Raw genomic sequence first — 72,089 nt, 5'->3', positions numbered from 1 at the left:
AAGATTTAGGAAAAAATTGAATTATGCTGAAGGTTTGGATTAAATGGGTGCTGTAAAAGTTAGGGAAGTATAATTATTAATATTAACAGGAAAACGTGCTGTAAAAGTTAGGGAAGTATAATTAATAATATTAACAGGAAAACTTACATGGGGCCAGCAGAAGAGCCCTCGGCAGACCGATCCTGGCCTTCCTGCTCCGCCGGCGCCGCCAGGGCCACCTCTGTCCTCTTGCCCCTGGGAGGAGCTGATGTACATGAAAGAAAGACACAAACATGGATGATTGTTGTCAACAAAATCAAACATTTAAAAAAAACAATAATAAAAAATTCTGGGAAATAAACAACAATTGCACAAAATGTATTGACCTATCTGATGTGGTCTACTAGGACTGCTGGATTCGCGGACCGTCTACTTGGAAACTGTAACTCACTAAACCAACTACAAAAAGGTTCTACTAAGACTGGCAGCACTCAGCAGCACGCAAAGTGACAGACACAGTCCGTCATGATTGCAGACCACTAAAAAATGTCCTACTAAATAATAAGTCATAATATACTCAAATAATCAATCCACCACCACTATCTCTTCTTAGTGGCAGGAGTACAAAGGATGGACTGGACTTGAGTCTCTAGTCTCTCTAGCATTATGCAGTTCTGTAAAGTGCACTCATACATACTCACTCCAGCCCAATGAGCAAAAAATTGAAAACAAGTAAGCATAGTAGCACCGCCACTGACTGAGCAGGCGAGCAACTGCAATCACAGAAGGTTTTGAATCATAATTTACCTGCAATGTAATAGGCAGCATTCTTGCTCTTCGGAAAAAACTTTAGCTACCAGTACTCACCAAGCCCAGGGATCTCGACGCCAAGCAGGTCGAGCAGGTCTTGTTCCTGGTCCAGGATGTCGGACCACCAGTGCGTCACCTGATTGTAGGTGCACCGGACCCCAGACTCCCGATACATGGCCGGCACACATTACCCCATAGCTGGCGATGCTCCCGGAGGCCATACCCGGTACCGGGCCTACCGCCTGCTGCGACGGTCTTGGGGAGGTGGAGCTGTACAAAGAAGACCAGTGCGGCCACCTCCACCGCGCTAAAGATCTCCCTAGAACTTACTGACTCCCCCCTAACAGCCCGCAAGGGAGCCGGCTACGGGGTGCGGGACTCTTCCGACTTGCTGGCTTCCTTTGCCATGGTCCTGGGTCAAACAAAGGAAAAATAGGAAGGAATAGGGAAAAAAAGTTAATAAAATAAAAGAGAGAGCTAAAAAAAACGTAGTTATTAAAGTAACAAAAACACAAAATATTGATGTAGAAAAATAGAGAGATAGATAATGAGTAAAAAAGATCAAAAAAAAGTTCAAACAAACAAAGGATTACAAAGATTAAAGCAGGATAGAAAAATCATGCCCAGAACCATAGCAACGAATGAAAAACAAGATGGCCACGCCCACTGCAACCACGTGGGTAAGTTTGTGCAATATTTCCCCCGCCAGCACACAAAAACGGATCGAACACGCAATTGCGGTCCGCAAGTAGGAAATGCACAACACGAGCATGCAACTAGCGCCCCGAAACGGAAATATGCAACGCGAACACTGAAAACAAGATGGCAACGCCCATGTATGACCGCATGGGTACTTTCGCGGTAGCGGCGCTGAAAAAAATCCCACGAACACGCAAAAATAAAAAAATCCACAATCTCACAAAAGTTCGCGGATTTTGCGGACCGCGAGTACGCTTTCGCACGAATTTGCGGGCCGCATATTCGCAAAATTCTCCCCATACATATTTAAACATTATTCAGTAACCCATGTATTCACTAGGATACACTTAATCAGTCAGTTATACAATCAATTGTACAAAAAAATCATCCATTCAGACACTTATATACTCATTTATTCTTCCATGAACCTTGAGATGTACACTTATAAAACATTTTAAATTTACTGAAAAACACACATGCACTGGATGCGCGAGTTATAGTTAGCTGAACTAACTATAACACGTGAATTTCAATGGTTTTGTACAAGCGAAATGTCCAGCTAACTATATTGCCCCTGAAACCTATGTTTTTTCTGTGAATATATACATATAAATATATATAGATAGATAGATATTTCATTTGGTTTTTTTTTACGTTATATAGAAACACATTGGATGTGAAAAATATGTAAACCTATGCCCTTTCTTTAACATAACTATGTTAGAGTTGATGATCCCGTTCGTAAATTTTGCTTCACCTAATGCTAACCAACATGTAGGATAGACCAATATCACTAAAAATATTCTACCTTACCATGTTCAGAAACGTAGCATTGTGCATGAAACTAATGCAATTATGGTTAGTTCTGAAAGCATCCACGTATTGTGCTCAGTCAACATGTATGACTCCTACAAAGCGAAGCTTTCAAATGCTGAACAAGTGCCTTCCTGATCTGTTCCCCTGCAGAGACCAAGGGCTGTCTGTAGTGGGACAGAGCATCATTAGTCAACAGTTGAAGTTGAGGGCTCTTTCTCCAGGTGTGTCAGTCTTTTTTGTTTCAGAGGTAAGTGAACAGCAATCTTTGAATAGTTGTGCACAGTGCAATGTTTTGGAGGCTAGTGAAATGTAGTTAGAGATGCATGTAAGCCACAGTGATGTATGCTTACATCAACAGACATTTAAACCAATAATTGCATTTGACAAAGTCAATCACAATGCCAGCCAGTGGGTATTGTGGACGGTTGATGGACGCTTGTCCCAGTTCACTTAGTTTGTCTGTCTTGCACAAGGGATAAATCAAACATCCTCCATTTTAAGTACGACATATGATACATTCAAGAAAGTTCAATGGAGATGGCTAAAATAGTGGAATTTATTTACTTTGATAGTGTTACTTTATTCCATCTATCACTTACAATTAGACAACACTATTGATGTAGCAATGTATTGTACACTAATTAAACTGCCCAGAGTGCCTTTCAAACCTTGGTTGATGGAGAGCAAAAAATGAAGTACATGCACTGAAAATTAAATATTGCAACATACATTAAAACATGGTTTACTTCTAAATTATGCATTTAACTGTATAACTAATGACTATTGTTCATGCCACCATACAATTCAATAAATTCAATATTTTTCTTTTATAGAGGGCAAGAAGTCCAGGCACCACCAATGCCCTGTACCAGAACCAGAAGACGCCAGCCAAGTGTCTCCCATCCTTCACTGATCTTAGCGCCATGCAGGAGAGGCATGGTATTGAAAACTACAGACTGAACAATCAGATAATATTTGTCATAGCACATCAGCTCTCTCCAGAACTTGTGCCTCCGAGTCACAATCCCAATGCTTTCACATCACTTGTAAAGACGGTGTCGGTACTCCAGCAAATGTATCCCTCCAGTACACGGTTGGGAATTGGAATGGGATTTCCCAAACCACTTTCTCATGTGTCCTCCGAAAATTTCTCAATGTGATGCCTAATCACAAACATGAGTGCATCCAGTTTCCAACTGCCCTGGGTACCTTGAGCCCTAAAGTGTGACTTTTTGCATTGAGAGCATTCCACATACTGTTGGTGCGAATGATGGAGCAGACACATTCTACTTTTGTACAACCCCGTATAAATTCCCATTGCATCAATGTGCAGGTGGTCAGCATTTCTGGCCTATATGTGCAAGACTCCTAGGATCCACCCATGAATAGCAGCATACAACAGTACATGACACAACTTGTAGATATGATGTACCGGCTTGTTGGTAAGTACCCTGATCACACATTGTAAAGTGGAAAATAATCAAGTACACTGAAGAGTTTATTAAAATGTAATTAACATGTACATGTTGAAATTATATTTTTCAGGCGACTGCATATTCATGCAGAACCTGGTTGTTGCCACCTCTGTGGAATTCAACAATGCCAGGAGAAGTCCCTTTCAGTGAGACAAATGTCTGAACAAGGAGGTGTAGCAGGGATTCTGCGCAAACACAGAACTGTGCACAGAGACTTAGGACCTTAGTGAATTAGGATGTACCAAAACTCATCTTAGTACCCAAAATCGCTAACTAGACTAGTAATCAGTGGCACATTAGCTCTTCGTCCTAAAGAGAAGAAACCAATGATTAGACATCCTAGAACATGCAAATTAGGACCATCTCAGGAATAGTGGGAAGTGAGAACACTCTTTTGTTATACTTTCATACCAGTCCACAACAGGAGTAAAATAGAGACACAGTAAGGATAAAATGTTTATTTTAACAACGTGATCTCAAGCGCAGTATTTTAATCAACATAAGCATATATATGGATAAGAATAATACGGACAGCATGGTTACAATTCCATAAAATACAAGAGAAGGAATCATGGGCCATATGTATCAAGCCTTTTACGATTCGTTAAGGCCTTTTTTCCAATTTTGAAATGTATGAAAAATTAGCAAAATAAGGAATCTTAAAAAATTGCGATTCCTTATTTTGCTTAAGCATTTAAGGAATCGCAATTTTGCGATTCCTTAAATGCTATGTATGAAGCTTTTCAAAATTGCGAATTCAGGTTTAGAAATCGCAAATTCCCACCATTTGTAGTTGGTGGTATTTTGCGATTTCTTGTAAATATGCACAATTGTGCATTTGTGAGGGTTGCATATGACAAACATACATGCCCATTGGGCATGTATGTGCGCCATATGCACACACATGTAATTTTCAGTGGTACAGCAGGGTGTCCTTGAGACACCCCTGCACCCTTGAAATAATTCTGAAATTGCGATTAGCAAATTGCGAATTCGCAAATTGAGAATTATTTCACAGTTCATTTCTATGGGCCTCCTGGCCCATAGAAATGAATGGGAAATTATTCCTTATTTGCGAATTCGCAAATTGCGAATTCTCAAAGAAGGAATTTTGGAAATCGCTAAAAATAGCGATTTTTTACATACATACCATTTTGCGATTTCTAAATAGCGATTCCTTAAAAATCGCTATTTAGAAATCGCAAATGGTGATGATGATACATATGGCCCCATATTACAATGATTGTGTAAACAGGTGATAAAAGTACCTATTTAAAGCACCCTCCCTATCTAGGAACTAGGTATTATAAAACTATAGAAGGTCTCTGGACTTTTCTTAGGGGGACCCCATTTACCTGTCCGCTCAGTAAGTATAAATTACATCAGGATCGGTTAGTGTCTCTGCATGCCTGGAATCTTCCAAGTGTGTTAAATTTTGGCTTTTGGCAAGTGTGCTATGATAGAGGCGCCAGAATCCTACTCGGCTTGCAGCTGCCAAATTGTTGTGTCTAGAATCTGTTACACGGACACGCCGCTAAACAGGTTTGCACGTTATGATAACGTTGGTGGCTCAGCACTCACTGTGCAGACTGGAGACATGATGTATGTCTAGAGATGTCTAAAAACAACCCTTTTCTCAAGTATAGACCTTTGTGAAATCTAACTCAGCAAAAACAGCAAAGCAGTGTTGTGTGCAAACAGCAGCAAAAATGAAAATGGCGTTAAGACTTCTAATAAGCCATGCGAACTTGCGAACATGCACGCAAAAAGAGGACCATAAACCGCACTACAGAGGCCTGTGGAACCGGCTCTTGGGCTCCTCAAAGCATGTTACCATTGCCTTGATAAGTTTAAAGGAGCCCTGCTCACCCCTCAAGGTGCATCAAATAACTGTTTATATTGAATGCGCACAAAATTGCTCTAAGGCAGAACATCCCTTTCATCATGTTGATGGCTACAATGATGATGCCCATGGTGTAGCTGTTGATTTGTAGCATCAAGATGAGAGTGGTGTGGAAGAAGGGAGTGACCTCATGTTATATGTAATTGTCAACGTATTTGCAAGAGGGTAAGCTTTGATCAGAATATTTCTCAACTAATCTGTTGCATTTTTAGAAACATACTTCCTGAATCTCAGTATCTTGTGCTTGTTCCCTTCAAAGCTGTCTCATCTATGTGGGTCAATATAATCAGCAATGCTAGGTTTATTATTTTCTGAGTGAATACCACTCTCAAAGTCAGTTTAGCAAATACTTTATGTAGTAATGTATAACAATTAGGCACATTTAGTAAAATATTGCAAATATTGTCTTTTATATAAGGATAATAATGTGCCTTAGGGAAGATGCCAACGATACCTCACTTAAAGGTTGTATTCTATTTCCTAACAGGGCACATAACACTGTCATCTTCTATAGCGCTAGAGAATATTTGTTGGTAAATGTGTGAGGACAATCACTAGTGATATACAGATCTTGAATGTAGGAACTATGCATATTGATGTGTTTGTATAGATCTTCTTCTCCAATAACATATGTGTGAGTCAAAGAGTGATTCCAAGGGGGTGTGACTTGACGCCGAACGGAATGGCCGCTCTCCCATGAGCTCTGTGATGGAGCAGGTGCCTTTTCTCCAATTTCGGCAGTCAGCGCCAGGACAAATGGCTCGGCAGGAAGCTACCGCCTCTGTGAACACGCCAACCACAATTTGTAGTACTTTGTGGGATTCCTGCGGTAAGCAGCACCATACTTTTATCTTTTATGTCTCGATGCGAGGGTTTCGAAACTTGAGCCCGCCATTTTTTTTTTGCCACAAGCGGAGATTCTCCTCACAGAATGAGGCAGGATGATTTAAGCAATAAGAAACAAATGTTTTATTGCCCGCTCCTCATAATTTTTAATTAGGGTCTTCTCTAGTGCATTTATAATACTCTTCCTCAATGACTTTTGGAATGCGTTTATTATTTTTTTTTACATTTTGATCTTCCTTGAGCATTTTTGTAAGGATACTTACTATATTACAACTCCTCCCCTTAAATTTTTTGTTTTTACTACTGTGTGACCTTCATATATGGGGAGTACAACATCTACTCAATGTTCCAAGGTAATGTCTTCTACGCAGATGGTGGACTATAATCCTTTCAGTATTCTTCAGGATAATATGGCGGATTCCGATCAGGTTTCTTCAAATCCACCTGTTTCTAATATTCCGCTGCCCACTCCTAAAACATTATCAAAGCTGCCAGACACTTCGACACAATCACCTGTGAAGAGGGTCAAACAGGATACTCCCTCATCAACAGTAGCTCCTCCTCCTATTTCAATGGAGTTAATTCTGGAAGAAATTTAAGCTCTTAAGCCTTATAAGGAGGAGACCAATATATGTCTTCAGGAATTAGATGATAAATGGTGTAATATGGAGGGTGGAGGGGTTCAATTGGAGAGTAAAGTGGATTCATTTCAGCATACTGTGGTTTAAATTCCCTCAATGCAGTTGCAGATTTTAAGTCTTCAGAAGCAGGTTGAAAAAAATGAAAATCGCAACAGGCGTAATAATCTTCACATTTACGGCTTGATAGAGAGACATGAAGGTACAAACCCGATCTCCTTCTTTCAATCTTTCCTTCAAAGACTTTTGGACATTCCCAACTCTCCACCTTTGAATATCCGATGTGCTCATCGCCTGGGTCATGTCTCTCACTCGACAAGTTCATCAGCTAAACCGCGAGGAGTGATACTGTACATTTTGGAATACACAGATTTGCTGAGAGTTTTACAAGCTGCTAAGGCCAAAGGTAGAATTTATTGGCAAGGTTCTAATCTTTTCTTCTCACAAGATTGTGCCAAAGCCACAGTGGACAGAAGGAAGCAATTTTTGGATATGAGACCGGCATTACGTGATTTCATTATCAGATTTGGCCTTATTCATCCCTGTTTTTTTAAGTCACTTATGAAAATAACACTGTAACATATGAAGATCCCCGCCTACTTCAACGATTTTTGGAAAATTGCAGACAGGAAGACATGGACATTACAAGATCTGTTGCTTAATGTTGCAATGTATTTTCACTTTGCTAAAATGTTTTGGTGGTTGGTTTTATAATGAATTTGTTATTCTATACATAATTTATTTTATTACCTTTACATTAGGTTCAACTCTCTCACATTCATTCATGTGATTACCCATCCATCTGATGGTATTTTGTCCTCCTCCCATTCCTGTCAGTGGAATTCCATTTGATGTGCCATTCCTCCTTGTGGCTCCACTACCCTTGACCTTTGAGTGTGTTTTTGGTATCTAATTTTTTGTATCCCATATATGGTTTTGGAATCTTTAGTTTATATGATCCTCTTTCTTGTATGTTTTTATTCTAGTTTTTCTCTTTTTTCTTCACTTTCTCTCTTCCTACAATGGTTCTTATCAATTACCTTTACACTTATCTTCTAAAATAGATATTCATATTATTATTTTTTCTCGTTTCTAAGTCATACTCACTATTCTTTTCTTTTTCCTATTTGCAAGCCTTTCTCTCTTACTCTCACTGTTTCAAAGTTATCCTTTATTTTTCTTCTCTTATTGTTCTGATAATGCACCAGTTACTGTTGTTTACCTATATGCTAATGTTCTTAAGTTAATGTTACGTGATAAATGACTTTAATAATCCTCTCTTGGAATGTTAAGGGTTTAGGCTCCCCTATAAAGCGTCAAGGGGTTTTATCTCATCTTTCCTCTCTAAAAGGAGATATTGTTTTGTTGCAAGAAATACACATTGTTGATTAAGAAATTGCTAAGTTAAAGTGAAAATGAGTTGGTCAGGTCTTTGCTTCTCCAGGGTCCGGAAATGTAATGGGGTGGCTATCTTATGTCACAAACCTCTTAATATACAAATGCTTACTCAAGATGTAGATTGTGATGGTAGATGGATTTCTAGTTCCTTACTTGTTGATAAGATTCCAGTAACTATCGTTAATTTGTTAGCACCTACAACACCTGATAAGTCTTTTTGGCCAGGAGTATTATCTGAATTGATGACCTATTCTGATCAATATTCGATTGTGGATTGTGATTGAAATATAGTTCTTGACCCTATCTTAGACAGACACTGTAAAAATAAATTCATACTCTCTCACATACATTCTCAAATCAACCCTTTCCCAACGTTCTCTTTTCGATGCTTAGAGATTATGCAATCCCAGCCTCCAAGAATATACTTTCTTTTCTCCTGCCCACTTTTCATAATCTAGGCTAGATTATATTTTTATTTCCAATAAACTTACTCAGAGAGGTAATAATTCTGATAAAGGATCTATATTGATCTCTGATCATGCCCCAGTCACTTTAGATTTAGAATTCCTTTCTCCTCTTCAAGGACCCGACGGTGGAGATTTAACTGTGCTCCTCTGTCAGATCCACATTTCACACGCACTTTTGAACATTTTAACACATGCATTTTTTAAGGAAAATGAAACCCCTGGGATTACACCTCAAATTGTTTGGGACACTTTTAAAGCCGCCTCTAGAGTCTTTATCATTAATTTTGTTTCTCAAAAACAGAAATCCGCTGCTCATAAGTTATAGACTCTCACCTCACAGATTAAGACAATAGAGTGTTCTTATTATGAATCCCAAACTACAAAAACTTTAAATGATCAGTTAAAGGCTACATTTTAATTTAATCGACTCTCAACCGACAATGCAAATTCTTTCCTACTCAAGGATAGTGCGAAATACTATGGGGGTCAAAATATATCAGGGAATTTCTTGTGAAATATCTTAAAATTAAGAAAGAATGTACTGTTATTCATTCTATCATATCTCCTTCTAATCATACCCTTTATAAAAGTGAGGATATTCTTTCAGAATTTACAAAATGTTATCAACCCCTTTATACCCTAGAAGTTTAATCGGATACACATGAAGTCTCTATTTATCTATCTTCCATCTCAGCACCCTCACACCCTGACACTCACACCCTTACTTAGGTTCTTCTTTATTGGAACAGGACATTCAGATTCAAGACATGTCTACTACTATTAGCTTCATTAAGCAAGACAAAGCTCCTGGACCTGACGGTTTTGCCACCAAATTTTACTCCCATTTCTCTTCTTTCCCTACTCCTAAATTACATCAACTCTTTCTTTATTTTATTTCAACTAAATCATGCAGTGGCTCTTTTCAAGAAGCAATGATTTGCCTTCTTCCAAAAGAGGGAAAAGATCATTAATTCTGTAAAAATGATTGTCCAATCTCCTTGATACATTTATATTATATGATTTTGGTAAAAAAAGTTAGTTCAATGCCTGGAGAATTTGTTACCTCATTTAGGGGCCGATTAGGATTGCGGTGAATCCGCATCCTCCAGGCCGGCGGAAGCCACAGCCGGGCCGGAGGATGCGGATTCACCACTGCGGTGACTGCAAAGACCCCCCGCCAGATTAGGATGGCAGGGTGGGTCATCTGCGGACGTGAAGACCGTCCGCCGCTTTTCTGCCGTGGTCCCATGGCTGAAAAGCTCTAATATGTGGCGGTGACTATCAGACACCGCCAGCCATATTAGGATTCATGCAGAAACATGCTTTTCCACGGTGGGTTTTCCGCCGTCGAAAAGCATGTGGTCTTTGGTTTTTGGGGGCCCGTTGCGGGGCCCCAGGGTGTCGGGGGATGGGGGGTGCACATGGGGGGTACCTTTGGTACCCCCCAGCATTTACATGCACAAAGCAGCAGGCACCACGCGGTTCCGGCCGCTTTGTGCATGTAAATGTTGAACATGCATTTTTAACCTTGCGGCGGGTGCTGCTTCAAGCAGCACCCGCGGCAAGGTTGAAGGAAGGTTAAAGGAACATGTGACCGCCAGGGTGGCGGTCACATCTTAATTTGCATGGAGGGACCGCCGCTGCCCATGTGGACGGTCCCTCTTCCTCATGCGTTCGTCTGCCATCCTAATGACCCCCCTAATTAGGAGAGAACAATGTGGGTTTATTAAAGGTAGACTTCTTTCTGATAACATACATTCTTTTTGTTATATTATTAGTAAATCCAAATCTTATAAATCCTCCCTAACAGCAATCTCTTTAGACGCAGAAAAAGCATTTGATAGGGTTAATTGGCCTTTTATTTTTGCTACCCTCTCCTGGTTTGTGTTTAGTCCCAAGTTCATTCAATATGTGTCCTTACTTTATTCTTTTCCCAAGTCCTCTATTCTTGTTAATTGGCTCATGTCTCCTTATTTCTCTCTATGTAGAGATGTACGTCAGGGCTGTCCTCTTTCTCCTTTATTATTCATTCTCGCCTTAGAACCCTTTGTAATCAAGATTTTATCTAATCCCCAAATTAATGGTTTTTCATATGGAAATTCTCAACTTAAAATTTCAGCTTATGCTGACGATATTCAGTTAGTTATGTCTCATTCTCAATCATCTTTACCTGCCTTTTTATTAGGAGTAGATCGTTTTGCAAAGGTTTCGGGGTACAAGTTCAACGCAGATAAATATGAAATTCTTCCCTTAAATAAGTTATGTTTCCACACTGATTTCAGTGTATATTCCATTCATTGGAATCCAACTCAAATTAAATTTTTCGGCTTATTGTTCTCAGATTCTGTTAAGAATTCTATCACCTTGAACTTGAACTCTTCATCTTCATCTGTACCTGAGCTTACATCTCGCTGAAATCCCCTGTTCTTATCCTGGTGAGGATGTCTTGATTCCATCAAGAGGATTCTAGTTCCCGTTATATTATTTTATATCTCTAACATACCTATAAATATTTCCAAACTTAATTTTTTTTACATTTACTCACTTTTATCTAAATGTCTGTGGAATGGGAAAAAAACTAAGATGTCTTTATGTAAACATAAAAAACCAAAACTTCTGGGGGGTGTTAATTTTCCAGACTTCATCAAGTATCATCAGGCATTCTATCCTAAACAGTTGGTCTTTTTATTACAGGACAACAATAATGTGCCTATACCTTTATGGGGTGACCTGGAGAAATCCTGTTTCAACCTCTTTTCTCTGTTGGAATGTTTGTCTTTTTCCTCTAAACCTTCTTTCTTGTCTCCTCCAATTTTCATGAATTTGGGCAGGATTCTGTCTCCCATTATTATGTCTTTCCAGTCATCTAGGGAAATATTTTTAGCTTCCTCTATTTGGTATAATATTTTGATTAAGATCAACAACAAAGTAATATTTTGGAAAAACTGGCATTGCAAGGGATTACAACGAGTATCTCAATTATATCAGGATAGTTCCAGTCTTCCCTTTGCTGAAACTCGAACCTTTTTTCACTTCAGGCCTCGTATAAAAATAAATTTAGCTTACTTACCTCAGCAATACAAGAAATGTATCACAGTCTTTCATCTGAACAAGTATCCTCATTTTCTCCTTCTTCTCTTTGCAAGTTATTAGATACACTTCCTTCTGCATCTCAAATATATAACCATATACCTCTAATTCCAGGGGAAAGGGATAAAACCGAAGTTGAAATTTGCTGGGAAATAGATCTTCAATCTACCTTTCCCACTTTTTGTTGAATAAGATTTGGTCTAAAATAAGAAAGTCTTCCAGAGCGGCTAACACAACTCAAACATTATTTTTTATATATAATAGATAATTTATCACACCTGTCAAACTTCATAAATTAGACCCTACACTTTCCCCCAAATGTTGGTCCTGTGCTCATCCTTTTGCAGATCTTAAACATATGTTATTTGAATGTTCCCTTACTTATGATTTTTGGTTAAAAGTTTGGAAACAGATTGAATCAATTTTTAATTCACACTCTCCCTTTAATTGTATTAATCTTGTTCCGGGTAGTGCCTCAAATTATTGGTCATCTCTATCTGATGATTTTTATATAATTGATTTACTCCTAGCAGTAGCTTTCTAGCAAATTACCAAATCTTGGAAGGACTCTTCTCAAATATTCTTTTAAGCTTGGTGGTATGGTGTATGTTATCACCACAGACTTGATCGGGCTCACATGCACCCTGTTTTGTTAGCTATTAAAAGAGACACATCTTTTTCCTAGGACTGCATCTTCTTAATCCCAAATTCCAGTAGGATGCATGGCAGGATTTTCATCAATCAAAGCGCCAGGATACCCGTGGGGTGACAGATACGCGCTATAAAAGACTATAAATACATACATACATCTTCTATGGCTCCCAATCACATCTTTTCCAGATAAATCTACTCCCACCGCTAGTTCTTATAAACCCCGACTTGAAGAAGTACCTAAAGCTCCATGATGTAGTTTTGTTACAAATTCTTGTTCTATTTTATGATGTCATCTTTTATTACTCAGAATATTTCATTGGTTACCTCGCATTTGTTCTATTTATTGCTATCATTTATGTCTCTCTGCTGGTGTTATACTGTATTTTCTTTTCTTCATGATTCATGATTATATTCACAATGATTTTTTATTGTTCTTTTAACTGGTATCCTTGCAAATTATTTAAATAAACTTTCACTTTAAACTTAAAAAAAAGAGTGATTCCAAGGAGTCTGTATTTTTTTTTTACGCAGACAAATGTGTGTGTATCTCTGACCCCTTATTTACAATCATTGTCACAGTTGGATTGTGTATGTACTCAATTCGTGAGCAACATTATTGGACGTACAATCTAGTATAAGCTACAACTTTTTTAGGCTATGTAGGTTTCTGTAGTGTAAACACAAATATTTGTTGTCTGCATACATTTATTTACTTATAAAAAAGTGTCATTTTGCTGAAAAAGAATTATTTTGTTAAGCTATTTTTTTAGTATTCTGCATTTTATCATGGGAAATGTGTTCCATATTTCTAAAATGCAAAACAACCACATGCGTATTCCATATATGTATGGTCAATATAACACAAAAATATGCATCTTTTCGTTTGTTTATAATAAATAAAAAATACATTATCCAACAATCATGTTGCTTTAACAGTACATTAGAAACTCTGCAAATTAACAAACATATTTCAAAGAACATGATTTTATTAACTAATTATAAAAATAGAAGAAAAAGCCAGTATAGCTTTATAGTGCCCTATTATATTAGCAGGAAACCGGTTTCCCTGCTAGTGCTACTAGAAAATTACGTCGTACAGTCACCCAATGGAAATTTTGTGCACAGAGAGGGACCACAGTCACAGCGATACCTGGCAATGCATTGTAAGTTTTACGGCTGGCTCTGGCAACATGACAGAGGCATAGAGCAAACTTACAATGTTGTTTTGATTTTGTCAAAGAAAATCCCCAAATGCCTTTCTCACCATGGCAGTTTCCTCCATGACAAGCACTTTTCAGGTTTTTCCTGACTGAATGTCCACCCAAAACTCAAATGGCCCATATCCCATTGATGCACCGCAGGGGGCACACTACTGAGATTGTAGTTGTTGTAGGGGAACAGGGAACTGACACAAGACCAGATTGGGAAAGAGGAGGCTGGAAAGACATACCTGATGTTGCACTAGCTGAGTGAGGGTCACTATTGCAACCTGATCAAACAATTCACTTCGACCAGCTTGTTCGTTATCGTGATCCATACCAGCAGAAGATGTTTGCACACTGAATGTTTTGGCAACTGTTGATTTATGGGTAGGATATTCTCACAGGGTTGCTGGAAATCAACTCGGGCTGAGGGTCCTGCAATTATAATGGAAAGAGCCACCAATTACTAAAAAAACACACACTTAACTTGAAAACATTCACTACATGATATACTGTTTACAATGTCCTTTACAAAGGGTGCACTGAGACTCATGTTGATAGGGTCATGGTTGTTTATGCGTGGGGAAGACACAGAAATGGGACTGTAGGTTGTGGGGATACAAGGCCTGGTTTAAACTTCACTGGATAGGGTACTTCATCACAAATGAATACTTTGACTTGCTTATGCAACCCTTGAATTAACAGTGATAGACAGCCACTGTCTCTCGTAAGAAACAACTCTTTCCAATGTTCGCAGATTTCACCATGACTATCCAACATTAGTCTGAGTTGTGATCCATGTGCATTAGTCACATAGAGTAGTGAAAGGCAAAACTGGAAAGAATAGCACCTCCTTGCACAATTCTTTATTGCCCTTACAAAACTTCCCCTTACATACAAATCTTTTTAAAGTGTTAAATGCTATTTACCAGTGCTTAATCTGAGCAAGTGGTTGCAGGTGGGGTCAGACAACACTCATTTTTGTGGACCATAAGTTATTTTTCTTCAACAAACTCAGATCCAGAGGAAACGAAAAAACATAAAAGGGGAAAGAAGAATGATGATAAAGTAGGAAAACAGTGACAATGTGAGAAAGCAGTGATGAAAAAGAACCTGCAAGAGTGAGATGAAGAGGCAGGGCTATCTGTGAATGGACTAAAAATGCATGAGATGGAATCAGGACTATGCATCTTTGATATTGGACACCTTGACTTGCCACAACAGTGGCTGCTGGTTTATGAACACAACTTTGGACCCTTGCACCTCTTAGTTTAAAAATCAAGGACTGCTATCGATCATACTTCAATTTACTTGTAGGGAAGAAACAGTTTCTGAATCTTTATGCCACAATAAACCAATAACAATTATAGGGGTGAGAGAAGGGGATATTTCCACTTCCTGTTAAATATTGTGCATGCTTAGTTCAGTAGTCTAATCGTAGATCTAAGTCCACATTTTGTTCAACAGGGTTGCATTCAGTTATTCAATGTCAGTCCTACAGGACTGGGTTCATTCCAGATTTTCTGGATATCAACATAAGGTACATTGGATTAGAATGAATCTCAATGGCCCGCTTTTACTTAGAGGTTATCTTGAAATTCTGGCATAAATACGCTCAATTGGACACCTATGATATAGAACATATAAAAGATTTCCTAAAACATAACCCTTTCAGCCAATCTACAATTGGTACGTAAATAAATATTATGCTGGGACATAGTAAGAAATATAGTTTTTCGGTATTACAGTTTGTCAGTGCGTCTTTTTTCAAGTTGTGTTAAACAGAAGCACAGCATGCAACACATTTGTGACATTTCTGAGTTCTCAAGCTGCTTTCGTATCAAATCTGTCTTTTGAGCAGCTGGATGGCCTGGAATTCTAATACTGTTACAGCCTTGTGCGCATCACAGAACTGCTTTTTGACAGTATGTGTATTGCACCACACACAAGGTCAACGCTGACAACGATTTGAGGAGTAATTGAAATGGTGTTCTAAAGGAAACTTACACTATGATTACTCAGCTTGCCCATTTCTTTCCGGATTCTACACAGACAGCTGGAATACAGCGCTAAATGAGCTTGAGAGACTTAGAGTTGTATTCTAACACAGTTCCTATCAGGTATGTGTTCCACACCTTTTAATGTTGAGGTTTAATATGATAAATTGCAGACTTATTTTCATAGTTTACACCAGGAGCATGTCTTTATGTAATTAGTACTTGGAAGAAAACAAAGTAACACTCACAAAAATGGCGGTCGTTCTATCAAAATAAAATAAAAAATGGAGCTTGATTGAAACACAGACCGGCAGAAGATATTGTAGTATATATCCAGGAAGCAATTATGAATGTTGAAAAGCTTCTTTACTGGTATAAGCAAGAAACAGGTCCGTCCTCTTCAGCAGCAGCTACAGTACTGGCTGAAGCAGAACAGAACATAGAACACCAGAGCACAGTTCTAATTCCATTAACCAATTAAACACAAGATAAGAACACAACACATCCCCTCTCTTTATATAATAAAAATACTTACACTTTTGATCGACAAAAAACATACCTGTACATAACATTAAATATTTGATCAGTAATAAACAGACCGATATATAACATCAAACATTTGATAAGTAATAAATAACTTGTGAAAAGAAAATTAATTAATAAAAACAGATTCATTAATACAAACTAACACCTTTCCCTCCTTAGCTTAACAAGGAATACAAGAAAAATAAATAAATAAATAAATAAACTTATGTACTTTTCAATTCATAACAAAATCTTTTAGCCATAACAGTAAATTCCTTTTCCTTCCATATTTCCCACTTGAAAAATCACTACAATTCCTAAAGTCCTCACTAGCATCTTGTTCACTACTCCCATCATCATTAATTTCAGGTACAATTTCATGATTATGACAAGGTACATTGATGTCATTAGACCAAAGGGGGTCAATGGTAACCTTAGGTTTACCCTTTCCAATAATATTCCCCTTAAACAGTACTACTCTTTTGAAATTCCACCCATTACCATTCTCAAAACGGATAACTCTAATTGGTTCATAACATTTACTTATACCTTTACAGACCTTCTTCAGATCTTCTGATTTATGCCTTCTCAAGCTGCTTTCGTATCAAATCTGTCTTTTGAGCAGCTGGATGGCCTGGAATTCTAATACTGTTACAGCCTTGTGCGCATCACAGAACTGCTTTTTGACAGTATGTGTATTGCACCACACACAAGGTCAACGCTGACAACGATTTGAGGAGTAATTGAAATGGTGTTCTAAAGGAAACTTACACTATGATTACTCAGCTTGCCCATTTCTTTCCGGATTCTACACAGACAGCTGGAATACAGCGCTAAATGAGCTTGAGAGACTTAGAGTTGTATTCTAACACAGTTCCTATCAGGTATGTGTTCTTCTTTAATGTGAATGTCAGAAACTTTGTTATGAGAATTATAATGTTCTTTAGAACGATGTTTCTCTCCAATAAGTTTTGCTTTGACTTCTTCCGTTGATCACTCTAAAGTTGAACACTCTTTTAAACAGCCAGTGTTAAACTTACATCTAGGAGATCTTCCACGCATCATTGAAAAAGGAGATAAACCAGCTATGTCAGTTTTGGTAATTCTGTAAGCTCAAACAGCTTTCTTTACAGCTAACCTCCAATCACCATTGTTTGAAACTGCCTTCAACACGCTATTGAACCTCTCCACGGTTCCATTCCCACCTGGATTATATAAAGCAGTGGTCTTATGTTTTAAACCTATCCTTTCAAAATATTCCTTAGCAGCTAAGGAAGTGAATTGCACACCATTGTCACTCAAAAGAGTGATTGGTATACCCTCTGAAATAAATGCCTGATCTAAAAATTCTAAAACTGAGTTTGTGTCCGCCTTGTTCACAATATCAACAATAGGCCACTTGGTGAATAAGTCCATCAAAACAATTACATATTCTTGAAATTCACCAATAGGTCCCATTATATCAATTGCAATGTCTTCCTAGGGTTGATTAGAAATACTAACCTTTGACATTGCGGGTTTAAGAGTACGTAAGGTTTTATCTGAATTTGCACAAATTGTACACTCATTCACAAATTTTTCCACCTCCTGATCAATAAATGGCCACCAAAATGATTCCTTCACTATTTTTTTTGCTTTAACCACCCCGAAATGGCCTTCATGACATAACTGTAAAACTGCCACTATTATTCCAACAGGAGGAATTATTTTACACCCTCTGTAAATAATGTTATTGTTGAAAAGAAGACGTTCCCTTCAGGCATGTAAGTGAGAACGTCTTGTCATCCACTCTCTGCAACTCTAGGCTGTTCAGCATTCTACAGTGAACTCGACGGGAACGTTCCAAAGGGGAAGGAAAGGGGGGAGGAAGGAAAATACCAAGGGGAAAGAGGAAGATTGCAACACATCTCCTCCCGGAGGGGGAAGGGACGGAAGGAAGATGAGCCAGGATAAAACAAATACATTTTAGTTACAAGGAACATCTGTGGCTAGAAAGCGAGGAGAACACTACAGCCAAGCAGAAAGAAGCTGGAACAGGAAACATGATGAGGGTGTTAGGTACCTAAAACTGGGAATAATAGATTTGGCAATGGGATCTCTTCCCCTGATGGAAGCGAAAGGGGTTACTCCTGTTACCAAGCCGGAGGAGGTGTGATATGCCCAAACGCTATCATTAATGTTTTGTCTACATCCATATTGCTAGCACCAGCTAGATGTGTGATACTTTTGATTTGGAGAATTAACATCAAAATGAGGTCATTGTCCTCGTGGTCTTATAAGGTGGATACCTCATGCTTGATGCCTTCATTTCCATAGAAGAGAATTTGATATTATTGTTGGTGACTATGCAAGCTGGAACCCCTTCGCATGCATATGAGTCTTTTAGAAAGTCAATGAGAGTTTTAATCGAGACACATTGGACCAACTTATATTTTATCCAGTGAGAAGTGTAGTCTTTAAGTACAATCACAAATTTCTTCAGGAAACCCAATTGTCCCGTGGGACCGATTATTTCTAATGCCAACTTTGTCCATGGTGTCTCAGGGAATGCTGTGGGAATATCTGGCAAAGTGCAAATTTTCTCTGCAAGCCAACTTTCCACTGTGTCAGTTCCTGATACAGCATGAAACAGCTGAGGTAACCCCTTTTCTACTGGGGTTTTAGCATTATGATTAGTAATGGTGTTCACTCCCTTGGTAGTTACACTACCAGCAGTACCATTTACATTGTTGTCAAATCTGGAGAATGATTCAGGATGAATGTTTAAATTACTGCTGGTTTCCTCCTCCCGCTCAGCTAAGAGAACTTGATATTTATTAGTGGGATCAAGGACCATCCCCAACTCTCTTTGATGATGCCAACCCAAAAGATTGTCACCTTTGCTTACCATATACACTTTTCCCCATGTAGTTCTCCCTTTGAATTTAATAGATGCCATCATCATCCCTATCAATGGAATGTTCTCATCAGCATACCCAATAGCTGAAATCTCAGGTTCCAGCATATTGAAGCTGGAGGTGTCAATTATGTGATTTATGCCAGCCATGTTAAGTAAGGTAACCGGGGCACCCGAATCAGCAAACACATCTATCGGAACATTATTCACAAATATGGTGCATTTTGGATGTTCATTAGATCTGTGGTCTTTGGAATGCCCAAGGGGAATTCGAGAAGTTTGGTGGTCACTGGCTCCTATTTGGAAAACATACTTAGGGGTCATGTCCCCTTCACTGTGCACAACTTTGACTTGACTGTTCTCACTATTTTTGCAAACTCTGCTCAGGTGCCTCTTCTTATTACATTTGACACATGTGACTTTGCGGGCAGTGCAACGCACATCATTGGGAAGATGATTGCTGCTGCCACATCTATAGCATTTTAACCTTTCCTTCTATCTGACCGAATGGCTATCCTTGAGTTCGCCGGGTCTAATCTTTCATACCTCATTTTCAATGCAATTATCCTGCACATCACTGCTACTACGAACCTTGGCAACTAGCTCATTTGGGGTCTTCATCTCTTTGATACACTTAGCTGTGCGTTCTATGGAGACAGCTATGCTAACAGCTTCTTTTAAGGTAGGGTTTTTAGCCAGGAGCTTTTCTTGAATACTGCTATTATTCGTACACCTGACCAGTTGGTCCCTGATAAGTGAGTCAGTGAGTATGCCAAAGTCACAAAGTTGAGTCAGGCCTCTGAGTGCTGATATGTAATTGATAACAGATTCTTGTTTACCTTGTATGCGGGTGAAGAACTTATGCCGCTCCAAAACTACATTTACCCTGTCACCAAAATGCTCCTCTAATTTTAAGAGTGTGACTTTAAACTCATCCGCATCCACCTCATCCTCTTCTTGCTCCAGTTCAGGTAAGGTGTCATATATCTTCCTGCCCTGTATGCCTAGGTTATGCAATAAGATGTGTTGTTTACGAAGTGCTGGATACCTATCGCCACCTACGGCAATAAGGTATGAGACAAACAAGTTTATCCATTCGTTCCAGTGAATTTCTGGTTCACCGATTTCATTTAGGAAAGGAGGGGGTTGGCTTGTGGCTTGTCCTGCCATAGTCGAGGAGGTGAGCTATGCTAGCAGGCTGCAGTAGCAAAGCAATAGCCAGGAGGGTCACACTATGCTAGGTTGAAACCAGGTGCGCAGCGCGTGGGAGTCCACAGGGGAACTTGGAATGGGATCACTGAAAGGAACCACACTGCTTAGCAATTACAATTAAGCAAGACAATTGAGAAACTACCAATTTACTATAGCAATCCCTATACTGTACTATAATACACTTTCAATAGTAATAAATAATGCAGGGAGACTAGCTTGTAAAGCCGTATTCAGTAAGCACAATATTTTGTATAAACAGTGAAAAGCGCATGCAGGAAGACTATGCTCGTAATACAGTACTCAGTATGCACAGATAGGTAGAAGATTTACTTAGGAGATTCCCATTGAAATGAAGGTACGAGGAATCTTGCTTGTGAAGTAACCAGAAATTTACACCATAGCTATGAAATACATCAATTAGACTCAAGTACTTGGAAGAAGCGGATCTGTAAAGAAGATAAGAGACAAAGAGAAGTGAAGGTGTGCATTACACGTCAAATGTCTAATGTCCAATGGAGAAGGTGTGCGTGTCACCGTGAAGAGGTGCACACACCGTGGTATGCCTGAGGAGGAAGTATCTGGAGAACACATAACTGGAAGGAGCAGTACTCTTCTGTGTGTCACCGCCATGGGTAAAGAATGTTTGATATGCAGAGCGAGGATGGTGTGTGTATAACTGCAGAGGTAGACACACAAGTTTGAACAGGATGGTGGAGAGTCACCAAGGAAACAACTGAGCTCTGAGAAAAGAAAGGTAAGATCTTACTTGGAGAGTTGGAGGTTTCACTAGATGTTACTCAGTCGGAGCAGCTGTCCCCTGGAAGTGACGATCGTAGGTATGGGCAAACTGTAGACAGAGAGGAGGGCAAACCGGAAAATTGACCAGCTCTAAAGCTGCTGGAGCGCCGGGAAACTGACGCGCCACGCTCTGAGGGACTGGAGCACCAGAAGACTGATGAGCTGCTCTCTGAAGAAACTGAACTGACAAACTGATGCACCGCGCTCTGAGGTTTCCACCCTCGCCACCTCAGAGAAAACCTACCATATGGGCAGTTCCTGCGCCGCAATTGCAGCGACATAGGCAAATACAAGGTAAAAGCCCAAGACCTCAAGATAAAATTGCAACAGAGACAATATCCCGACAGAGTAATAAACGCCACAATGAAGAGGGCACGAAATAACAATCGTGAGACCCTCCTGGAAGACAAGGTACCCAAAGACAACATTTGAGAGAGGCCAGTGTGTGTTACCACGTATAGCACACACTCAAACAAGGTGTCAAAGATGATAAATAAACATTGGAGAATACTGACAAGCGGGGGTCTCGATCTAGAGAAACCACTTTTTGCCCACAGACGAGGAAAGAATCTCAAAGACATCCTGGTGCATACTAGATCGAAAAACACACCATGCCAACAGCCAAGGTTGCAGGGGACACAAGGGCACCATCCCTGTGGCAACTGCAACAAATGCCACCTCACGAAAAGGAGCCGGGACCTTACTTTCAGGAATGGAGTAAGTGGGAACAACGCAATTTTACAAATTGCAACAGTGAAAACGTAGTATACCTAATTACCTGCCCATGCAGTTTGGAATATGTGGGCATGACCACGAGGGCTGTAAAAGTGAGAATTAACAAACACAAGAGCAATGTCAGGTGTAAAAAACCACGACAAAGATGGCAGCCCATTACCTACAGGAGCAACACTGCGTCAATGACCTACAAGGGACCATTATCGAGCAGTTTCCATCAGAAGCAGGCCTCTTTGAAAAGGAGCAGAGATGGGTGTTCCATTTAGGGACACATACAATAGGCCTCAATGATGCCATACCATGGGGCCAATTACGCTAAAAATCAAACTGCAAAATGCCCTTAGGAGAAGGCAACCAGAGTCCATATCACTGTTTTAATATGCCCGTAGACATCTATTATGTACTAACCTATATTAATGTTCATGAGGGCATCAGAGAAGTCTATTCGGCCATATTTTTATTCAGCCATAATCATTGTCAGATCCACAGTGATCCTTCATTTTATAAACCATCAAATCGATATCAATGTTCCTAACATTTTTCAAACTGCGGGTGCCACATCATTTTGCAGGATCGTCCCAGTCTGATCATGAGCATCCCCACCGCATCTAGGAAAGGACAGCTCTGACTGCTTATAAAATACCCCAGCCAGTATTTTTCCCATGCCGCGCGTGCGCGGAATATAATTCCAATCCGGCACATGCGCTTTGTCACTTTTGCCTGGCATCGGTACTACGCATGCGCAGAACTGAAAGAATGAGCACTTGCGCATTACTGGTAAACGAAGACATAAAGGTATCGAGCAGCCCTTGTTTGGGCATTTACCAGTCAATTGGCAATTTAGAATATATTGTGAAAGTATATAAGGGCACACCTCTCCCCACAGCGGCATTATCAGAGGAGCCGCGTTGAGGGGAAGAGGATAGATCGCATCCTGAATAACCGTGAGTTAACTAAAACCCTAAAAGAGGGGGGCAACAGAAGGACTCTGTAAGTAGGAGAACTCAAACAGACTTTTTTCACATTTTCAGATCGCTACAATTGGGCCAGATGGAAACTCCCCAATACAGGTAATAGGCTCATGGAGCATTATAATCAATATCAAAAAGTAAGACAATCGCTTTCCTGTTTTTCTCCCTCCCCACATCACAGGAATGCAAATAACGAATACGTGTGTTTTTAATGTTACATGTGTGTTTTGTCCAGTCTTTGTCGCTTTGCTTTACAGGGTGCACGATCACTTAAGGCATAATATATGTATGTAGAAATCGGCAACCCTTCACTTTTTCCTAAGGTCACCGCAACCTGCAAGTTAGTTATAGATCATTATGAGAATAGTATCTAATGTGCTTTTTCTCCCTCTAGGTCTTTATTATACGCCAACTGGGCGATGAGAAACTACAATTTTGAACTACAAACTAGGTACATATCACCAATAGTTTACTTCCTTTTTGTATAATACACTTTTACATTTACATTCATGTGAGTAAGGTGGGGATCTTTGTGCAAACCCCGTCCTGAAGAAGGAGTTTTTCACTCCGAAACATGTTCATGTAGACGCACATATGAGGTTGATGGTCATATTTATACACTAACAACCTCTCACTGCACCCCTTTTAATGATACTAGCCGGGGGCTTAATAAAAGTTTTTTTTTTTCACCCCACGAGCCAGGTATTTTTTAACCATCACTTAACCCACCACTCACGTACAATCATTATCCCACACACATCTACACATAGTCCAATAATAGTGCTCCCACGTAGTCGTCGGTCGCAGCACGCCGCATCCCGGAGAGGGGTGCAAAGACCCCGATGATGAAGCATGACACCAACGGGCCTGTTGGTGTGTGAGGGGTATTGTAACAACACTGAGTGCTCCCCACCACAGTAGGGATCACCACCACCATCCAAGTGGATTCCACTTTGTTCATGAAACATATCCGGGGAGACTGAATCCACTTTTATCTCCCTCCCTCCCTTGTTATAATTAGGTTTAACACCTTCAGCTGAGATAACATGCCCTAGGTATGAAACATTTCTTTCTCTAAATTTACAGTTGCTCAACTCAACAGTTAATCCATTACTTTCTAAGATGCCTAAAACCATTTGTAGTCTCTCATCATGTTGGTTGCAGTCATTTCCATAGACTAAAATATCGTCTTAGGAGAACGACACCCCACTTTCTTTGCCAAACAGATTGTACATAAGTCTTAGGGTACACAGACAAAATATCGATTTTTAAATTTCGATATACAATTATATCGAAGTTTAAATATCGATGGGACAAAATATCGAAGGTAAGTTATATCGACAGTCTTAATATCGATATTAGTATGATATCAGTAATATCGAAGTTTTAAATATCGATGTCAATAATATCGAAATAAATAACTTCGATGTTACTAATATCAATTTTTAAATAAATTTAGTGTATATTATATTGTATTTATTATGTTTTATTATTTATTTTGAATGTAATTTAATTAAATATTGTCTTTTACTACTGTAGCGGGTTGTGGGTTTATAGAGGAATAGGGTGGGAAGTGATTTAATTATGTTAAATTAATTATTAATTAGTAGGACTTATTAATTAATTAATTGAGAATTAATTTTTAATTAATTTCAATTAATTGATTAATTGATAAATATGTTCTGTAGCGGGTTATGGGTTTATAGGGGAATAGGGTGGGAAGTAATTTAATAATAATTAATTAATTAATATATGTTTGTAAATATTGTAATTAATAATTAATTGGTAATTAATTTATTTTAATTAGTTAATTAATTAATATAATTTTGTACATATTTTTAATTATTAATTAGTTGGTAATTAATTAATATTAATTAGTTAATTACATTAATTAGAGTAATTTTTTTATATATAATTTTTTGTTATTCTTAATTAATTAATTGGGAAAAAATAATATTAATTATTAAATTAAATTAATTACTGCTAATGTGCTAATATATTTACTTTATTGTTATTGTTAATTAATATTTAATTGGTAATTAAATAATATTAATTAATTTTGGGTAAAGGAGTATTTTTAGGGTTCAGGGTCAGTTTTCAGTTTTTGGGTAAAGGGGTATTTTTAGGGTTCAGGGTCAGTTTTCAGTTTTTGGGTAAAGGGGTATTTTTAGGGTTCAGGGTCAGTTTTCAGTTCTTGGGTAAAGGGGTATTTTTAGGGTTCAGGGTCAGTTTTCAGTTTTTGGGTAAAGGGGTATTTTTAGGGTTCAGTGTCAGTTTTTAGTTTTTGGGTAAAGGGGTATTTTTAGGGTTCAGGGTCAGTTTTCAGTTCTTGGGTAAAGGGGTATTTTTAGGGTTCAGGGTCAGTTTTCAGTTTTTGGGTTAAGGGGTATTTTTAGGGTTCAGGGTCAGTTTTCAGTTTTTGGGTAAAGGGGTATTTTTAGGGTTCAGGGTCAGTTTTGGGTTTTTGGGGTACAGGGATATTTTTAGGGTTCAGGGTCAGTTTTGGGTTTTTGGGGTACAGGCGTACAGGGTAAAAATAAAAATAATTTACATTTAATCAATTAAATGAAATTAAAAAAAAGAAAATTACATTAAATTATTAAGTGTTTTCTTTATTTTAAATGTATATGTATTAGTTTTAATTTTGTTTTAATATTTTTATTTAATATTTGTAAAATTATATGTATTTTAAATGTATTTTTACATTATTATTAATACATTTAAAAAAACTATATTTTTAATTTCGATATTTTTGTACTACCATATTATTTTTTCGATATTTTTGTACTTACTTTTATGAAGATATGACTCCGATATTTTTGATGTCGATATTTTTGTGCCAATATTTTTGTATTTCGATATTCTGTCTGTCGATATTATGTCAGACATTCAAGTCTTTGGAATACCGCCGCTGCGGATGCTAATCCAAATGGCATCCGCTTGTACTGAAAGCATCCAAAAGGTGTTATAAATGCAGTAATTTTCCTAGATTTCTTTGATAAAAGGATCTGATGGTATGCTTTAGAAAGATCAATAGTTGAAAACCAAGATGCACCTTTGAGACATGATACCATCTCTGTTATTTTTGGTAAGGGAAATCGGACAACCAGTATATTATTATTTACATGGCGTAAGTCTACACACAAACGGATTTTCCTATTGCTCCGTCTTGCTATCACAACTGGCGAAATCCAATCAGATGATTCCACTGGTTCTATTACATCCAACTCTGTTAATTTTTTACGTTCTTTCTCTAACTCATCACGTAGCATAATGGGTATCATTCTCATTTTGTGTATCTTGTGTATCTTGGGAACTGCATCGTCTTTGAGGATGATTTTGTGTTCAAATCATTTTAATATGCCTAAGGTTTCTTTGAATACTTTAGTAAATGTACTTTGCATTTCCTTCCCAATAGAAGCATTTTCATCGATAATCAGAACCTTCTCAGAACTATTTGGATCCAAAATGATATGCAGTTCCCTTGGTCCTTCCATTCAAGCACAGATGGACCTTGTTTAGCTATGTACAACTTCCCACTAGTACATATGCCAATAAAATCAAATGATAACCACCTTTAACCAATCATGTTAATACTTTTACCAGTGAAACTTTCTGGATTTATACCAAGTGGAGACAAATATTCACCAATTTTTTCTTTAAAATTACTTTTCCATACTTCTTCATTCACGATTGTGAATGGTGAGCCAGAATCAGCATAGATTCTAATGACCACTCCACCAATACACATATTGCTTTCCGGTTTCCCTTTAGTGTTACTCTCGTCAATATTTAATACCTATCTTCTTTCCTGAAGATTTAGGACACTTGAAGAATTTCCATCATCTTCATTCTCACTGCTGCTAGTAAAGCTCTTAGTATCATGCAAACATTTAACTTTTATTTTCTTCCTGCGACAGCTCTTCGCAAAAAGCCCAATTTACCCACAGTTCAAGCATTTTTGATTGCGTGCTGAACAATTTACTGTGTGCCAAATGATCTTTGCTACCACAATGGTAACACTTCCAATCTAAACTACTTTGTTTCCATTCTGAATTATTTGCTTTTCCTTTTTAAACATATTTTTTCCTTTATCATACTTCTTATGGCTAACTTTGCAAACTTCTGTTCGCCCTTTATCCGGTTGCTGTACCTCATTTGCACATCTCCCTGACATTTCTGCTCTGCGCACCAAATTGACCACTTCCGTTAGAGGAGAATCCCCAATAGTCCAAAGATGATCTTGTATTGCACGGTTGTTACTATGCATCACTACTTGATCTCTTATAAAGTCGTCATGGTTGTCGTCAAACTTACAGTCTATTGCCAATTTTTTAAGCTCTGCGACAAAAGCATCAATTGTTTCACCTTTCAACTGCTTGCGTTGGAAAAATGAATACCTTGTAACCCCAATGCAAACTTTGGGTGTGAAATATTTGTCTAAGTCACTTAACGCAATGAAATATGCATTTGCGTCACCAGTGACAGCTGTTTTAGGCATTCCATTGTAAGTTTTCAACCCTTTTGGACCAAGTGATAACAATAATATTCCCTTCTTTTGGTCCGCAGACATTTTTTTATTTCCATCTATCGCAGCTATGTAGTTATCAAAATACTCTTTCCATTCAGACCATGCCATGTCTGGTTCATTGGCAGAAACCTACAAACTGTGAGGGGAGCTTATTGTGAAGTTCTGTTGAGCCATTTCCGATAATAAATGATAAAATTATACTTTAATGAGCGTTTTTTTTTTTAAATCAAATCGAATGCAAATAATAAGGTTTAGAGAATTCCCACCTGTTTCAATACAATTTTTGTAGAGATTAATATTCTTATTCTATGGGCTTCTTGAGCGCTGTATACTTCGATAATAAGGCCTTATTTGAGTTCCGGTTCGCACGTTGTGTACTCCGATAATTAAATCCTATTTGAGTACCGGTTATGCGTGATGAAATATGACTTTGTTTACTTTCTCAAAATGGCCTCCACGTTGACCTCTTATGCTACGCCATGCCTCAAAAGTTATTACGTATGTAGCGTTGTGCGTTTCAGATGTTCCATGAGCAGTGAAGAAGTGAGTAAGGCTCGAGCGTTGATTAGAATGGTGCGCCTCCTTGAAAGATGCTAACAGCTTGACGCGCCTCCTTGAAAGATGCCAGAAGCCAAACAGTCAACTCAGTATCGAACACAATAACAGTGGACCGATCGTCCCACAACGAGTTTGTGAACGATAACAAAAAAAAATTTGAACGTACCTTGTAACCAATTTTCCAGCAAATTTCCTCTTTTTTCCCTAGTAAGCGCAAAATGTAGAATGCCCAGAATGATTTCCTTTTCAGCAGCTTAATCCATTAATAAGGTTCATCCGCCAGCCCGTCACCAAAATATTTGTAGTATATATCCAGGAAGCAATTATGAATGCTGAAAAGCTTCTTTAATGGTATAAGCAAGAAACAGGTCCCTCCTCTCCGGCAGCAGCTACAGTACTGGCCGAAGCAGACCAGAACATAGAACACCAGAGCACAGTTCTATTTCCATTAACCAAATAAACACAAGATAAGAACCCAACAGATATGCAACACACTTTACAAAAGGAGGATTTCGCACTTAAAACATCTGCTAGCAAAACTTGTACATTTTGACAACAAACAGATTGAGGACGGGGGGACTGATTACAAAGACAATTTCTACTGTCAATATATTCTTACTAGGGGTGGGAGAGTTTTGCCCACTCTGCAAACTGATGCGGAGGGGAGCTTTTTCTCTCCTGTGGCCCGCCAACATTAAGTTTGTGAGTGTTTGCGGGGACAAATCGTGTGCTAGACCTCCTCCCGGGGAGATTTCTCAATGTGGTTAGTCTGGTAGGTTGTGGCCTCTCGGGTTGAAAAATCTGCCTATCACATTGAGGAAGCTGCCGCTCGAGTAGATGTCTACTCAGTGATAGAAAACATTAGCACCCTCCAGTGCGAGGCAAATTGCCATTTGTACTAACTTTACAGCGCAGAAAAAGCTCCTGCCAGTGCTTAAAATCAGTGCAAGCAGTGTCACTTAATAGACTGCCGCTCGCAGAACTCTGCAGAGTGTAGCAAAGTTTTTGCAGCACTTTGCTGAGTTCCAGGTATTCTAATTCTTACAAAAGTTAGCCTAGCTGGTTTAAATATGTTACTCCTGTCTACTTGTATTTCACAAATGCTTACCATTACTCAAGAGAGAATACCTCCTGAGAAATGGATAGTGAACATAGGAATGCCTTGTTTGTAGTGGGAGGTTGTGAACATCTGTAGACATATTTGTTTGAGGATGCTCACAAACTCTTTAATTCATTCCCACCCTGAAGGTAGTCTGAGATTGTCAATCCAGACATTTTTACCAATTACATGCAGGACTAGTTGCTACAGTCCTTGTTTATTTTTTATACCATTAAAAAAGTAGGACTAGAGTTTCCAGAATGCAATGGTGAAACCTGCAATGAAGCAGATGGCAACACATCGACCTATCAAACTCCGAAGCTATGGTGATTTATTCCTGTCAAGGGATGGAATTAATCCCCTTTTGGAGGTAGAGGAATGCAACACTTTCAAACATTGTGTAATTGCAGAGGGCAAAGTCTCACATGGAACTAATGAAATTAAATGAAATGAAAAATCTCTTTAGAGCAGAGATGGCACTAGTATGAGCACCATCCTTTCCAATCACAACGCAGTGTGCCGCATGTTGGGAGCATCAGCAGTCGGAAGTGGATTAGCTGACTTTCATTGCTGACCTTCAACGTTGATGTCCATGAACAAAACACCTGGAGCCTCAGAACAAGTTCTGTGCAGCTGGACGACAAAAATCCAAGTCATGGTCCGACTGACCTGCTGCTGCACGGTGGGCATATCAGCTGCGGCTGGGGGGTCGTACAGCGCTGGTTGATTTGGTCAAAGTGGGATTTCAGCTGATTACAGAACCAGTGAAGGCCATAGTATTGGCGCTGCGGAGCCAGAAACAAAGCAAGTGGAGCATGACCACCCGGGTGCAGAAGAACCTTAAAACGAAAGCCGCCTTGATTCAAGAAGACATGGAAAACTCTGAAAAAACAATCCTTCTCAAAGGTAAATGAGACCCAGGGGCCACTAAGAAAACACTGAAAGAAGGCACTGTGGGAGGTGTGGGATTATCAACCTCTATCTGCGAACACTTCTCTGTAGTCAAGGTGCCCTTCATAACCACGTAATCTATTTACACCAAGTCAGAGGGCCCCAGAGCAGAGAGTTGAGCACCAGAGTAATAATGTATCACCAACAGTTTTGAGTGATACTGGCATAACGTCTCCAGCTTTGATCCCAGAGCCTCTCACCTGTGCCTCAGACGTTGTGAAAAGAACCCATGGGTGGCAGGGACAAGGAGGCCAACAATGATCTTGAAGAGAACCCTGGCCCCACAGCTCCGCAGACTCCGGAACCTGCCGGTGAAAACTTATTTTCTGTATCCAATTGGTCTATGTCCGGCACGGAAAATGAAATTATCAGTTAAAGCGAAGGCAGCATCTGACCCCACGTCTACCACGTGAACTATTCAGCAAAAAAAAAAAACACAAAGCAAAAGGCGCAACCAGTCTAAATGTGTCTATTCATATTCCCTTAACTCGTTTCCCCTTGGGGGATCCTCCAATATTCATCATGAGGAGAGCCCGCAGTTTACTGCTGAAAATCTGTCTGAACCCTCTTTGGCCTCTATACTGATCTCTATAAAGCAGGTCCAAGAGGAAGTTTGACCCGACAACCTTGCTGCCAAGGGGGCCACCAAAAAACTCCAAGGTGGCATCAGGACACTAAATAAGGTTTGCACAGACATCGGCGACCGGGTCCAATGGTTGAAGCATGGACAGAGACCCTGGAGTCAGAAGTAGCCAATGTGAAAGACCAGGGTGTCTCTCATGCGGCATGCCTATCAGACCTAAAGGCCAAAATGGCCAAAATGGCGGAGCAAGAAAACAAGCAACGGGGGAATAACCTATGGCTATTGAGTATTCCCGAAGGTGTTGAAGGGGACGATCCCAGAGGGTTCATCGTTAGACTTCTCTGAACTGCCTTCCCTGCGCAGACCAAGTGGAACTGGGACCAAGAGTTTCAAATGGCACATCGCTGTCTCTTTATTATAACGCAGAGGAGAGATGGCAGTGGCTCTGGCAGTAAGAAACCCAGGCTTTTTTGGGAACTTTCTTTTGAGGCAGTTGGTCTATGATCAGGCTAGGCCGAACTCCCAAAAAGAAGCAGATGGAATAAAATTCTGTGACAAGCCAGACCTCTGCCACGCAACTGTAGAGAGCAGGTGGAGACTTCACAAACTGATTTCGCCTTTTTAACAGCAAGGCGCCCAAGTGGGTACACAGACAAAATATCGATTTTTAAATATCGATATGCAAAAATATCGAAGTTTAAATATCGATATACAAAAATATCGAAGGTAAGTAATATCGACAGTCTAAATATCGATATTGGTATGATATCAGTAATATCGAAGTTGTAAATATCGATGTTAATAATATCGAAATTAATAACTTTGATGTTACTAATATCAATTTTTAAATACATTTAGTGTATATTATATTGTATTTATTATGTTTTATTATTTATTTTTAATGTTATTTTATTAAATATTGTCTTTTACTACTGTAGCGGGTTGTGGGTTTATAGGGGAATAGGGTGGGAAGTAATTTAATTATGTTAAATTAATTATTAATTATTAGGAATTATTAATAATTAATTGAGAATTAATTTTAAATTATTTTTAATTAATTTATTAATTGATAAATATGTTCTGTAGCGGGTTATGGGTTTATAGGGGAATAGGGTGGGAAGTAATTTAATAATAATTAATTAATTGATATATGTTTGTACATATTTTAATTAATAATTAATTGGTAATTAATTTCTATTAATTACTTAATTAATTAATATTTTTTTCATATTTATAATGATTAATTAGTTGGTAATTAATTATTATTAATTATTTAATTACATTAATTATAGTAATTTTTATATATAATTTATAGTTATTCTTAATTAATTAATTGTGCAAAATAACATTAATTTTTTAATTAAATTAATTACAGCAAATGTGCTAATATATTTCCTTTATTGTTATTGTTAATTAATAATTAATTGGTAATTAAATAATATTAATTAATTTTGGGTACAGGGGTATTTTTAGGGTTCAGGGTCAGTTTTCAGTTCATGGGTACAGGGGTATTTTTAGGGTTCAGGGTCAGTTTTCAGTTCATGGGTAAAGGGGTATTTTTAGGGTTCAGGGTCAGTTTTCAGTTCATGGGTAAAGGGGTATTTTTAGGGTTCAGGGTCAGTTTTCAGTTTTTCGGTAAAGGGGTATTTTTAGGGTTCAGGGTCAGTTTTCAGTTCATGGGTACAGGGGTATTTTTAGGGTTCAGGGTCAGTTTTCAGTTCATGGGTAAAGGGGTATTTTTAGGGTTCAGGGTCAGTTTTCAGTTCATGGGTAAAGGGGTATTTTTAGGGTTCAGGGTCAGTTTTCAGTTTTTGGGTAAAGGGGTATTTTTAGGGTTCAGGGTCAGTTTTCATTTTTTGGGTAAAGGGGTATTTTTAGGGTTCAGGGTCAGTTTTCAGTTCATGGGTAAAGGGGTATTTTTAGGGTTCTGGGTCAGTTTTGGGTTTTTGGGGTACAGTCGTACAGGGTAAAAATTAAATAAATTTAAATTAAATCAATTAAATGAAATTACAAAATATAAAATTACATTAAATTATTAAGTTTTTAATTTATTTTAAATGTATATGTATTAGTTTTAATTTTTTAATTATGTTTTAATATTTTTATTTAATATTTGTAACATTATATGTATTTTATAATTATTTTAACATTATTATTAATACATTTAAAAAAACGATATTTTTAATTTCGATATTTTTGTACTACGATATTATTTTTTCGATATTTTTGTACTTACCTTGTTAGGGATAGGATTCCGATATTTTTGACTTCGATATTTTTGTCCCGATATTTTTGTATGTCGATATTTTTGATTTCGATATTTAGTCAGACATTCGCCCAAGTGTACCTAATGAATCCAGATTGACTGAAAGTCATATTTGACGGCTCTACCAGGGTTTTCTTGTGGGAAATTAAGGCCGGAGAGCGCTTAAAAAAAATTACGGGGAGAAAAAGACTGCACTAAACTGACTTTTTTTCATCTTAGGCCAATAGGGTAAGTCTTGCAGTGGGTGCAGTAGTTCTTCTTTCTCTTTTTTTTCTCCCTGTTGTTGTTACTGTTCTTCTCGCAAGGCCACGAAGGCAAGACTCTCTTTTTCCTATATTCTTGTATGCAGGCCGGTCTAACTTCTTGAAATATGCTGACTTGCATTTAGGATTCATGTGGCCTAGCGATTGGAACTCACACATGCTTACCATCATTCAGGGTTTCCCTGACTGCTCGTTTTTTTGGGGGGGGGTAGGGAGGGAAGGGGGTACAAAAGGTTTGCATTAGGGTAAAAGGTGATGTTTTCTTTCGAATTTATGAATTTTTTTCTTTTTGGAACGGGACATGGGAAATCTAGCACAAATTATGTAAAAGTAACAGATAGACAGACGACATAACCACTTTATTCGAATAAAATAAAATCACAAAAGTACAATACATCCTTAAAAAACAGTGCATATTATTAGAGAATACATATGAGCAATGATAAAATTAAGCATAAAAGCGTCAGCAGCACATACATGATTCACCAGCAAAAACTTTTGATAAAATTGCATAACATTTTTTTTAAATTGGAATTTCATACAACAGATAGCATAGGGAGTCTCTTTTTCCTAAGGTGGACCGCAGCAACTAAAAAATTAGCAACATTAAAAATGTCCCAAGTATTAGTCAGCATCTGAAGATAAAGCAATGCTGATCTAACTTGTAGGAATCCCATATCCCTCAAAAGGGGGACCAGGAACCTCCTACCAATATCACTATAATAAGTGCAAAACATCATAAAATGCAGCTTATCTTGTGTGGAGAAATTATCATACTGACATGTGCCTAAATCCCCTGGTTTGCACCAGCTTTTAAAATTACAGAGCGCAAAATGGATTAGATTAAAGCTGAACCTGGTCAGGAGCCAGCGGTGAAAAGGCTTAGTTACTATTGTCAAATATGGCTCCATTAATAGTGAGGTTTTTGTCAAATAGTGAGCCCTGGCAGTGGGTTTCTTTAACTCCTGCTCTTTAGGTTCTGTTTTAAGAATGTTCTTGAATTGTAACTTAACCCATTTCACATCCTCCTTTTTAATCCTTTCAGGAGCATTAAAATGTTCAGGGCGCCCCAGTTTCAGAAGCATAGACTTAACATTGGATAGCCATGGAATGCTATTGGCTTTATCCAAGGTGACACAATCCCTCATAATTAAGTGGTTTAATGATAAATCTGGGTTGAGCCAGGTTTTAAGCCAACATATCAATGGAGCTATTCTCAACAGGTCAGACACATAACCCAACCGAGCCAGCTTTTTATATCCCCAAATGGCTGACCTGTACATTACAGTAGCCAAACATTTGGATCTATACAAGCTAAGCATTGCTTCCATGGGCCTTGCTCCCAAATGCTGCGCGAACCCTTATAGACCTGATATTGATTTTACAACTGCATGTTTTTTAGCCTTTTCTTGAGGAACCCAGGAGCATCTATCATTAAATGGGACCCCCAGGTATGTAAAAGAGGTCACCCTGCACACATCTATTCTGTTACAAAAGAACGTATATGCTTTTCTGTTTCTTTGGCCCGTTGACATGAAATGTGATTTTGCAATGTTCAGTGTCATGCCCAGGGATTTCATATAAGAATCAAATGCATCGAAAAGCCTTTGAAGACCCACGGCAGTGCAGGCTAGTAGGACAGCATCATCCGCGTATAGGAGAACCGGAATAGTCCTTTCTCCTACACGTGGAATGTCCAAACTGGCCTAGTCTAAAGTTTTGTCTAGGACATTAATATATAAAGTAAAAAGTAGTGGCACCTATATACATCCCTGGCAGACACCTTTGCCCGATTTAAAGTACCTGGTGCATTTACCAACCTGGATTACCCTGACTGATGCCGAGAGATCCCTATGCAGATTTGCCAAAAAATTAACCAGAGGAGGATCAAGACCCTTGTCAAGTAAAATAGTCCACAGATTTCATCTGTTCACTGGATCAAATGTTGAACTAAGATCCATAAAAGCCATTTGTAAAAGTAACAGGGAGTAAGGTGGAAACCAAGAACGCACAAAAGGGTGTAGAAGGAGAGAGTGGGGAGGGAGAGGGGGGAGGAGGGGGGGAAGGGAAGGGAAAGGGAAGTAAAAAAAAGAAAAAATGAATTGCTTTGTTGATTTTAGAAGTATGATCTCTTTAATCTGTAAGCCAAAAAAGCTTGGGTTATTTCACAGGGTCAAGCTATCCAGGCTAGAAAATGAGAATTGTATTGGTAAACATCTGTGGCCTAAATGACTCCACAAAAAGGCAAAAAGTGGCACAGGGCCTAAGCTCACTGGGGGTGGACATTGTCTGCCTCCAGGAGACACATATCGAAGGAGCACAGAAATATTTGTGGAACTCATTTTGGTACAAAGTTATTGGGACAACTTCACAAGGGGCTAGGGCCAAAGGAGTTGGGACCATAGTTTCAAAGAAACTCCCTCTAAAAATTTATAGAGTAAAATCTGACTCTCTTGGGAGGTGGTTGATTGCAGGATGCTCTCTACCCCCAAACTTTGCTTTCACAATATGCTCTATTTACGGAAGCAATTTAGACGACCCAGGGATAATCAATTGGGTAAATGAGTAATTAGTACATTGGCCACTCCCTATAATCTTTCTGGCGATTTAAACCTAAACCTGCCTAGCACCTGGAAATCCAATTAATTTTGTAAGTACAGAGACAGGAAACCAAAGGTCTTCCAGGCTGTGCACAATCTAATGAACACCTATGGTTTAAAGGATTTATGGGCCAACTTAAAACCGAACAAGATGGTTTTACTTTTTTTTCAGCTCCCTATCTTTCTCTGGCAAGGCTTGATTACTTTTTGGTTTCCTCTTCTCTGGGCCAAGACTGCTTCATTGATGCCACATCATGATTCTTGTAAGATCACAACCCACTTATTTTAAACTTAGAGGGACGGGGGTACAGAGGACCAAGCTCAAATTGGAGTTTTGTAAAAGCGCTCTTATATGACAACAACTCCTGGGAATACATGCAGGGTTGGATGCAAGAGTTCATGACGATAAACATCGGGTAAGCCAAGACAATGGTTGTGTGGGATACATTAAAGGCAGGAATTTGGGGGGGACACGCTGCAATTCGCCATTAGGAGGATCAAAAGAGAGAAAACGCAGGTCAGTTGTTTGCAAGACAAAATTATAAAACCAGAAAAGAAACTAACACAGGTCGTTCAGTTAGGAGTAGAAATTGAAGCCGCACAAACTGTGGTAGCTGCTACCAAAGCCGAGATCGGGGCGATTTTCGCGGAGAGTAGCTGCAAAATGGGCCTCAGCTCAAGAGAAGCTATAAGAGTGCAGTGAGCTTAACGGCCACAAACTTTCTATATCTACTAGACAACAGGCAGCTGCTAACGTACTATCTTCAATTGAAACAATTTCAGAAGTGGTTGCCAACGACCCAGATAAAATACAGGAGGATTTTCGGGAATTTTATGAAAAACTCTATACAGAAGAGAATACAAGGACCCCAGAGATCAGAGGAATAGAAATTGCTGAATACTTTGAGACAATATCAGTGGCCGAACTTAACACCGAGAGTCAAGCCCAAATAGAAATCCCTTGAACTTGGGAAGAAATTGCAACTGCACTTGCAAACCTGCCAGATGCCATTTCCGCTGGCATGGAGTGCATTCCAGTTGAGTTCTATAACATCTTCTCACAGAAAATTAAAGATCTTTTTACGAAAGTGGTAATTTCCATTTTTAACAGGGCATCTCCACCTCCCTCTTGGTCCACTGCAAAAATTGTATTATTTCCTAAAAATGACAAATCAGCACTAGAGATATTTTCCTATAGGCCAATAACCCTTATAACCACTGACTCCAAAATATTCTCCAAAATCATTGCATCCAGTTTATCTACAATCATTTGGTTCTCTTGTTTCCAAATAGCAGCACGGGTTCATTCCTAAAAAGGACATTACAAAGCATATCCGTTGGGCCATCACTCCATTCGATGCCGCTAAGTTGTCGGGAGACCCGATCTCATTAATTCTCCTCAATGCTGAAAAAGCTTTTGATCAGGTTTCTTGGCAATTCCTATAGGACGTCATGAGGCTGATGGTATTTGGTCCTAAGATAGTGCAGGCCCTTCAAAGTTTATATCAGAATCTCAAAGCCAGAATCTCAATCAATGGGCACTTGATGAAGCAATTAGAGATCTCACGAGGGATGAAACAGAAGTGTCCTTGTTCCCCGCTGCTCTTTGCCCTATATATTGACCCTTTTATTCAAAAAATCTAACTTAATACCGAAATAATGGCAGTGAGCAGGTTCGGCATGGACACTAAGATCATGGCGTATGCAGATGACCTGGCTGTAGTGACCCCGGAACCCAAAGCCGCCATCAAGGTACTGGAGCAAAAGGCCCAAGAGTTTGGGAAGTTATCTGGACACGCCCGTAATAAAACAAAAGCACAGATTATCTTAAATGAAAAAATACATTGCGTGGATAATAGAGTAGTCCAAAAAGCCAAATATCTAGGGGTCAATATGGTTGCTGACCTAGACTTAATAGTAAAGGAAAATCTGATCCAGTTAGCAGCTGAAATTCAAAAGTCACTCAACAGAATTAACAACTTACACTTGACTACAGTAGGGAGATGCAAAGTTTTAAAAATGATTTTGTTCTCTAAATTACTTTCTTTTTTTATAACAATTCCTTTAGAGTTTAATAACAGCATGCACCATACATTTTAACAAATCTTCTCTCAATTAATTTGGGCCTACTCACAGCCAAGAAGGGCTTTTAAACTGCTTTCTCTTCCTAGAGATAAAGGTAGGGTGGGCTCTACCCAATCTAAAATTATACTATAGGGCATCAGTCTTTCAATAATGGTCTGAATTATTACACAAATACTCTACTGTGATATCCATGGGGCTTCCATCTCCCTATATATCACTACTAGGGGAGGCTGCTAGGGGTTGTATATTGAGGCAATTGGAATTTGGCTACAACAAGCGGGTCAGATTTAAGACTCTGACGAACGCATACAGTGTTTTCTCCAACATACGCAGACTACTTGTACTGGGGAGACTAAACCACTATAGCCCCATTAATATTAATACTAATCTACCTATTATTTTTGAAAAAACATACATCAAAAAGCTGGAATCTCAAAGTTGGGGGATTTGGGGACTCCCGTAGCGATTTCAAAGCCTGCTACATTTTGAATAATAACCAGACCTTCTTGTATCATGCCATTAAAAACTTACTGACTCACAAATCACGGTGACTAGCAGGATTTGCAAAGATGGATCTCATTGACAAACTGCAGGGGTTAAGCCTACCATGGATTCGATACACCTACCCAATATTAAACAATCAAATGCCTTACAATCTAGGAAAGATATTGAAAACTGGCAGCAGAAACTAAATGCCCCCCTAACACCAGCATTACGCTCCGCCGTCAGCCAAACTACAGGCACAATTTTATATAAATTGTATATAACTCCCAGCAAGATCGCTAAATGGGGAACTGGTAGTAGAACAATGTGTCCTAGAAGTTCCGAGTTTTGTGCAGACTCGGTGCACATGTTCGCTACATGCCCTAAGTTAGAATCTCCATTGGACAAAGTGTAGCAGTTCCTGGGTGGAGATTTTTTACTAGACATCCAACTCACCCCAACTATGATCCTGCTGGGGTTATATGATACAAATGATAGGTAGACTGGGCGGAGCTCTAATGTACATTGCAATGACTATTCTCAGGATTTGTATTGCCTCTCACTGGAAAGACCTGAGTCCTCCCTAGTTTGCCCAATGGCAGGCTACATTTTAGCTACATGCAAATTGGAGAGTGTTATCTATGCCAAAAAAGGCAGGTGTGCAATAATAAAAGGTTTAGAGATATGGGAACCTTTAACCAGGTGGTTCAGCATAATGAGCTCATAGGACATGTAGACGGTTTTTACTGATGCTTCTCCTTTTCTTCCTCTGCTTCCCTTTTTAGTTTTTTTTTCTCTTTCTTCTATTCTCTTCCTCCTGTTCTTGCGATTTTGGATTTGACATGCTAAGACTTGTTTAACCAGATATGTTTTTCTCCTTGCAGAGGTCAATGTCTATGTATTGCCAAACTGTTTTATATATTTTTTTATGCTTGAATTCTCACTGCTTGTAATATTCACTGGTAGCGATGAGGTGCTTGAGGAGGGGGTTGGGGGCGTCGTAATGAACTACTCTCATAATTCATTATCACCACTAAACCTATCGTAATACATTGGTGTCCTCTTTTCAACATAAAACAAGGATAATAATAAATCAATAAATAATCAGCTGTATGAATTTTACGTGAACCTGCCATTTGTTGGAATTTATTCAGCCCTGAAGAAGTCCGGTAATAGATGAAATGAGCTGGCAATATGGCTTTCTGCAACTTTTAAAAGAAAACTGAATAAAAGAAAGAACTAAAGTGAAGACTCTTTGTTTTGATGTCCTTTTGGGAAAACAAATTATATATTTTGCACTTATGAGTGATCGTCATTATAATAATCCTGTTTGTTATTTGGAATAAGAAACTGAATTTTGAAGGGTGCAGACCAAATCTCGGGTGTATGTCATTTAGGGAGTAGAGAGTTTCTACTCCTTGTTAGGATCGTATGGGGATTACGTTCCTGGATCTAGCACCTTCTACTTTGACTTAGTTGTGGTATTCTACCAGTAGTGCAAACACCTTGCTTTAATCCCTAGATTGTTGCTTTTAACTTATAAGACATCTATTGCAGCTATTAGTTAAAACCTTTCAGACTAATTTGATGGGGACACCTACATCATGTCTAAGAATTCTGCCTTATCTGATGTGTGAGTGCCTTGCTGCTGGTGCCCAGGTCACAATAGTTTGTCTGACCCTAAGTGTTTTAGGTTCCATAATTCTACTTCAGTTGAGTCGCACTGGTCAGAATAATATAGGATTTACCAAAGTTATCAAATTGACACAGGTTTCCAGAATCACATAGGTTGCCTAAAGAGTAAACCCCTGCTTCTGACTTAAATTTCTTCTTGACATCTTTGGCAGGCTCAGCACCAAATGTGACTGCCTGGACATAGTTCTATGCAAAACATTCCTGTTTATGCACATTGTCTTGTAGTATGCTAAGTAAACAAAGACAGCCAGGGAAAATTGGACATATTTCCAGAACCTGCCGAATATACCCCAAACCCTGTAGGTACTATTGGACATTGGATCTCTCAGACACTTGATTTCCTGTTTATACACATCATTCAAACAGGACAAACAAAGACTTGGGCTCCCTGTGTGACGAGGCTGGGAGGAACGCATAGCAGAACCCCTCACAGATAAAGATTGTGAATAAGACATTTGCTCTGGTTCGGGGAGTGTACAGCAAAACTTGCTTCAAGGTAGCATACCTCTATGCACTGCACTGGTCATACAACTTCCCAATGTGATTAAATAGAATATATCCAGACAGATCAAAAAAATTAAATGTGATGCGAGGGTGGCAGATTTTATACACATGATATGACATTATCCACATTTTATGCCATATTAGAGAGCAGTGGTGTGCACACTCTCCGGAGTGCCAGCTGTATAGCGCTTAACCATAACCTGCAACACTGCCTCCTTAACCTCTTTGCATGTCCCAAAATAGACAAATGCAATATAGGATGATATTGCAGGGGTTGGTACTTGCGAAGAAGAGATCGGCCATAAAAGTGCTATTCCTGGTGGACACCAAGTTAAAACAGTGGAGAGGTGATGTGAAGAAATGGGCTCTAGCAAAGGCACAACTCATGTGGGAGGTCAGGATACATGAAAAGGTTGAGGAAAGCTGACAAGTGTGGGCGGAAATGCTGCAGATTCTAATACAAGTAGATGAAGGGGGATCCACTGGTCTCACACCAGGAACCGACCCAGATCTCTCAGCGGAGAACCTAGACTAATGATGAGATGTGGGAAGTGGTGTATATCAGTAACCCTAAACTTTATCGCTTGAAAAGTTATCTCTCCTGAATGCACCTACCAAAGTTTGTCACTTATTGTAACTTGAAATTTAAAGAAGTATCATTTCCTTATTAAAAAAATCTTCTTCCTACCCTTCAATACCAGCCTTCTTAGGCTGCCCTCTCGAAGGGATGGTGAGTTTGTTGGTAATTCAATCAAATCATGAACATTTCTAGTCATGCGTTGTGATGGAGCATGGTCTTGCCCAGCCAGAGATCTCCAGGCCTAGATGTTCTTGGACCAAATGGGCTGCCAGTGGATTACTGGGCTAGTTCTTCAGTGGATCTGTGGTAGATAGGGCCCAGATGGAGAGCTGAGCTGTGTTGAGGGGTGCAGGTGAGGAGGAATGGCGGAGTAGAGCAATTTGTAGTAGTCGGATGGTGTGACTCTCATTGGTAGTATGTTCATTTCACAGGATTGGATGTTGTGCGCCTGTGTTCATCTCAAACACAATTTTGGATAGGTAGCTCCTGTGAATTGTAGCTTTGCACCTTAATAATTGTCTTACTCATTGAAAGCAGAATATCCTAATGCCTTGCTGTGGGGAATTACCTCAGTTTTTCTGCCATTCAGCACAAAAACCCATATGAAAATTGCATTTGCAAAATGGGGAAATGAAATGATTGCTGGCTTAAGGTCCATAGGCTGGGTGGAGTTTGGTTAGAGAAAAGAAACCTTGAGTCAGCCATTATGGCGGCTCATGAGCCAGGAAGACCGGCCGGCTGAGGTGTCAATTGATTTCTGGGCTCGCATATTGATTGAAAAACGTTCTATGTAATTAAACATGCTTTAGGCAGTGGTGGAAAAATACATGTTGATTAAACTTTCAATTTTACGTGTTGGTGGCTCCTTGTCCCCAAGTGGGCAGAAGAACTCCTTGCAGTGTTTGACTGGAGTCTTGTCAAACCTCATCATCTGTTGGGAAAGCTGTGCCATCTCGAGATGGAGGCCTATGAATGTCAGCAGTTTGAAGTAGGAGTGGGCAGAACTCCATGGAATCTTGCAGAGTTTTTATGTAACTCCATGGAATTCCACGTAGTAAAACTCCATGAGTTCCACCCATCCCTAATTAAGATGTGTGACTGTTGTTATGAACATGCTTTAACTAATATTAAAATTCTCAGCTTGTAGTATTGAATTTTCCTGTGCTTGGCTTAACTAGGTCTTAACTAGGCCTAAACTCCATTTTGAATTCTAATGCAGCCATGATATGCATTTTCATTTCTCCTAGCAAAATGTGCACATTTATACTACTCTCTGTTGACATACCATTCTCGAAGATTTTCGGACAAAGGCTTTTGCTACTTTTAAGTTTCTGCCTACGTATTGTACTGTAGACCTGTTCATAAAAGGGACTGTTATTGTTCTGAGTGTACCTAGATTTGTGCTGAGACGTCCAATAGCATTAGGCCAAAAGGGTTTATTGTAATATTCATTTGAAAGATACTGTTGAGATGGTGCTAGATGATGCTATATTTGATTTTGTATTTTGATTTGTCTACCTGTGAAGATCATTTATGATCACTTTATGATGACACTGCAATTTCACTATCCACTTCCTATCAAAATGCCCCTTACTGGAGGTGAGCAAGAGTCTGCTTTAGCCAACTCTAGAATGTTGAGCTTGCGGAAAGAAGGCATGGGAGGAAAATAGAAGAGGCCAAAGCAGGAACATTGGCAGTGGCCACTTCTTTTGTAACTCCAACACTGTCAACTTTCTCTGCTGCATCAGCACCTCCATCATTACCTGCTGCATCTGTCCCTTCAGTAGCACCTTCTACTTCTTCTTCTCCATCTGCCCCTCCACCAACACCCAGTGTGTCTGTCCCTCCACCAGTACCTGCTCCTGGTACTGCAGTCACAGTACATGTTGAAGCAGAACCATGTGGAGCATTATTGCAGTACAGCAACATATTTGTCCCCTTTGCTATACTATCATTGTTGTGGAAAAGGAGGATATGAACAACTATTGCGATCTTGCCATGGCTCACCAGTGTCCTCCCCAACAGCCTTAGTTTTTTGGGATTTTTTGTTCTCATTCTGTTTCCTGTTGAAACTAATATTTTGGTTGGTCATATTGACCTGGTTAAAATAACTTCCAGAAAAAAAGAGAACAAAAAATTACTTTTCAGAACCATTCAAATGTTTCAAATAGAGAACTTCTATCAATATCACATAATTTTTTTAGGTGTCAGAAATACTAAATTGCAAATAATATGTATATACATTTTTTGTGCAAGGTAAGTGTAACTTCATGGTCCCTTTCTGCCTTCCAGGAGCCCCCAAGAAACCCCATAAACCCACCACCTACATTAGGGACAGAGCATGGGCCAGAATAGACACAGAAGATTGGGCCAGGATCCTGAACTCGACTACCCCGACCCCCTTGGAAGATCCGACCATTGCAGATAGTAAATTCAGGGAGTGGATTACCACGTCTTTGGACTCCATCCTCCCAATAAAAACTCGCGAGAATAAGAATGGGAAACTAGGATCTGCCCCATGGTACACTCCGGAACTCCGGTCTCTCCGTAAACACTGCAAGAAAGCAGAACGGTTATGGAGGAAAGACTGGCAACACGCCAGCAAAGATGCATATCAGCAGTCGGTGAGAATATACAAATCTACCCTGAAGCTGGCGAAAGCCTCACATTATGACACAAGAATTAAAAACTCAAATAACTCGGCAAGGGAATCTTATCTCATTTTAAAAGAGTTACTGAAAACACCGGCTCCACCCTTATCCAACACACCCATGGCAGACAGAAGTAATGAGTTGGCCAACTATTTTAATGCTAAAATCGACCGCATCTTAACTTCTCTGCCCCCCCTCGGCCTGTCGAACCATATGGACAATGAGGCATCCACTATTCAAACAATAAGCAGTTTGCTTCCTCAGCTCACTTCCTTTAGGGCAGTAACAAGGAACGAGGTAGACACTACTATGGCCAAAATGAAAAGCGGCTCCCCTTTAGAACCTGCCCCTATCAGATTCCTTAAAACTGTAGCCCCGGTCATCGTGCCCACAATCACGGAGCTCATAAATACTTCGCTCTTTCAAGGCTCGGTCCCCCCCAGCTGGAAAAGTGCAGTTGTTAAAGCACTCCTAAAGAAACCCCAGCTGGATCCAGCCGACATGGCGAATTACCGGCCAATCTCACTCCTCCCTTGTATCAGTAAAATGGCCGAGAAATTGGTCAATGGCCAACTGTCACAATACCTAGAAGCCAACAATAGCTTACGACAGTCCCAGACTGGGTTTCGCCCGGGCCATGGCACGGACTCTGCCCTTCTCGCTGTTATCGAGGAGGCGAGGTGCATCCTGGATTCAGGAGGATCAGTGGCAGTGATCCTCCTGGATTTAAGCGCAGCCTTTGACACAGTCAACCATCGTGTCCTACTTCATTGGCTGGCTGCGGCAGGGATTGCAGGTTCAGCGCTCAGATGGATAGAGTCCTTCCTCTCAGGGCGCTCGTTCCAGGTGTGGGATGGCAATTTCCATTCTGCCACCATCCCCCTCATGAGTGGGGTCCCTCAGGGGTCATCATTAAGCCCAACCCTATTTACCGCTTACATGGCCCCTCTCGAAGATGTGGTTACCCCCTTCGGGATTAAAATAGTAAGCTACGCAGACGACACCCAACTAGTCATCTCACTTTCCCAACTGGACAAACACCCAGACAATCTGCAAAACTGCCTTAAAAATATCCACAACTGAATGTGTGAGTCATCGCTCAAATTAAATTGCTCAAAGACTGAAGTTATGCTTCTGGGTAAGCAATGGACCACCATCCCTCCATCCGTCTGGCCAGATGAATTCGGGGAAATCCCCGCCCCGAAACCAGAAATTAAAACTTTAGGAGTATGGCTAGAACCCGAGCTGTCGATGAAAACTCAAGCTACCAAGACAGCAGGGACCTGCTTTGGCCTAATGCGCTCCATTCGGAAGATCCTTCCATTACTTCCTCCCCTATCCAGGAAACTCCTGGCCCAGGGACTAGTGCTTGCGCGGCTGGACTACAGTAACATGGTATACCCTGGAGCCCCAGAATCCACCATGGCTAAACTCCAACGCACGCAGAACGCAGCCGCCCGGTTACTCTGGAATCTCCCTTCCAGAGTATCAGCCAAACCAGCAATCCAGGCTCTCCACTGGCTTCCAATACGCCAAAGGGTCGAATTTAAGGCCCTGTGCACTGCACATAAACTGCTTAATGGGTCTGGCCCTGCCATTCTGAGAGACCTGATCACTCCCTACAAAGCTCCCAGGTCCCTTCGCTCGGAGAATGAGAACCTGGCCAATATCCCCAGACACCAGAAGACACGTACTGGCGGCCGTCGCTTCTCGGTTAAAGCATCCACCAGATGGAATGCACTTCCCTGCTCCCTTCGGCTTGAACCTAATCATTTGATTTTTAGGAAAAAACTGAAAACGCTGTTGTTCCCTAAATAGAGTCCCTCCTTTTCTGTCCTCAGATCTTCATAATTATTATAGCGCAGGGATGCCCTCGGGCCACCAGGCGCTTTACAAATCGCTAAAATAAAAAAATTAAAAAAAAACATGCGCCTTGTGGTGGCTTCATAGTAGATGGTAAGTTAATATCAGACTACTACTAAAGTGATATCTGATTGTATTTAATTAAGATAACACAAAGTCAATTCATAGTTGTTTTCATTTTCATGTGTTTTAGCCAGAAATACCTGGCCAATCCTGTTTCATGCCAGGGTGGAAAACTTCTTCTTAATCTGCATTGACTCCAAGGGGTCCCCGGTCATGCAGCCAGGACTATGGAAGATTGCCTTGTGCCCTTGTGTAATGCGCTCCTGAGGTCCGGGCCAGGATGAGCTTTGATCCACGGTTTATGGTATGCATAAGACTCCTCTATGCTGAGCCCCTCACCCAGGTGACAGATACTCTGTGGCATGCAACAGTTTGCCTACTTTCCACTTTAATTTTCGCCCTGGTCTGGGAGCCACTGTCAGCCAGGATCAGAAGTGACCCCTTTATTATAGGGCTGTGGTGGAAAGAAGATTGAGGGGATAGAATCTCCCTCTACGCAGATGACATATTGCTTTACGTGGCAGATCTCAACTTTGCACTGGACAGAATCATGCATATACTCACTTTGTTCCACCGATAGTCGGTCTACACTATTAATTGGAATAAACCCTAACCCTATCTCCTTCACTGACAGGTACCAAGGCTGCCAGTGACTCTGCTGTCAGTGTTGCCATGGAGGGGTTTTGTTACTTGGGTATTTATGTCACCAGACACCTGGGTGTCTTTTACGCTCAGAACCTGGGCCACTGCTGGGGCCTCTGTGGAGAGATGTCCAACATTGGAGGTCCCATCCTCTCTCACTTTTTAGGAAGGCTGATCTGTTTAAGATGATGGTCTTAACCCAGCTCATGTACTTGCTTGAGAATTGGCCGTATTAAATGGCGACTGCTTAATTCCAGGTGACCAAGAGTCAGACTTGTACATTATCTGAGATGGAGGCCCCTCATGCATAACTATCAAGAAGTTGCTCGGGAGATGGTATGATGGAGGGATAGCCTTTCGCGATATACTGAAATATTATTGGGTAGCGCAGCTTGTAACCATCAACCAGTGGGTGCACCTCCCCCAGAAGAAGCCTGCAACAGGTTGGATAGGTTGGTCATGCAGCCAGGAAGGTACCTCAGCGCCCTATATGGAGGGGAACATCCCTTGACCTTCGCCACCATGACTGCAATCACACTCACCCTCTGGCACACAACATTGCTTACATTAGATTGTCTTGGTAGGACCATGCAAGCCACACCCTTATGGGACACTTTACAGTGGGGGTATACTGGATACACAACAGGGCTTGATAAATGTGACCTGTTTAGCCTCTCAAGTGTGGGAGACCTATAGACTAAGGGAGGTGTGAAGGGAGATGTTCACAGAATTGCAGAACGAATATCAACTGGCCTCCCCTGAAATGTTCCATCATTTGCATTATTTGCAAATAAGGCACGCACTGCAAAGGGCCTCTGATTCTTCCTGACTCAAGGAAAGGCTCCTGGATGAGCACATGCCCAAAAAAGTGATCTTTCTTACCTACCATAAACTGATTAGTAACTCACCTGATGCCATGATTTGATTGCGTGAGCACTGGGAGCTAAATCTGGGGTGACGAGTTGCCGGGGGCTTTGTCGTCCCCCGCGAAGTTGCTATACAATCTAGGCTGCACATTGTCCAGTTTAAAATCTCACACAGGTGCTAATACACTTGTACTACCTTGGTGAAGATGGGCAGGGCTTCAACTGCATTGTGTCACAGGAACTGCGGCATAGAGGGCACATTCCTCCATACGTTATGAAGCTGCCCAGTAATTCAACACTATTACAGGTTGGTCCTTTCCTGCCTCAATCACATGGGCGGGGGCCGCATGGAGGCCCCCTGCGGAATGCTGTTGTCTGAATGTTTATGAGGTGACTGACCTTGCTTGTTCGAATCAGATCTGGATGACATTGGGCATGATGCTGCCAAGCACAATAATATGCTTATGTGGGACAGAATTAGCTCCGTCAACTGAGTTAGTGCAAACAGGAGATGGACTGGTGCATGTTGGCGGAGAGAGTGGTGTATGAAATGAGAGGCCGTCCCCAAAAAGAATCAAAGATATGGGGGAAATCGAACTATTGCTGAGGTGGAATATGCAGCCCTTTTGATACAACTGGTCTTAATCCTGAAGACCGGGAACTCTCAGACCCGAATGCTACCTTTTGAGTTTTTGGGGAGGGGAGGGAGGATCTGAGGGCTTCGAGGATGCAGGGAATCCGAATTTGTCGAAGTGTGTCTTGATTCTGTATGATGTAATATTTGCTGTCACTATTCTTCTGTGTCCTTTACCTGTAAAAAAAAAGATATTTTAAAAAGACAAAATTAACGCTGGATTAAACCCAGATATGTGACTAGGGGTGAGTGTTTGAAAAGTACCAACACTCCGTCCATAATTTCTTTTTATGATGTTGATAAGTTATAGTTACTTCAGTTATAACTGGTGATTTCAGGGTTTTTATTTGTTTAACATTTTACATATAAACTCACCTTTTCCCCTAAATAAAATTAAACTTTAACCTTTGTTTTGTTCAAATAAAAATATTTAAATTACTGTCAATGATTGAGAATAAACATAATATAAACCATGCTTTATTAACCTGACAAGCAGGTAGTATATAATCTGGAAACAGCATTCTCTTGCATTTACCTGCTGTTTCTGCGCCGTTAAGTTCCCCCGGTTAATACTCAAAAACATCTGAACAACTGTAAGTAAATCAGCTACAATTGCTATTTATTGAATTGGAACAAACAGTGAAAGGATTTTAACAACACGCAATTCCATGTCTTCGCTTTGAGGGTCTGAAAGCAAATGAAGGTCCAGAGTAGTCATTTCAACACCTCTAAAAACATATATTTTCGATGTTTTTATTCTTTTAAATACAGGGAACACATTGCACAGATGTGAACATGAAATTGTTCCAGGCTGTAACAGGCCAAAACAGTTCGCAGTCATGGCAACCACTGTCAGGCCCAGAAGCAGCAAAAATTCTTCATTCAGCTGTGTGGGCTAAGTAATGTGACATCATCCATCTGCATGACAGCTGCACAGCAGCAGGCAAGAGCACCGGGCAGAAGAGGACGGATAGACTGCAGAGCACAACAAGACCCCGGTGCCAGGTAAACCATCCTGGAGGAAAACACGTGAACAAAACAGAATCCAGCATAAGCAATAGTTTTTAGAAATATTACACTAACTGAGATCCACATCAAAGTGGTGTTCCAATCAAATCATGGTTTAATGGTCCATGGTAAGATGGTAAATTATAAAAACAAGCTGTGCACATGTATCCTGATTCTCCTTCCTTCACTTACTGCCCTGTAATCAAACAGGAAGAGGTAGTCATTGTCCTTACTTCGATCATTTGACCACGATGTATGGACTTAGGAACTGATTTACTAAAGATTTGCGTTGTTCTTGGGCAAAGCATGTCATCGCAAAGCAATACAAGAAATTAACTGAGATTTACTGAGCCACACAAAGTAATTTTGCATGGCTTTGCATGGTTTAGTATATACAAAATACCGCAACTTGCTTTTTTTTGCATCTGGTTGGCGTTGGAAACAGTGGCTAACATCTCTATCTCCTATTACCACCTTTTGGAAATAATCGCGCTAAGCGCGATTATCTCCAAAAGCTAACGCCTGCCCAGAGCTGTTCTTAGCCATGTTATCCAATGGTAGGTGGATAACATGGCTAAGAGCATTTGCTCGGTAATGTATGAATATCGCTGACTTTACAGCGATATTCGTGCATTTCGGCCGATTTTTATCGCTTAGGAGATAAACCTTGATAATAGCAAGGTTCCTAAGAGATAAAAATCGTCAGAGCTCGGCGATATTATTATTGCCGCTAAACCAGCATAGCGATAATCATCGCTAGTTGTTGGTAATATGCCCCAAAGATTTGTAAACCTGCATTTCCTCCAAAATGGTGCACCTACCCAACAGAGGCAACACGAGGAGACATATCTTTGTTTCTTTTTTGTATTCCTCTTTTCGCTGTGCTGCATTCTGCAGAACACAGGGAAAGAGGAATATACCTCTGAGAATTGTTTTTGCGCAGGAAGGTGTGCCTTCCTGCACAAAACGTATCCTGCCTGTAATGCAGGCCCTTTGCACTATGGTGCAAGGGGGCCTCTGTTAGGGATAGGCAGCACCCAGTGCATCAGCTCAAAGAGAAAGCAGAAAGGAGGCAGCCAAGGCAGGTAAGTGCTTTTTAATTACTTTTAATTACTTTGGGAGGGTGGAGGGGCCGGCTAACTAGGGTCCCCCATGGAGTCATAGTTTTGCCTGACTTCCTCATTCGTAATGGAACATGGAGTAGGCAAAACGACATAAACTATGCTGGCAGAGCATAGTTACCCGCCCGGACTTAGTCTCTTGCTCACTTAGCCACTGGATTCAAGCTAGCCTGGCTGATGAGCGGTGGCACCTTGAAACATATCCCAGAATGCTTGATTCCGGTCCAGGGAAGACCTGGCTTGGCTGTTCCAGTTGGACTGTTCCCATGAGGATCAGGGTCAAGACTGATTTGCATATGGTTGCGTCTGAACTGGCGTGGCGAAATGAGCTAAAGAACGATGATAGATTCAACCCAGATCTGTGACTGGGAGTGAGTGTCTGAAAGGTTTCAGCACTGTGCCCATCATCTAATTGTGTTTGCTACATGTACCTAAAACTTAAAATTACATTGATATGGATGTATGACTAGTAAGTCTATCAGGGGCGTAACACAAGCCCCCGCAGACCACGCATTGCGGGGGGGCCCCGCCGCTCCAGGGGGCCCCGACGGGGCCCCTCATGAACTAATACATGATCATCATCTCATCTGCTGCATCATGTGCTGCACAGTAGGCTGTTTGGTGCACCGTGCGCAGAGTTTGAAATGGTGGCAGGGGCTCCGGCCGGGGCCCCTGTGGTGCGGGCGGGGGCCCCGGCCGGGGCCCCCTGGGAGTCACTGTCAGTCTTTAAATGGGCAAGCAGGTGGGGCAGAGTCTTCGAAATGGTGCGGGAACGAAGTCCGAAATGGTGGGGGGCCCGCCCGGGGCCCGTCACCCCTGGTGTGAGTGAGCCGAGCCCGAGGCACGCACTAGTTGTTGTGTGTGACAGTGTGGGCCCCGGCCGGGGCCCGACTTTGAGTTAAATGGTGGCGGGGGCCCTGGCCGGGGCCCGGCCCCTGTGGTGCGGGCGGGGGCCCCGGCCGGGGCCCCCCCTGGGAGTCACTTTCAGTCTTCAAATGGGGAGGCAAGGGCAGAGTCTTCGAAATGGTGCGGAGAGTGAATGAAGTCCGAAATGGTGGGGGGCCCGGGGGCCCCGGCCGGGGCCCGTCGCCCCTGGTGTGAGTCAGTGAGCCCAGGGAGCCGAGACCGAGGCACGCACTAGTTGTTGTGTGTGGGCCCCGGACGGGGCGTGGTGATGTTACAAGAAATTAGCAGCACAGCACTGCAGCACAGGTATGTCAGTCACAGTGCACACACACAGACCTCTTGGAAGTACTGCCAGGTGCCTCCTCTGTCTGATTGCAGGCACTCTGATGCAATTATAAATGGTGCCGGGGCCCGGGGGCCGCCCTGAGCAGTTTATTTTTGGATCAATGAAATCACTGCAGGACAGGGTGGGATGGGCGCGGCGCGCACACACTTGTTTACTCGCTCCAGTCCTGACTTTCATTTTCAATTCCCCCGCATATGCGCGTGGGGTGCGGGGGCAGGGCTGGCTGGTGAGTGGTGACCATTTGCCTCATTGCATTTGTCGGCACAGCACATGCGCAATGGCCGGTGGCGCAAACACATCAACTGCAAGGTGTGGCATCAGGGGCGGCATAGCCCAATCCATAGTTTAGAATAGAAGACAAACTGACAAAGCCATGCCCGCCGCCCACGATCAGTCCGAACAGTAAGTCCGTCCCGTCACCGGCGGGGCCTTTATAATTTAAATTGCCCGGCCTCGGCCCCTGTCTGACTCCTGGCTAGCCTTGCGCTCTCTGGGTGGGGCTGGGGGTGCGCCGCATCACACAGCAAGGATGGGGCCAGGCAAGGTGCTGCTGTGCTAGACTCTTAGCTAGAGGGCATAGGGCGAACAGGGCAGCGGCGGGAAGGGGGGGGGCAGGAATGTGGGAGCACAAGTGGGGTATATATATGGGCGTCTGGTCTGTGTGTGAGGTGGTAGCAGGCCATAAGAGGAGAACGTTTGTTCGTGAGGTCAGGCCTGCGTGAGGTAAAATGTGGAGCAGGGGAGTAGTGGGAAGGCTGAAGGCAGAGGGTGGGTGTGAACTGCAAGGTTACCAAGGTATCATCATTCCAAAGGACCAGGGCAGGGTTGGTAATAGGGAGATGGTCAGGTGAGTGGCACTGGCACAGCGTTGGATGTCACTCTGCGGGTAAGGAGGTTTTGAGGCTCATTAGGAGGCCGTCAATTTAGCGGATTCCAAAACGTATTGGTAGAAAAACAAACATCAGCAGGCCCTTTTGCAAAGCAAAACGGTGGAATATAGCAGACAGAGTATAACGTGCACTCCATAATATATATTTTATAGCATTATTTATTTAAATGTTGCTCGTTTTCGGGTACGGTTGCTTTGAACTTGGAGACCTGCCAGAGGGGTTCGTGGCATTCAGACGTGCTTTGGGAACTTTTTAAGTGTTTAGCCATGGAGTATATTACCCATTACCTTACATTAGCCATTAAAGACATCAACGTTTGTGGTAAATCATTGCTGGAAGGGCACAGTTTTTTCTGGTAAATAAATAGAGGAAGGGTATATTTTCTAACAGGCTTACGTTTTGGGCAACTGCCACACGATATAGAACAGGCAGAAAACTTGTTTAGATCAAATAATCATCCAATTCAGATGGAGTGAGCAGCCTACAACCGAAAGGGGCACAGGGAAAGAGGTGCGGGTGAAAGGGCACAAGGAAAGAAGTAGGGGGGAAAAGGGACACACGGTGAGATGCGGGCAAAAAGGGCACAGAGAGAGATATGCGGGTCGAAGGGGCACTGGAAGAGAGGTGCATGGCGAGAGGGCGCAGGGAGAGAGATTGCAGGTGAAAGGGGCACAGGAGAGAGGTACAAAAGAAGCTGGAAATGACAAAAACAAATACAGGACAAAATCACATGAAAATTTACGATAGCTAAAAATGTACCAGGAACTTCAACAATAACGAGTAGGCAGCCAATGCAATACGAGCTTCAGAGATGAAAGGGAAGCACTGGTTGCTGCACTGTAGAGGTCTCAGACTTTATCAAACGCACATATCTGTCACGCGATGGGGTTTGGCAATAGGGTTTGGTATCTGGTTCCTGTCCATGGGACCCCAGAGATTCAAGGTAGATGGTCATGGGGGAAGAATGGTGTCATGAGGGTAGAATGGTGTGCTATCCATTCCGAGGTTGGGTCTTGGGTGTACTGAAAGGAATGTGGGTGTTGAGGGGGTGTGGGTGTCGGTTGGTCACGGTTAACTGGTTGTTGTGTGTGGGTCCCGGACGGGGCGTGATGATGATAATTATACACAAGAATTTCAGAATAGAATCAGTGCAGCACAGGTCTGTCAGTGCACACGTCACCACAGAACTCTTGGCAGTGCTGCCAGGTGCTTCCTCTATTGTAGTGATGTCACCGAAGTAGGGCTGGTGGACTTTTATGGCATTGATAAAGCGCTCTGCTGGTATAAGCTTCAGACATCCATTATTCATAGCGCTTGCTGCCATATGTGGGCGGCTTTGTAGCGCATGAAGGGGTGCGCGCTCCTAACCCCTCCAAGGCAGCATAGTTGTTAGGCTATTATGTGCACAATGACATCTATCCTGTGAAAGGTAACCGCATGCTGGGATTTTTGCAATGGGGGCATACCTAGGACGAGCAAACCAAAACTACAAGTCCTAGTATCCACGTGTTCTTCTGACTGAACTGCTGGAAGGAGTCATGTGAGCCTGTGGCAGGAGTGTGCTTCCATACAGGGGCGACACAGACTCCTCCTGAACCTGGGGGCGCTCCTATTGCAAAAAAATGACAATCAATTGAAACCCCATTTAAAGTACACATGTGTTACTCTCCCCTCCCTATTGTGCAATGCGTGAGGCAGATTAGCTGTTGCACCTTCCACCCAGTAGATTTGGGCTCCTCGTAAACACTAGTGGATTACTACAGCTCTCAAGAGTGTGCCTCGGACCGCAGGGTACCGATGACTACATGGCATCTGGACTCTTGTTTCTTGCCACGTTTTTTAAAATTAACAAATGTGGGCATTCTGGGACTTGTAGTCCTCATTTCTTTGGTTAGGTCAGTTGGCCCATTGGTACATGGTGGGCCGCGCCGCCTGGGGGAGGCATGGGGGGCCGCGGTGGGGGCCCCCTCCATGTGCTTTGCAGGGGGGCCCCCTCAAGTTTCGTTACGCCCCTGAAGTCTATGCTTACCTGTATGCACTTAACAATATTTTGGTCGTCGATATTTTGGCACAATATTTTGGTATCATCATTGCATTATAATGATCAGTAAAAATGAGCTGTGCGGGGTGATGTAGAATGTACCCTTATGAGCTGGAGCCTGATCAAGGCATATTGAAAGTCCACTCACAACAATACTCCTATTCATAGATTCCTACAATGTGAATCTTACATTCACATTCGTCTTTATTTGTTCTCCTGAAGGGAGATCATAAAAGATAGATACAATAAGAATGAATCATACAATATAAGACACATATGTTAAAAAAGCTAAAGAATATACAATAATTTACAGTATGTAAAGTGACAGTGCATACATTTTAATTCCAAGGACATGAAAGCTAAAAAGACAACAAGATTGATAAAGAGTAAGATACCAGGGGCAAACTTACACTTAACAATACAAGATCCACAGCACTTTATAAAATAGAAAATAAAAACTGTTTCATCAGAACACCATGCTCCTTCTTTTTTGCTAAATCAAACTTCAAGAAACTAGCAACTCTTGTTTCTGACCTAATTGTTCCTTGACCCCCCCTGTGCCCTGAGTATTTAGGCACATTTGCGCCCCGACGGAAGGACAGTGCACCAGAGCGAAAGTTGTATTAGTAGGGATGGACTTCATGGATGAAGAATAGGGTGCAGGTACCCTGTCAAGGTACCAGTGATAGAGTAGGGAAAAGAGATTGGTGCACTGGCCTGGACACTGGACAGGATTAGTTGAGGGTGTCCTCCAAGGAGGGAGGTTGCCCTATCCTAAGTGAAGAGGATTTTTCTAGAAAGAGCTAGACGAGTAGCTCGACCGCCAGTGCTCAACAGCGCCTACGCCGGATGAACAATAGGAGCCTACCAGTGATTGTTCCCTGAAACACACTGGAAAGAAGTGTTTTGCCCATCCTGGTCCCTGATCAGCAATTCCATTGTACTACAAAATTTTGGTAACCAAGATAGCTAAGAGGCGCTCAACCTAGTCATGGGTAAGTACAATATACCAATAAGATATCATTGGTGCTCTACAAAGGGAAGAAAGGTTGGTTACCAATTCAACCTTATTTTAATCCTCCAAAGTAGACTATTAATGCATTCAAAAACTCCTCCCGAGCACTCGGAAGGTACATTTAAAAGTCCATTAAGTATCAGAAGATTCCAGTTGTATTCAAGTCACTGTCCAAATCTTTTGTTCCAATATTCAGATGAAAGTAGAAAATGTCTTCAAGACGCAGCTAGATCTCCAATTAACAAGACAACAGCAGCCAACACGTGTTTCGTCATGCCAATTAGCGCACATATGACTTCCTCCGGGCTGCAGACCCAGAAATAAAAAAAAGAAGGAAAGAACAATCTGCATGATAAAATTCACATGTTGCTCTTATTAATTATGAGGTGTGGTTGTCAAAGTTAGAAGGTTGTGATCCCAATTAGTGTGAACAACCCCAACATCCTTCGAAATAAAGAAAATCCAGTAATAAGAGATAGAATTAATTTTCTTAAAGAAGCTAACCATATATGTTAGTACCCAAGAATAGAAAAGAGAAAGAGTAGTAGAATTCCTAATCACCTGGTATAAACAAATCTTGGTCAGACAAACTAATGTAATCCAAATACTAGACTCCCTTATTGTCAGAAATCTACAAATACAAGAAGAACACAAACACATGTAATCATCATACTGGACTGGCTAATAGTCTAGGCCAATCCTAAATTCCAAAAACTCCATATTCACCTCAGTTAAGGAATATCAATTTATGGATTAGTAAATCTTTAGATACAATAGCTCCAATAGTTCTGAAACGTCTGACACGCACCTTTTCCTCGGCACCCTGGTTTAATGATGAACTAATAGCAGATAAGAAAGTGTGCATATGCCTAGAATGCATCGGCATCTGGATTATAACCAGCGTACTTACTCCAATCTTAAATTAGAACTTACGAATTATGGAAAAGTATGTTCATCATCAATTCACTTGCTTTATTGAAGAAAGAGAACTGCTTCACCTCTCTCAATCTTGTTTGCTGCTGCCCACTCAACAGAATCTGCCCTACTTCTTGTGACTAAAACCCTAAGACTCAATGCGGATTGCGGTCTTTTCGCCGTTTTAATACCAGTGGCGGCTGGTGACATTTGAAAGTGGTGAGGCATAAAATTAGTGGTGGAGAACACTGCAGCGAGGGAGTCCGAACAAACTGAAGGGGTTTCGGGGTTTTTTCCCCCCCTGAGAAAATTGTGAAAAATGAGTGGGCAAATGGTGCATTTTCAAGACCTTCGGAAGCCACTGTGCTAAGCATAAGCAGGCCACTGCCTCCCCTCAAACTATCGTCCGTTCCAAGGCCTCATGAATGAAGTATTCTAAATTGCAATAAACCAAAATTAATTTCAATAATGTTGCATACATAGGTTGGATCTGTCTGCTGAGCCAGTGCCTACGTGAAATAAAGTGGCATTCAAGATGGCCTTCAGTGAGAGTGAGAGGGGAGACTGAGTGGAGAGTAAGGGGGGAGAGAGGTCTGACACTCAGACAAGAGCAGAGAGTGAGGGGGAGAGAGGTCTGACACTGAGACAAGAGCAGAGAGTGAGTAAATGAGATGTCTGACACTGAGACAAGAGCAGAGAGTGAGAGTGAGAGTGAGAGGAGAGAGGTCTGACACTGAGACGAGAGTGGAGAGTGAGAGGGGAGAGAGGTTTGACACGGACAACAACGGAGAGTGAGAGGGGAGAGATTATTTCAGACACAGATGAGCGCAAAGTGTGAGAGGGGAGAGGGTGGCAAGTGAGAGAGGGAGTGAAGAGTTAGAGGTGAGAGTGTCTGAGTGGAGAGTAAGAGGAGAGAGAGAACTGAGACAAGAGCAGAGAGTGAGGGGGAGAGCGTGTCTGACACTGAGGTGAGAGCAGAGAGTTAGAGGGAAGAGGCTAAGAGAGGTCTGACACTGCGACGTGAGTGCAGTAATGGTAAAAGAAGAGAGTGCTCTAACTTAGAGGTGACAGGTTGGTGAGGACGGTGGTGGAGTCTCTGGTGGTGGTCGGGATCCGAGATGAGACAGAAGCCGAGCCTCAGCACTGCCGTGCTACGTTGCTCAGCAGCAAAATCCTCCCACTCATGTGCTTTACACAATGAGACATTATGGCAGCACTAGAATACATGCAGGAAGGCGCTTGTCCCCATGCAGGCCTTGGGGCTGTGACAGCCTACTGTGCATGCACGTCACAAGGGCCGGCTTTAGGGTTGGTGATGCCCTTTGTGGGAATCTATGTTGGCTCCCCCTCACACCCCACTCTGAATTATTATTTTTTAAAAAGTGCAGGTGACTAAAATTGTTCTCAGGAGGCTCGCCTCTTTCTACTACGGACATGATCCTCTTTAACCAACTGCACCACCTGCATAGACTCTGACTGAATTCAGGTGTACTCCCTGATCAGATTTGCAGAGAGATAAGGAGCTTGTTTTCTCCCAGAACGTTTCAAGAGTGGGGTTGATGCATCAGACAAATCTTTTTTAAATGTTGTTCAATAGTGCATTTTTTTGTGATACTTTCACTTACATTTGCTGAAACGCCATAGACTCTGATATGAGACACATTAAACATTCCAATACTTTCTTTTTAAGAAAATTAAATGGAAACAGGTTAATCAAATTAAACAAGATCAGAGAGAACCAAGTATTATGCAAATATGTAAAATGGCTACAGAATTCATAGATATGAGTGAATAGCCATTTTATAGGAAGTGAAATGAAATGAATGAAATGAAATTAAATGAATAAAAACTTACATCACGCGACTTTGCCCGAAGGCATCAAGGCGCCTATCAAAAAAATCATAAAAGGCAAGTCCTAAAAACTAAGGGTAAGCTTTGGCAAAAAGCCATGTCTTCAGGGCCTTTCTAAAGGCTTGCATCGATGGCAGGGACCTAATTTCACAGGGTAGAGTATTCCACCATCTAGGAGCAAGGCTAGAAAAAGCCCTGCCTCCCCACTTGGTTCTTCGGACTCGGGGAACTGATAAAAAAATCTTCTTGGATGAACTGAGGTTTCTGGAAGGAGCATATGGAGCCAACAGATCTTTTATTCCTCCCATATCTGTTCTGGTTAGGGCCCCATAGGCCAGACAGAGAACCTTAAAGGAGATCCTGGCTTCAATCGGAAGCCAGTGCAAGGATTTCCTAGCGACAGTGGCTGATGATCTTCCAGGCAAGTCCAGCACAAACTTAGCCGCGGCGTTCTGCACAGTTTGAAGTCGCTGTAGTAAGCACTTATTTATTCCTGCATATAAGGCATTGCAGTAATCAAGCCGAGAGGCTATTAGTGCAACCACAATTTGCTTCCGGGCTTGCAGGGATAGATAGTGCTTAATCTTCCTGAGAATCTTTATGATGCCCCAACAGGTAGAAATTGTCTTGTTCACTTGTTGACCCATCGCAAGGGCCGGGTCAATCATGACCCCCAGGTTGCAGGCCAAGAGCGTGGGTGCAGGGCAGGTCACCAGAGATGAGGGTCACCATTCTGCAGACCAGATGTCATCCTTCCCGCCGAACACTAAGATCTCTGTCTTCTCGCCATTCAGCCTCAATGAATTGTAAATCATCCATTGAGCAACTGCCTCCATACAGTGTCTAAAATTGGAGGCAGAAGAGCTGACAGACTGGGCGAGAGACAGCAGGATCTGGGTGTCATCGGCGTAGGAGACTACCTCCATCCCGAACGATCTAATAAGCCTGGGCAGTGGGGTCACATAGATGTTAAACAGGGTCGGACTTAGCGCCGACCCCTGTGGGACCCCACATTGCACCGGCCTGGATGGAGATAGGAACTCCCCCAGCTTCACTTTCTGTTCCCTCTGGTCAAGGAAGGAGGCCAGTAACAGAAGGGCTGTCCCCTCCACCCCTATCTCCCTTAGCCAAGATGTTAACACCAAGGGAGACAGGGTATCAAACGCAGCCGTAAGATCTAACAGGATGAAGAGGGTGATTGTGCCCTTATCTACAGTAGTGCGGATGTTATCAAGCACTATGGTAAGGGCCGATTCCGTGCTATGGCCCCTCCGAAATCCGTGCTGCGAATGATCCAGGAGACTAGAGGTTTCCAGAAAGGATGCAAGATGCTGGTTAGGATGAGTTTCCAGCATCTTTGCAGGAGCTGGGAGCAGCGAAATGGGGCGATAATTTTTAAGAACCTCCGGATCAAGGGTCGGCTTTTTCAGCAGGGGTTTGACTACCGCTCTCTTCCACTGAGAGGGAAAGATACCATCTTGCATTGCCCGGTTCATAATCTCCAATAGAGGGGGCAGGAGAGTCTCCTTACACTGTTTAAGAAGTTTAAGAGGGCAAGGGTCAAGGGGAGACCCCGATGTAGTCTTAATCAGAAGGACATCCAATTCCTGTAGGGAAAGGGGAGGGAAACTAGACAAACAAACCGAAGTCGAGGATGCAGCAGATACTAGGGAAGGAATAGATTGAGGGGGAAGGAGCTATTGAAGCCCTTTGTAGCTCTAAGGCCGAGACAATGTCGACAATTTTTGTGTGAAAATAAAGGGCGATATTGTCACAAAGCTGCTGGGTGCCGATGACGGGGTCCGGGGGACTGCAGGGTAAATGTAAATGTAAATGTATTGGCATTTATATAGCGCACTACTTACCCGTAGGGTCCCAAGGCACTTCGACACCCTTCCTGGCTTCCCTGAGAGATGGTCACTTAATGGGTATCTCCAGGGTGAGACCAGGCATCCCCGGCGGTCTGGTGGGGCCGTTAGTGAAGATGAGGCAAGCTAATGCCCAGAGTTGCCGAGTGTGATCGCTGATCAGAGTGGGCACCGAGGCGAGAGAATTATCGAGTCCGCTGACCCTGGTCCAGAAACCTGCCGCGCCGGGAATCGAACCCTGTTCCCGGGCCGTCCTCTGCTCTCGGGTCTGCCGCCTCTAACCAGTGAGCCACACTACTTCACAGGGTAGTTAACGAATCGACGATCTTAAACAACTCCTACGGATATGTAAGAGCTGTGGTAAGATTGGAGAAATGCTCCTGGTTTACTCTCATGACCTCCGCCTTATATTCCCACAGGAGAATTTTATGGGTTTCCCTATCCTGTGCATCCCAGCTAGCACTCCAACGCCATTCCTGCTTCCTACAACCCTGTCTTAGCCTTCTCAGAAACTCCGAGAACCAGGGGTCTGACGGCCTTTTTCTGGCAGAGTAGTGAAGGGAGGCAGGTGCCAGGTCATCAATGGCTACTGTGATGGCATTTTCTAACATACACACCGCTGAACCCACATCCTCGTCCGTGGAGATGGCCGTGAAGGGAATTAGGGGAGCCAGTGAGTCATTAGTTATATTCTTAAAATTTCGCCTCGATTCCATTTTACTAGGGCCCTTCGGAATGTTGTTTATGGACGAAACATCCAATTTCAATGGGACTGCAAAGTTGTCCGACCAGGAGAGCGGGATGAGGGCATCGGTAGTCAGCCGACTATCGTTCGAAAAAACCCCATCCAGTGTATGGCCCGCCTGGTGGGTAGAACCCTTAACTAGCTGCTGCAGGCCGCAGGCAGATAGAGTATCAAGGAGAGAGAGGGTTTCACTTGCCTCTAGGTTTTCTAAATGGAAGTTCATATCTCCCAATACTGTTACATGCTCACAACCGAAATGAGGTTCTAAAATACTGAGCAAGTGCTGTACAAAATCTGCTCTGGGCCCAGGAGGTCTCTATATAAGAATGCCCGTGAAAGGAACAGCATATGATGCACTGATAGAGAAATGGAGAGCCTGAAAGGCATCGTGAGCGGCTGATAATAGGGTGGTGCGGCATGAGTGAGAGTCCCTATACAGAATACCCAGCCCTCCCCCTATACGTCGCACTCTGTCCTGCCTAAGTAGAGTGTAGCCCTCCGGTACTGCCTCAACCAAATCGGGTCCTGAAGATTCTTTTGCCCATGTTTCTGTAATGAAGACCCAAAAAGGTTTTCTATCCAAAACGAAATCCTTAAAAGACGCATTGTTCTTTATCAAGGATCTCGCATTAATCAGAAAACCATAGTCCTTACTTATGCTAGGCAATGGTTTACCAGTAGTGTCTGTATTAAGGGGTCCAGGAGGCGGTACAGCTCCCGTGCAGCATGTCCTAAAGCACCTACAGACGGGGCAAGTTTAGGAAGGCCTCGGGGGAAAACGAATAGTGGCATGGCAACCGAGAAGGTTTGAGTTTCAGCAGGACATGATTAGAGTACCTGATACAGCCGTGTACACTCCTAGTTGGTCCGATCACCCCATCGTCCAGCTCGTCCTGAGCGCGGACGGGCGCTGATGGGCTGGACTCTGGCATGCCTCCGGCGTTACTGCGGCACACACGCGGTGCGCATGCGCCGTGCGCTTGCATGCTCAGGTTTAAGTAGGGCTCTAGCCAGTCAGCCTGACTGCTAGAGCGCTAACCGCAATGGCGTCCGGCCGGCGTCCCCTTCAGACCCCCAAGGTGGCGAGGAGACTCCCAGTGAGCGCGCAGGAGAGCCGCTGAAACCGCGGTGTGGGGCACAATTAAGGTGCAAGAATGTGAAAGCAATTAAAAACAAGGGCAAACAGTAAAAGTATATTTTAAACTAAAATACAAAATGGGGCTTTTAAAAATACAACACAGCGCTCAAAAGTCAAAGCGTTAGTCGCAGTAGTACGTTGCCTTGTCAAGGCTGACCTACCCTTCTTTCAGCCTTTAAGTACGCTTCTCAATCACCTCTAGCCAGTCAGCCTGACTGCTAGAGCACTAACCACAATGGCGTCCGGCCGGCGTCCCCTTCAGACCCCCAAGGTGGCGAGGAGACTCCGAGGGAGCACGCAGGAGAGCCGCTGAAACCGCGGTGTGGGGCACAATTAAGGTGCAAGAATGTGGAAGCAATTAAAAACAAGGGCGAACAGTAAAAGTATATTTTAAACTAAAATACAAAACGGGGCTTTTAAAAATACAACACAGCGCTCAACATTCAAAGTGTTACGCACAGTAGTAGGTTGCCTTGTCAAGTGTGATAATATATCATCTTTAAGAGAAAAACATTCCATAGACAAACGGCTAACAAATTGGTCCAAAAAGATTTAAAGTGTGCAGCGCACCTTAGACCTGACCTGCAGCAGAAAAACAGTCCCACTAGCATTGAGACTCTGACCTTTGAGCCAATTCACTTCGACTCTTAGAGTGGCACAACTTTATTACTGAACCAGTCACACCATGCCATGCTGGTCAGTGCCAGGAGTGGGAAATAGGGTGGGGCAGTTCTTACGCATGCGCCATTTTACTTTGTTTAGATTCAGCACGCCCTGGCAGCCTGGGTGGGTGTGCATCGTAGGGTTGTGCTGACAGATCCAGGGGTGTAAAACCAAGTTCTGCAAGCACTACTCTGCAAGCTGTAGTCTACGTGCAAATTAGGAAACAATATGTATATTGGTTAAGTTGCGGTTCAGGCTAGGCACATTCCCCCACATGCATCAATCTAGGATTTTGCATTTCTTAAATAGCGAAAATTAAGGAATCGCTATTTAGGAAATGCAAAATGCTATGCATCATTTTTTTCGGTATTTCTTTGTGATTCGGTAAAAATCGCATTTTTTACCGAATCCCAAAGAAATACCGAATTCTTAAGTTAATTTTCGCAATTTCCATTGATTCCTATGGGCCAAAAGGCCCATAGGAGTCAATGCAAATTGCGAGTGGCACTTAGAAAATTTCATGGGTGCAGGGGGGGGTCCAAAGGACCCCCCCATGCACCCCTGAAATGTATTTTTCGCATCATGTTGCACACACACATGTCCTAAGGACATGTGTGTCCGTAACATGAATGTTGAAAAAAAAACAGTTAAAGCATTTTAAACACTTTTTCCAAATTTACCGAGTGGTTCAACCACTCGGTAAATTTGGAACCCTAAGTGCGAATTTTCACTTGTCAAAAGTGATGATGCATTGCTTTTAAGAAGTCGCACATCTGCGACTTCTTAAAAGCACCCGCAATTTTAGAACTCGCAACAATGTTGCAAATTCTAAAATTGCTTCATGTATCCCAAAAAGCACTTTTGCATTCGCAAACGGCCGATTTTAAGGAATCGCACCGTTTGCGAATGAAAAAGTGCTTGATGCATGTGGGGGATTGTGTTTTACTGATATCTCTGTAATTTAACTCTTGGTATTCCCCAAAGATCTTTCTTTGTGGTCACGAAAGCCCTATTCAACTGTTTTAGAACTTTAACACAAAGAAGTATAGTTCACCTGACTACATCAAAGAGGATGCACCAGCAGGACAGCTCATTGACTATTTTCTTCAAAGATTTGTACAGTCATGGCGGAGTTACGTAAAGGACACTACTCACTTTTTGAATTTATTGCAACATGTACAAGAAGATTGTCACAGATCTTGGCTTCTGTGCACTATCGACGTTACATCATTATATACGTCTATTCCATTAAAAGAGGGAATTGAGGCCTGTAAATGGGCCTTACTACAATTGCCAGAACTTACAGTGAACAAAGTTCTTTTATTGGAGTTACTGATTTTTTGCCTCCAACATAGTTATCTGAAATGGCAAGAGGACTTTTATTTACAAGTCGGCGGGACCTCCATGGGTTTTCCGGGGGCTCCTGCGTATGCCAATACGTTCATGGCACAGTTTGAAAATGACAATATTTACAATCAAGATACATGGAAGAAGAATCTGGTATTTTATGTAAGATTCATTGATGACATTTTCCTTATTTGGAAGAACACTAGGGCCCTATTGGAACAAGTCATTCTGGAACTGAACACCAAGAATGAGAGAATTACATTCAGGCATGTTATCAGCCAAGAGAGCATTCATTTTCTAAACGTCTTGATTAATAAACAAAAAAACACTTTAGAGACGTCCGTCTTTATGAAGCCTACAGACAGAAACAACTTGTTACTGCATTCCAGTTTTCACCCACCGTCATTGATAAGAAACCTTCCATATTCTCAGATGCTGAGAACCAAACGTATAACATCCAACGGCAACACTTTGCAAGAGACACTACTAAAACAGCAAGCAAAATTCCGTGAACAAGGTTATCTCCTTGACTGAAGCATTGAACAAAACACATTTGAAAGAACGCAATATTTTGCTCATTCCCAAGATCAAGAGTGAATCAAAACGTCATGTCTTTGTATCAAAGTATTCCACCAGATCTCATGCGATTAAAAGAATCATCAAATCAAGGTGGGAACTATTGAGACAAGAACCTGATTTCAATGGTTTATTCGACGAAGAACCACTGTTCACGTATACTCGCAGCAAAAACATTAAGGAAATCCTTTCTACGAAGATGGCGATGGAACAACAATTTCATGGAATGCAAAAGTGTTTTAACTGCGTGCATTTTAACAATGTTATAACTGGCAATGTGATACACCATCCACATTCCGGCAAAGCCATTACATTGAGATATAATGGGTGCTGAAACTCCTCCAACATAATCTACAGGATCAAGTGTCCGTGGGGATTACTATATGTCAGTAAAACTTCAAGAAAAATTAAAATACGAATCACAGAACATAAAAGCACGTTCCGTACTAAGTCCACAAAAATTTGCTTCCGATTGGCTTGAACATCAACACACTAACGCACAAATGAAATTTACCATCCTGGAATTATTAATTCCACGATCAGATCAGAACCACACCATAGTGTTAGCACAAAGGGAAGCTTGGTGGATTAAATACTTACGAACCTTAGTTCCAGGAGGGCTCAATGATAGGATTGAACTTCAATGCTTTCTGTGATATTTCTACTGTCCCATGCTTACTCATTGACAGCACTCAGTTTTGTAAATGTGTCTATCTTCTGGTCAAAATATCTTTTAAATTTCTGACACTGCTTTATTTTACGCACCTTTTTCTTCATTCGGGCTTGCTAGTCTAGTTTGTAATTAGTGGCACTCCGGGTGCAGCCAGGGGATTTTGAAGAGCATATGTAGAGGTTTCTGTTATGGCGGTCGTCTTTCGTAGAGTGACCCTACAAAATTATAAACTCTAGTTTTTGACATACTGTCTACGGTGATGCCCCACTTAGGCCAGTGTCACTTGTGACAATTTTTGTCTACTTATCCTGGAATATCACATTTATTCAGGTTTATATGGTTATTTATTATTATGCACTAATGAAGGGTTTATACTCTTTGACAATTACAGAGACGTGCTCTACATCTTTCAACACATGAGAGAGCAGATATCTCGAGTTTTGTTCCCTGAGTTCTAGCTTCTACAAAGATCAGTCTGATGCCTTCACTGTCAGTTCCCTTGAGGTGCCCAGCTTAAACTAGACCGGTTATTTTAATGGAGCTTTTCACCACTATAAGATGGCCAAACCTTTTAAGTCCTACTTCCATGTTTATCAGGTTTGCGTTCGAGCATTATCAAGGCTGCTGGTGGCTTGCAGCGTGTGATTTGCAACAAGCGGGAAATCGAATACGATCGGTGAACATGTTTATGGTGACTGACAATAGGTATTAGAGAGAAGAATTGGGTGTAGGAGTTGCTTGTGAGCGTGAGGAGTGCGGCACCCATCTAAGGAGTTTCCTGTTTTGTTTCAGAGCGTGAGGTAATTCATTACAGCACACTTATACAAGTTGGCGCCATATACAGACACAGGTTCAAGCCGGGTGAACACGACTATGGTGAGTGTCATGATGTAATTTCATGCAGGAACACAGTATTTGTGAAGATGTTCAGCGTGAGAAGCTTGGTGTTGTATTCTACTTAATTATAACAGGTTTTCTAGCCCTGCTGCCTCTAGCTGCTCAGCCAGAGTATGTCTTAGTATTAGAATGTTGGTGTGCCTGTGATGCGTGGAATGCCTGGGTGACTGAGTGGGATGAATGTGGCAGTTGGAGATGGGCTGAGCAGCTGGGGAGGCTGCTCCTGGTGGGGCTGGTACCACACTAGGCTGGCTGGAGTACAGAGATGTTGTTACCTTACCTGAAGACTGAATAAACATGTCTAGAATACATCCTGGCTCCTGGTGTCATTTCCACGAACGACACAACATTATTTTGGCGTCGAGGATGAAATACGAACCCACGCGTGCAAAGCACAATGGACTTTTGTGATGTGATGTATTTTTGTCATCGCTGCATCCTAGCATTTAGAAATATGTTCTAGTATTGATTTCTTATCGCTGCATTCTAGAGATTCGCAATTTGTTCTATTGTTGATTTTCACCTCTTTTAATTTTTCCATCTTCTTGGATACTTTTTCCATTTGTTCCATCTTTGAAATTAGTAAAGTGATTGTATTGCAATGTAATTGTTTTCTTTTGTTTTAAGAAAAAGAGGTAATGTTGTATTCTACTTAATTTTAACAGGTTTTCTAGCCCTGCTGCCTCTAGCTGCTCAGCCTGAGTGTGTCTTAGTATTAGAATGTTGGTGTGTCTGTGATGCGTGGAATGCCTGGGTGACTGAGTGGGATGAATGTGGCAGTTGGAGATGGGCTGAGCAGCTGGGGAGGCTGCTCCTGGTGGGGCTGGTACCACACTAGGCTGGCTGGAGTACAGAGATGTTGTTACCTTACCTGAAGACTGAATAAACATGTCTAGAATACATCCTGGCTCCTGGTGTCATTTCCACGAACGACACAACATTATTTTGGCGACGAGGATGAAATACGAACCCACGCGTGCAAAGCACAATGGACTTTTGTGATGTGATGTATTTTTGTCATCGCTGCATCCTAGCGTTTAGAAATATGTTCTAGTATTGATTTCTTATCGCTGCATTCTAGAGATTCGCAATTTGTTCTATTGTTGATTTTCACCTCTTTTAATTTTTCCATCTTCTTGGATACTTTTTCCATTTGTTCCATCTTTGAAATTAGTAAAGTGATTGTATTGCAATGTAATTGTTTTCTTTTGTTTTAAGAAAAAGAGGTAATGTTGTATTCTACTTAATTTTAACAGGTTTTCTAGCCCTGCTGCCTCTAGCTGCTCAGCCTGAGTGTGTCTTAGTATTAGAATGTTGGTGTGTCTGTGATGCGTGGAATGCCTGGGTGACTGAGTGGGATGAATGTGGCAGTTGGAGATGGGCTGAGCAGCTGGGGAGGCTGCTCCTGGTGGGGCTGATACCACACTAGGCTGGCTGGAGTACAGAGATGTTGTTACCTTACCTGAAGACTGAATAAACAAGTCTAGAATACATCCTGGCTCCTGGTGTCATTTCCACGAACGACACAACATTATCATCTGATTAAGGGATTCTACTTTCTTGTTGTAGATCGTGTGGCACTTCAGCATTACTTATGTACACAAGTTGGCGCTACTAACCAATACAGGTATTGCTGCAGTTACGTTCAATTATATAATTTAAGCAGCTCTGAGTATGTTGCCGTACATTAGCACACACGTGTAGTGCTCAGACCTATACGTTTATCCTTCACAGATAGCCTACTTTGGCTACACTGTCCTTAAGGCGGACAACGTCGCTTCACCCCAGTAAGTAGAATCTTTATGGTCCTCACAGAAGTCAGGTGGTGGTCGTTTGAGGATATAGCAAACTTGTGAAGTAGATAACCCATGGGTATTTCTCTGCATTTACATAGAGGGACGTCATGAAAACTTCATCGAGGTTCCCATCCAGATACATTCCACACATCTAAAATACAGTGAGTGTGTCATTACTCGTCTATTATGTTAGGAGTTACGGCAGTTAAGGTGTACTATATTCTAACATGTACAGTGAATGGTTGTACACCTGTTCAGATTAACAGGATGATTGTCATCTATCATGGAGCTCAGTATAATTTATATGCACTTGGTGACAGCTTTTCTTTGGTGCACTATCCATTTCTTTTTGACCTTGTGTAGATGCATGAGGTATTTTCACCTATATGTAATCACAGTAATTATTGGCCATTGTTGATGTAAGCATCTTCTGAAAAATGGAGCTTTGTGATATTAGGATTGGAATGGTCAAAAAAACTTTATTGTAAAATGTTTACTGTTTTTTATTTAGTATTTTTTTCCTTCAGTGCCCCTGAAGAAGGGAATCCTCCCAAAATGCATTGGGCTCAATTTATTTTTGGTTGTGTGGCATATAAAATGTTTTAACGATTTACTGTTCTGTAGATAGACAGTAGTGTTTACATTGTTTATTTGACAACAATATTGTTAGGATTGTTTTGAAGTAATTTAGTAATTCATGAAAATGACAATGAATACATTTGCTCAACGATTTGGTTTTGAGAATGATTCTTTCATTGATTAATGTGATATAAGTTTGTTGGATTCTAATGTTTTCATTTCAATACTGTAAATCTAGCTGTGCGTTTGGCATACCAGTGGTTTTCCACTAGCTGTTCTTCATATTGCGGGGCTGGCCGCCCAATCCCCAAACAGCATGCATCTTTAGCAAAACAGATCTAAGAGTCTTTGAAATAAGCAACAAATAGGGTGTGCACAGGTAAAAAAACAGTTTTGTTTACATCAAAGAGGAGCCAGAAGAATGCACAAATCACATGTCCACGGCAGCCATCAGCTAGGCATATGTGTCTTGTATGTTAACAACTGAAGCAAACTGGTTTAGCTTAAATGAAAATACCAATGCTGTGGCATGTAGAGTTCAATTGACATCTTTAACATTAAACCACAGACATATATGGCATTTTTGACCATATCAATTCAACTAAGAAACACATTTAATGTATTGCACCACGCTAATATCTAGCCAGCTAAATATGCAAATTTCATGACTACATGCTCACACAAATATAGAACTACACAGTTGTCCTGCTCATCAACACTGAACTAGTCACATTCAAATGTGCTATATGTGTTTCTAGTGACATATGCTCACTAAACAGATAGTGGTACAAAACGTGAGACACTGCATTCCTTCAAAGCATACACAGTGCTGTTTCAGACTCACACCCTCACTAATGTAGCATTTCAACCACAGACGCACTGCTCTCAAACGTGTCATGTTAAGAATTTTTGACAATTTTACACAAATTCTTGGGTGGCTTTCACCACTCTTTTTCACTTTTCAGGTCTTGGCTGATCCAGAATAGCAAAACGTGAACATGCATTGCATATTTTTCCTAAGAAAGTTGGTACCACTTGGGAAGAGTCTACATATTGCCCATTCAGCATTTGTTGGGGAGTCACCTGGTTTCCCTAAGGCCCAGCTGTCAGAGAGAATTCTGATTTCTTTATCTGTCAAGAAGTCTCCTGATTTCCTGTTTCCCAGTCTGCATCCCTTGGACAGTCTACAGATTTCCCTAAAGCTTAATTGGACAGTGTGAGGAAGATGCCCGATTTCCATATCTCCTATTCAGCCCCTGTAAAAAAAATGCCCTCATTTCCCTTCCTTCCAGTCTGTGTCTGAGAGGCCCCAGAATTAATTGCCATCCAGTTGGCACCTAAAAGGAGGTCTTACGATTTCCTTGCCACCCAAACGAGCGTGCAGCAGGGCTTAATTTGAGCCGGAGACTGAAGGTGGGGCCCACCACCACTCATTTTTGGGTACCAGCAGTCAGTCTGTGACCCAACACAAGACAGAGACAAGCACAGAATGGGGGAAAGAAAAAGACAGATTGAAGAGACATAGGTGGAATGAAGGCCTCAAAGCTGTGGTACCCTGTGTGCTGACTTTCGGTAGTGCTGACTAACATTTTTCTATGAAATGTTTTCGTCCCTGGCACTTACCCTTTTACAAATTAAGCACTGGCTTGTAAGAAACTTCTGATTTCCTTCTTGTTCATGCTGCAGCTGTTGCAAAGTCTCCTGCCCCCACTTCACCCCTCCCCTGCCCCAGGTTGTTAAAAATTGAACATTTGTTTCCATGTTCCTTCAGCTGTCACTGTGGGCAGCACCGCCACATGCCTCCATCTTTGCGCCAGCACAGTTACTCCCACCTCTTCCCCACCCTGCCCTCCTGGAAGGCGAGCTCTATTTACCCGAACAACGGCAAGTTTTGTTTTGTTCGACTGCTCAGGGGGAAAATGCATAACTGGATGTCAGCCGGAAAAAGAGTGTGAAGCAGATAGAATGTAGGAAACGGTGGAAGGATTGGCTACTGTTCAGTCTACAGAATCTCCTGACAGAAGAAACTCCTGCTGGGGTTTGAGATTCACAGAGCCAACTGGCGAGACACCTGCCAGTAACTAGCTGAAACTCCCAAACCAGTCAGCTACAGAATGCACCATGCCACTGCATTCAAAAACACTGCCCTGAATTCTTTTATATTATAGACACATTCACCTTCATGCTGGTGACTGTCAAATATATAGATTCCTAATGGAGGAAAACAATTAGGGACACCTGTTCGCGGTGGAGGCCACATCGGGCAAACAATGTCCACCCTGTCTCACACCCGGGTGGCATACAGACAGGGTCACATCGGGGACCGATACACATGCCCTTCACAAGGCAGCCAAGCCAGTATACACGACTACAACGCCAATAATATATTGTCCTATTAACCTCTTGCAGTCGAGTCAGTCATGGCACCGGGCCGGCAAGCAGCAACTGGCACGGAATGATGGACTGTCTCGGCACTCGACTTGAGTCAGAGAGATTCCTCTCTGCTGTCCATGTCCTGTCTGATGCAGCACCTTCAAGAAAGTTCCAGTGCAGACACGTGGGAAGCAGTCTGAGGTTGAGTCTGAGCAGACTCGAATCATCGGCTTCCCGTCTGCCACATCCCTTTCCAAATTCTTCACAGGGTGGGTCCCACCACACAATGTAATGAGTTGGGAAAGGGGTGGGTGACAGTCTCCACTCTCTGATTGACGTGGAGGGTTAGTGATACTGGGCTTAGACTTAACACGCCCAGGGCTAAATTTACCTACACGCCATCAGGGGGTGGAGACTGGGCCCTGTAGCTAGGTCTTTGCCGAGCTGATGGCATCACAGCCTTCTGGGCTGTGAGGTTTTCAGCCCGACAAACACTTAGGCTTCTTTGGGCCCGCAAGGGGAGTCAGTCACGTCACGTGACATGCTACCCTTGAAGTCACGGCTGCGGTATTGGTGAGGGGCCAGGGCTTCTTGGGCAGACAGCGCCTGGCTGACAGTGGCTTTGTTAATTGTGTAACACTAATGGTGATGGAGCCAAAATTAGAAGTAAAAAATCATATATTTTTTAAATAAATAATTATGACTAAGCAACTTTTGTGAACGGGGGGAGCCCCAACACCCTAGGGGAGAAACCACCACAGCGTAATACTACTCAATCTGAGTGCCGCATTTGATACTATAACCCACAGCCTCTTTTGTCAAAGGCGAAAGGAATGTTGTGTTGGTTGTCTGGCCCTAAGATTACTTTCTTCTTTCTTTGTCTAACAGCACATTTCAAGTAACCCGGAGACCTTTAACCTCTGAGACACTGACTCTTCGACAAGCAGTTCCACAGGGCTCTATTTTGAGCCCCACGGTATTTAATGTTTACATGTGCCCTCAGAGCTCATTTAGAAACATAATGTTAAAGTAGTATCATACACAGACGAAATGCAATTGATTGTGGCTCTCTCTCAGCATGAGGGTGGTTTGACTCTCCAGTTCAAATCTTGCCTGATGGAACTGGCCTCTTGGATGACGAGAGCTGTTTATGGTCAACAGCGTGGTGGTGGCCTGACTCCCTTGGCCTGATCCCTGAACCTAAGCCGAAGGTTCATAATTTGGGAGTTTAGTTTGATGATAATCTTTCATTTGAACCCCAAATCAGCTATGTGGGTGGAATGTGCTTCATCACTCTGAAAATGTTAAGAAAG

The sequence above is a fragment of the Lissotriton vulgaris genome, chromosome 6, assembly GCF_964263255.1.
Source record: "Lissotriton vulgaris chromosome 6, aLisVul1.2, whole genome shotgun sequence".
NCBI classification, from domain to species: domain Eukaryota; kingdom Metazoa; phylum Chordata; class Amphibia; order Caudata; family Salamandridae; genus Lissotriton; species Lissotriton vulgaris.
Note: the sequence above shows the minus strand (reverse complement) of the source record.